Source organism: Sciurus carolinensis, chromosome 3 (genome assembly GCF_902686445.1).
Source record: "Sciurus carolinensis chromosome 3, mSciCar1.2, whole genome shotgun sequence".
In the NCBI taxonomy this organism is placed as follows: domain Eukaryota; kingdom Metazoa; phylum Chordata; class Mammalia; order Rodentia; family Sciuridae; genus Sciurus; species Sciurus carolinensis.
In genome coordinates, this window is record NC_062215.1 from 177624095 (window position 1) to 177694758 (window position 70664).

Below are 70664 nucleotides of genomic sequence, written 5' to 3' on the forward strand. Positions count from 1 at the left end.
CAGCCGTCATTAACCACGTGGAGGCCATGCAGAGGCTGAATCTATTTTGTTGAGAGAGAAAGAATCAGTATATACAGCTGGATTTCGGTTGGCACGGTAGGAGGACAAGGGCCTTAACCCCAATTACCAACCACTGATGCACGTTACGATATGCCAGCGATCCCCAGGAGACGGGGGCTTTTGCAGTTCAGTGAGGGCTGTAATGCAAACATCTTTGATTTCTAGCGAATGCAACTTTGGGCCTCTGCGAGGCCACTGTTCCAGACAAGAGGCACAGTGCCTTTGCAGATAGTGCTCTAAAACCATAGCGGGCGTCTAGGTAGACAGATGCAATGTTTTCACAAACTATGATCTGCATAAAACTGCAGGGAGAGTTTAATAGAGGTCGACTCACCTGGAGGACAGAGGCAGCGAGTGACAAGCAGAGGTGGCCAGCAGGGACTGCATGGTGCCCGACTCCAGCTTCCTGGCTGTGGCCAGCGTCTATACCTGTCTGGTTCAGTGTTTGCACGTTTCTCAGATCCTGGCCTTGGGCTTGCTCATCAATGATTCCTCCCTGCCAATCACTGCCCATGCTGTTAGACCCGTTGTTCAAAACGTCCACAACACTATTTTTCTTTTTCCAGTTCGACTGGTTTTGGAGAATGTATGTCAGTGTGGACGCAGCACAAGTGGCAGGTGCTCGCAGAGGCCCCTCCCCCATCCCAACAGTGTACTCACTATGCAATCCGCCGGTCTGTCATTGGTGGCTTTAGCAGGGAAGGGTGTCTGTGACACAAATCTGGCCATGTGACAAGACCAAGGGGAGGGCTTACCTAGTGCATAAACAAAGCTCTGTGAGGCAGGCTTCTTTGCCCTCAGGCCTGTCCTGTTGTGCACCTGGAATGTAAGTACCAGGTCTAGGGAGACACGGCAGCCACCTTGTGACCATGGGACTGAAAGGAACAAGCCAACAATGAGAAGATGCCCAAGCAGGAATGTGAAAGGAGACTGTCCCCCTGAGGATGCTGTGGTGCTGTGACAGTGTGGCCCTGCAGTGGAGTGACAGCGGGGAAGAAATGCACACCCTCGTGGAAGCACAGATGAAGACTCTCAAAATACCTCACCGCACGTGACTCCTTCGGAGACTCTTCCCAAGGAAGCAGAGTCCATGGCAGATCAAGTTTGTGCATGAATATATCTCTGATGGACTGTTGAAGATACAGAGTGATTTAAAATAAATGCTCAACAATAGGCAATCAAATCAGGCAGTTCGGTGCCTTAGTAACGTGGAATAGTCCTTAGGAACTGCATTTTCAAGACATTTTAAATGGCAAAAGAAAACACATGTGTTGTAAAATTAAACCATTGTTCAAGCTCTAAACTAGAGTTTCCACACAACGGTAGCTGTGCCACAATTCCCCGGATCCACTGGGGAACTTGGAATTGTGTGGTACCTGTTTCCTAGCTATGTATTTCTTCTTTACGTCCATCTTCCTCAATTTTCTACAGTGGAATAGAAAACAAAAAGGCAGTTTGGATGTACCCACTTCCCCTCCATTTTCTCCTTTCAGAATCACCTTCATCATGGGGGCTTTCTAGCTGGCCTTCGATGGGCCAGATGGGCTATTTCACCACACGCTCGGGGCTTCCCGAGGACACGCTCGGTGTCCAGAACGCCCGCACACCAGGGCTGCCGACGTCAGGCTACGGCGGCGCTCACAGCTAGCTCTGGTGGTGGCGCTGGGCGCCCTCCAGGTGGCCTCTGAGAGGCCGGTCCATCCCGGCTCCCACCTGTGTCCACACCTCCCGTCTCCTGACTCTGGGATCAGCAGCGTTCCCCACGCTGGCCCCAGGTTCCTGGTCATCTGCTGTGAGGAGCTGTCCCCAAGGGACGCCCCCTTCCCTGGGGTGTGAAGCCAGCATCCCCTGCTTGTGTGCTGGGTCGGGGCTCAGGCTACTCACACAGTTCTGTGCATACAGCAGGCTGCAGCATAGAAGGTGTGTCCCATGTGGTGCTGACCGTTCATTGCAGAACATATTTGACCTTGGTGCTTGCAGGAGGCTAACTTGGCAGGACAAGAGCTGCCTGGGCTCACGGTGCCCTGTCCAGAAGCTTCCGCGTGGCTGTCCCCTGAGGTCTTGGTTCTGGCTGTCAGCTCGATGAGAGGCGAAGGCGGCGTGGATGCAGGAACGTGACAGCACCTTCACTCAGCAGGCTGCGCTGAGCTGCCAGCTCTTCCCCCGGCTATTTAGAGAGCGGGGCTGAGCCCTAGCAAGACGAAGGGGCCTGGACAACGAGCATCAGCCATGACAACAGGGAGGGACAGTGACTCGTGCCCGGGCCCCGGGCGGGCTGACTCTGGAAGCTCTGGAGCCTGTTGTCACTTTGCCCTTCACTTCAGATAGGCACTCTCGGTCCCCATTATGCCAGCTCTGATTGTTCAGTTTCCTTGTTCTGATAAAGAAAGCTGACAGGACCCCCGGAGCCTGGCTTTTGACCCGCGCACTGGTCAGGGCTCCCGCCCCAGATGTGGTGTCTCCTGAGGCTGGATCACAACCACAGTGAACTTGAGACACAGAGCGAATTCACAGAAAAGTCGGTGACAGTCTGGATCAGAGTCACGGACCAACTTTAACCAGCGGGTTTCAACACCAACACCAAAGCAATAGGTGTGGTCGACGAGTCCTCGACCTCTAAATAAATTAAGGAGAGGGAGAGTCCAGAGTGTCGCCACCCCAGACCTATCTCCTGGCCCTGTCCTGCCCTGGCTGTGCTGTTGGTGGAGAGTTTCCACAGGGACGTGGGAGGCCGTGGAGACACCAGCCCACGCACACATTTTGTCAGGGTTGGGCCGGCTTATGGCCCACTCGCCCTTCCTACGGGTCCTCCCTGCCTCTGCCTAAATCCCCAGGAACCCGTCTTCTGATCTTGGACTGAGTGGAATTGACCTGTAGCCAAGACCATTGTGGCAGATTTAATTAAACCACCCCCAGAGGAACTCCTTGTCACGTGTGAGCCCAGTTACAGAATGATATGTACAGAGGGATGCAATTGTTAAAGGAAAATGTAGATCAGGGAACGATGGAAAGACTGAGCGTCAAAACCCGGAGGGGCAGCTCTAGGTGGTGACGTGCGTGCGAACTGAAACTTGATTGCACGTTCTGAGTTATGCACGATGCGATTAGAATGTCATGTTTAGTAAAAAGGAGGAAATGAAGGAAATACGTGATTCCAGATCACCACCGTCAGTTTCCGGGTCAGAGTACGCTCTCATCCCAAGCTCCGGGTTGACCGCCCTGGTCACTTAAAGTCCCCACCACTCCAGAACTGGGACATTGGTTCAACCAGACAAAGGTGGCCCTAATTCAACTGGTGACCAGATTCATCTTGACTCCAACTTCATCTCAGGGTAACAGAAGGGACACCAAGATCAACCAATGAAGGAAAGGGACGAACCACACGTCCCGGGAAAACCCCAGAAATAGCCCTGAATTATCCCAGAGGAATGGGAGCTGCCCTGTGGCAGGCCCGGGATGGATGCATTGACAGCCCCACAGGAAGTCCGGTCCAGGACCCTTCTCCACCCGCCGTCACCTCTGATGACAGGCGGTGCGGGACCCCCAACTGGTGTGTGCTCCTGACCCCTCTCCAGCCCTGACTGACCATCCCCCACCTCTCCTGCGCCTCCTCACCTGCTTTCCTGGAACTGGAGAGACTGGTGACCCAGATCTGCCTGTGAGAGCTCTTGGCGGAATCTGCAGCCCTCTCTGGGAGGGTCTAAGCTGATGCTGGTCAAGCAGAAGGTCTGTTCTCAAAACGCCAAGAAAGCACGGGAGTCCCAAGCCCAAGACTGTTCAGCTCTGACCCATTAAAGAGAGAACAGCAGGTCTGGCAGACCCAGAGGGCTTGCTTTCCTCTGAAATAACTTTTGTTCAAGAAAAAAAAAAAAATTTAGGGAGACTATCTGATTCATGTTCTTAACCAGATTCAAGCAAATCTAACATTCATGAAATTATCAAAAAAAAAAAAAACCCTCTCATGCTAAATCATAAACAAGGAATCCTGGTGCAGAGTGGGAAGCCCATTTGTTGAACACAGAGCATCAGTGGACAGTTTGAAAATGACCCTGGACCAAACCTTGAGGTTGAATTCATAAGTTGCAAGCGAGGAGCGACAATCCGTCGTTTGGCAACAGCGCCTCATCTGAGGATCCCAACCAGTCTTAGGAGCCTGTCGTAGAGAACTGAGCTCTGCCAGGTGAGCAGGGAACTTTCTCCAAGGCTTTTCTGAGATGCAGCACGTCACCTCCCAGCCCTGCTCCTCAGTACAAGGTTCCCCAGGAGACTGTGCATCCCCTGCTGTTTCACTTGGATCTTCCCTTGGTTTCTCTCTGACCAACTGGACGCCAGCTCCCCAGGGCAGGGAGCTTGCCTGGTTCGCTCCGTGTTGCCACCTGACCCATCATTCAAGCATGGTGGAGGCTTGGTGGGAAATCATGCAACTAGTGAATTGCCAGTTTCTGCTTCGTCTGCGTCACCCGGGGAGGGACAGCCTGTCGCTGGCTCTTTGCAGTGCCAAATCCACGGGTATTTGTCACCGCCTGCAGCAACAATTTGCGCGGGTCTTTATCGGTGGTGGACTGGAAACGAACTGCTTCTTTCTTTTAGTGGGCTGCTTTCTCGCTTATTTGCTTGTCCCCTGGGCTATGGAGGAAGAAAGGCTTTTCTTAGAGAGAGAGAGAGAGAGAGAGAGAGAGAGAGAGAGAGAGAGACTTTGCTTAAGAGAGAAAGAGAGACTTGGCTTAAGAGAGAGAGACTACACTTTCAGAGATCTATATCTTCTTAGTTCTGCTGCTTCTTCTTAAAGGTGCGTCCTGCATCCTGTGAACTAAAGGGTGCGTCTACCTAAGGTGCTTTTTAGTGATGTGTCCCGCGTACTGCGATCTGTGATCTGCAACCTAAAGATGTGTTCTCAGTTCTCCGCTCTGCGATCTGCCTTCCGCCACTGCCGCTACTCTCTGCTTCTATCTACTTGCCGCTTCTTCTTCCTTTCTGCTAATGGCTTCTCTGCTTCTTTCTGCTAGCTGCTGCTCTGCTGCTCCTTACTCTCACGCCCACGCCCACCGCCCGCTTATATTCCTTCCAGGAGGCAGAGGGCAGGGCCACTTCAGTTGCGATCAGGTGAGGAGCCAGCTGCCCCATCACGGCAAGGGTCAAAACGAGCAGGCCCCAGCCGGCGCGCTCGGAAGCACCTTTGCACACGTTGTGCGCGTGGACTTAACTGAATATGGTCAGTGATAAATCACCTGAGTGTGCTTATGTCAATTAACCTCCTCACTGCCGATGTGATCAGGCGGTGTTCTGGCTGGCACAGCCCCCAACAACAGCCCTCTCCAGCTCACTTCGTCTTTCACTGAACTGGCTTCCAACACGAGTCTGTGTCAAGGAAGGAGAAACAGACGAGGTGGTAGAGTTTGCAGACACGGTGCTTCTAGACCTGTAGTGAACGTACGACCAAATCCGCATCCCCGAGGGACCGCCGGGTTAGGGAAGAAAGCCGGCTGCGGGTGCACAAGACCGAGGCCCTCCTGCTTTCCAGTCCTTCCAAACCCTGGGCAGCCATGTCCTGCAGAGAGAATCCGATTGTTCCAGTCAAGTCTTATTCTTGGCAGGCAAACATGTGAAAATAGATGTGTCAGTCATTTCACGGTCCCCAGGGTGACTGCCAAGTAGCCGGCAGGACCAGGAGTGGGAAGTGACGTGGCCAGCGCACACCTGCTATTTTCCCATTAACGTTGCGTGTTTGGGGTACCATTCTGCCAACTTGCCAGAAGATTTTTATCTGTTTATATCATAACACGTGAATTCCATCTTTTGCGTGTTCAAAATAAAAAAAATAAAAAGCCCAGCCGAGTCCCTCTTGCTTGCGTTACCTTGGCAAGCCTTTGGGAATCCATCTGCACTGGGAAGAGGTGAGGTAAAGTCAGACCCTCACGCTGGCCCTGCAGGACGAGTCTGTTCTCGTTCTTCACTAGAATGACCACCCGGCCCACCCACCTGTGGGCATCCTCTCCTGCTACTGCGAATCAATAAATTTATCAAAGGATGTTATTATGATCCTGCTGTGGTTTGAGCTCGTCCCCCTAAAGTTCATGTGCTAGAAACTCCCAAGTCACATCTTAATGGCAGTTGGAAGTGGGTCTGTGAGAGGTAACTAGGATCAGATGAGGTCATGGGCATGGGGCCCCTGTGATGGCCTTAGTGGTTTCATAAGAACACAGATGAGCTGGAGTGAGCTTGGTCAGGGTAGTCATGTGATGCCCTGTGCTGCCTCTGGACTCTGCAGGTGCCCCGAGGCCTGAGCAAGTGCTGGCCCCTGACACTTAGGGGCCTTCAGAAACATGAGTTAAGTAACCTCTATTCTTTATAAACTGCTCAGTGTCAGGCATTCGGTTATAGCAACAGAAAGCAGATGAAAGCCTATCCCTATTTTACAGATGAGAACACTGAGGGCCAGTGAGGTTAAAGGACTTGTCCAGGGTCCTGAACCCCGTAGTGGTGGAGTCAGGGTTGGAAACTAAGCAGCTGTCTCAAGAACCAATGCCATTAATCACTGGGTCCTGCTGAGGTGGGCTGCTTAGGAAAAAACAAACAAACAAATACAGAATGCCCCATAGAAATGTGAATTTCACATAAACAACAAAACTTTTTAGTATAAGTATGTCCTGTGGAATATTTAGGATGTATGTAAATTTTTTGTTATTTATCTGAAATACAAATGTAACTGGGCACTTGAATCTGAGTTAACCACCTAGCACCAGCAGAGGATTGCAGGTTGGAGGTGGGATCCTGGGTCTTGGGCAGTCGTAGAGAGGAAGACCAGGGGCAAGTCCAGGAGGAGGCCAGGAGCTTCACCTCATCCTGGTCTCCAGCAGGCTCCCTAGCAGGGATGCTGATGGGACCCCAGGGGTGTTCTCACGCATGCGCGCACACACACACACAACCACAAGCTCACAAAAACACCACACAAACACACACACATGCACACACACCACACATCACACACACACACACATCACACACACACATCACACACCCACCATATACACACCACAAACATCACACGCCACGCATCTCACACACACACATCACACACACATACCACACACACACCACACACACACACCATATATACACCACACACATCACACACCATGCATCTCACACACACATCACACACACACATCACACACACATACCACATACACACCACACACACACACATCACACACACACATCACACACACACACACCACACACCACACACATCACTCACACACCACACATCACACACACCACACATCACACTTCACACACATCACACACACATCACATACACACCACACACAACACATGCCCATCACACACACATCACACACACATACATGTATCACACATCTTACACACACATCACACACACATCATTCCTGGCCCTCAGTCCAGGATGCCGATCCATCAGGTGCAAGTGCCAGGTCTGTGTGGGGTTCCAGAGCCTCTTCCCTGGTCAGAAAGCAGAGCCACGCTAGAGGCTTCAGGGACTCTGACTGGCCTGCTGTCCCCTTGTCTTTTTTTTTTAATAAAAATATTTTCATTTCGTTCGTGAAGTGTCTGTTCAGTTCCTTAGCCCATTTATTGATTGGGATATTAGTTTTTTGGTGTTAAGTTTTTTGATTCTTTAAGTATTCTGGAGATTGGTGCTCTATCTGAGGTGCATGTGGTAAAGATTTTCTCCCATCCTGTAGGCTCTCTTCACGTTATTGATGGTTTCCTTTGCTGAGAAGAGGCTTTTTAGTTTGAATTCATCCCATTTATTGATTCTTGATTTTGCTTCTTATGCCTTAGGGGTCTGGCTAAGGAAGTCAGGTCCTAGGCCCACATGGTGAAGATTTGGGCCGACTTTCTCTTCCAGCAGGGTCTCTGTTCTAGGGCCTAAGTCTTTATCCAGTTTGAGTTGAGTTTGGTGCAGGGTGAGAGCTAAGGGTTTAATTTCATTTTGTTACCTGTGACTTTACATTTTTCCCAGCACCATTTGTTGAAGAGGCCATCTTTTCTCCAGTGAATGTTTTTTGGTGCCTTTGTCTAGTATGAGATAACTGTATTTATGTGGGTTCACAAAAGAAGAGATACAATTAACAAATAAATGAAAAAAAATGTTCAACATCTCTAGCGATTAGATAAATGCAAATCAAAACTACTTTAAGATTTCATCTCACTACAATCAGAATGCAAGCAACAATAAATGTTAGTGAGGATGTGCAGAAAAAGGTACACTCATACATTGCTGGTAGGACTGCAAATTGGTGCAACCACTCTGGAAAGCAATACGGAGATTCCTCAGAAAACTTGGAATGGAATCATCATTTGACCCAGTTTTCCCCTCTTTGGTGTGTACCCAAAGGACTTAAAATCAGCATACTACAGTGACACAGTAACATCAATGTTTATAGCTGCTCAATTCACAATAAACTATGGAACCAAAGTAGGTGTCCTTCAACAGATGAATGGATAAAGAAATGTGGTATCTGTCTATCTATCTATTTATCTATCTATCTATCTAATGGAATAGTATATATATATATATATATATATATATATATACACACATACATACACACACACACACACACATATACAATGGAATGTTACTTGGTTTTAAAGAAGAATTAAATTCTGGCATTTGCCAGTAAATGGATGGAGTTGGAGAATATCAGGCTAAGGGAAATAAGCCAATTCCCCAAATCCAAAGGCTGAATGTTTTCTCTGATATGTGGAGGCTAATTCACAATAAGGTGTGGAAAGGCTCTAGGGAAGAATAGAGTTACTTTAGATTAGGTAGAGGGGAGTAAAGGGAGGGAAAGGGGTATGAGGTAGGAAGGATAGTGGAGTGAAACAGACATTATTACCTCACCCGTGACAGGTATGACTGACTACATGACTGATGTGATCCTGCAATACGTACCATCAGAAAAATGAGAGATTACACTCTGTTCATGTATAATTTATCAAAATGCATAAATGCATTCTACTTTCATACATAATGAATTAGAACAAATAAAAACTTTTAAAAATAAAAAAAAATTATTTTGTTTTTAATTGACACACAATAATCGCACATATTTATGGATTGCAATGTGTCATTTCATCACACATACATATTTGGTAGTAATCAAATCAGGGTCTTAAGCAAGTTAATTTGTCCCTGTTGGCAAACAGTGTGATCTTGACTACTATTAAAAAATAAAATAAAACACTGGAAATAAATATAATCACCAAGGCAAAAGAACTCCACCCTGAAAAATATGAAACATTGATGGGAGAAATTGAAGATGACATAGACAAGTAGAAAGATATTCCGAGCATATGGAGTGGAAGAATTAATGTTAAGACATACATCCCACCCAAAATGACCACGGATTCCATGCAACCACCTCCCAACAGCAGGCTTTGAAGTGAGCGCTGATGTGGGTCCAGCTGGACTTCCTTTCCAGGCACGTGGTCTCTGGACTGGACGTGTCCTCAGCAGTAAGCGGTCTGTCTGTCCAGTCCTGTTCCCCGTCGTGGGCTATGGGGAGTGGTTAATTTTTTGCAGTGGGGATACACACTTTTCTACTTAATGTTTTTTGATGTCGTTGTACCTATGAGCATAGGGACAGAGAGAGACATAGGAGGTGACTTATGCTCTGGTTTAAATGAAATGATGGGCTGGGGAGGGAATCCCAGGCACCCGTGAGTCTCCACCTTGCTCAGAAACCCGCCCGCGCCTGTAACTTCCATCAGATTGTAAGATCTTCAACGTTGGGACAGGTTTTAGTCATCTAAAGCCCCTCAGTGGATGCCCCGCATACAGTCTTGAATATTTATTTACTTTTTCATTAGTTGATTTGCAAAATCTGATTAAGAAAATATGGTTTGGTCAAAATAATTTGCACGATTGTAGGCAACAATCTTCCACCAATTAATTAGATGATCAATAGCTAACACATAATTGAATTAATAGTCCCTGTTTGTCATCCACTATACAAACTTTCATTATATGTTGTCATTAATGGAAAAATTGGGTTCCCTTGGCTAAATAAAAAGGGACAGATGGCCTTGTACTTTAACCATGCAAAAGATGACTCTCTTGTGTGCAGGCCCCCTGTGTGGTGCTTGGTATTATAGTGAAGAATGCAGATGTTTATTAAAACACTAAAATATGTATCAACATAGTAGCAATTGATCTTTGTGTTAATTTTTTTTGTCTGAAGCTCAACCAGGATTTTGGTTCTGTTTGGAACTCAGTAGAAACATATTTGAGACCATGATGTTTTCCCAGAACCTTCAAGAGTACACACAGGGAAAGAAAGATTAGAATGTGACCATCAGGCCACTTTCAAAGTGCAAATGGTTCAATTTTCTAGACTGTATATATATATATATTCAGATATATATATATATATATATCTGAAAAAATATAAACAATATATGAAAATATATTGTTAAGTGTTAACGCTTTAGATTTATCAGTTTGCCAAGTAGTTTTTGGTACTTGCAGTGCAGACTTTAAGAACAGAAGTCAGGGTCTCTTGTTCCAAATGTAAGCACAGGCCTGGCTCCAGAGGGAGCAGCCCCACCCGTCGACCCAGTGCAAACGGGTCAGCATCAGGGGTGGCCATTGCAAAGCTGGTCTGAATCACCTTTCTAAGCCAAACCAATTGGCAGATACCGGAGTAGTTGGTGAAGTTTCATGATGGGGTGAGAATTCTGAAAGCTAAGCCCACGTCCCTACTGAGGACCTGTCATCACTTCAACAAAGTCAAGTTTAAGAAGAGAACTTTGGTCTAAGTGTTGGATGTTTGGTCTCAGCCTGGACAAACTGTGGCCAGATGCTGCTGGTCTTCAGCGATGTTGGTGAAGAACTTTGGGCTCAGTATGGATGTGTGTGTGTGTGTGGTGTCACTATGATAAAATTCATTTTTACAAAGTCGTCCTTGTCTATGTTGAACTAAGAGACTCTCATACTGAGTTCAGGAGACCTGAAGAGATTGGGGTGCTTGTCCGGGAGGGATGCAGGCACACCTACCTCTCCTCTGTGCAGTCTGGGGAGACTGGACAATTATGTGGCAGCAAAGGAGGGTCCTGGGCGGCACTCCTGTCCAGGGAAGGATGGCGCTGCCCAGTGACCCAGCTTTGCTGATCCCACCGGGTGAGGGCTCCTGGGATAACACTACCCGTGGAGTCCTGGCCATGGTCCTGTTCACTCAAGAGTGTAGGTCGCTCTGTGGGATGATGGCATGGTCTGCCATGAGCGGGTCTCCCCCTCGGGTTTCTTTATCATCGGCTCTCCATGTCCGGGCACCGTGATGTGCGTTCATTCCAGCCGGGGTTTAATGAAATGGTGCTTCTCTAAGGTCATCACAGGGGTGGTAGATCTCACTGGGTGACAGACACCTGGGCACAGATACAGACCATGCAGCCATCAGGACCTGGTTCAAATCCCTGCTCATCCACTTACTGGAAACATTACTTCATCTCAAAATCCTGGGTTCATGGTCTTGACTTTTTTTTTTGTTTTTTGGGCGGTACTGGGGATCGAACTCAGGGCCTTGTGATTGCGAGGCAAGCACTCTACCAGCTGAGCTATCTCCCCAGCCCTTCATGGTCTTACTACAAAGATGCAGATAATACTAATGTCAATACCATGAGGTTTAAGTGGGTTAAATGAGATAATTCAAAGTAAAATGTGTAACAAATGCTGGGTCTGGCACCATTAAAACCACTGTCATTTTATGATCATAGAGGGAGTGAATGGGTGATCCAAGGCAAGGGGAGAAACAGAGAAGTTGTGTTATCTTTCTGAGCGCAGAAAATTTCAATAATCAATTTTGAAAAGTCATTTGACTCAAGATGTATATACTGAGCCCTTATCATATGCCAGGCGTGATTCCAGGATAGTGTTTTTGCTCTCAGAAAGCTTAAATTCTGATGGAAAAAGAAAATTTAAAAGGAAGAGGGCTGGGGATATAGCTCAGTTGGTAGAGTACTTGCCTTGCAAGCACAAGGTCCTGGGTTCGATCCCCAGCACCGCAAAAAAAAAAAAAAAAAAAAAAAAAAAGAGGAAGAGAGAAGGGGATGTAACGATTTAACTCGTGTAGAGGTACAAACTCCCGGCCTTGTGAACGGAGGCGCTCTGCAAACCCCTCTGCTAACCAAGCAGCTCGGCTTCGTTTTTGTCGGAATGTGTCCCGTTCCTCCCGGGGACCCTGGCAAGAGTGGGAAGGCCAGCAGGAGCAATCTACCTGCAGCAGGCAGAGCAGCCAGCCGTGCGGAAGTCTCTAAGCCTGACGCTGGGAGGCTGAAAACGTCACCATCCTGCAGAGTGGCACAGGTTTGCAGAAGACACTGCCGAGCCTTTCGGGCTCTGATGAGAAAATGTGATCTCACCACGGCCTGCGCCAGCGTGTCTTAGGGAGTGTGGGGGCGACTCCCGCGGAGGGGAAGAATACCTGGAGGGGACCACACACGCTCCCCGGGGCCTCTGTGCCAGGGAGCACACCTCCTGTGAGTCACAGGGTATGAGCAGTGGGGAGCAGGAGGGCGGGGAGCACCAGAGTCTGCAGCAAAGGGGGAGGGGTGCCTTCTTCCAACTTCCATGAGGCGGCTTTCCCGTGACAAGGATCAGTCACCACGTGGTTTCCCTGGAGCCCATGAGGTGTCTAGTGCTTTGATTATGGAAATCAAAGTCAACAAGATGAAAATCCAATTGGCAGCACGTATTTCAGCCTGCCATTTTTAGTTTGCAAGGATGGGTCTAGAACTTTGGTTACACACTGGGAAAGTGGGCTTACAGCAAAAGGAAGAAGTGACTCTGCACATTGGCTTCCTGAAGAAGTCACTTGCCCAGGACCATCTCTGGGGACAGGCAGTGAAGGTGTCAAAGCCAGCCCTGAGCTGCTACTGAGAACATGCGGGGGCTGGGTAACCCTGCCTCTTCTCAACAGACCCCTGCATCGCCCACCCGGAAACCCTGAGCATCAGGTGCACGAGGTCCTTGCCAGCCACAGAGCATGACATGAGGACAAAGGTTCATTACGGCTGAGGCTTTATGACCTCCCCTCATGCACACGTGGTGTGGACTGTGAGCAGAGACCCACGTAGCACATGCCACTGCACCATGCACATGGCTGACCCGGGGTCCCAGAGCCACATACGCCAGATAAGAAGGTCAAGTTGGGTCTTTCGATCAGGAGAAAAATTTATTTGTTTGACAGATATGTATTTCACATAAAGTGCTGGGCTACGTTCTCTGGAAAATCCAAGGTTCCGCCGTCAGGGCTGCTTAGTAAGGAATGTAAGATTTGAGCTATGTTGCCATCACCATGGCCCGTTCCACTCACCAGGCAACTGGGTATCAAAACGACCTGGGTCCTGGATGGGCGAGCCCCCAGCCCAGCTGCTGCCTTCCCGAGGCTCAGCGCCTTCAGGAGGTTCAACCAGGGGTTCTCTGTGTCCTGCCTGGAATCCACCATTGTCCCCTTCTGGTGACAGTCCTGTGGCAACTCTGCTCCTAGTGCCCACAGAAGACACCACGGTAGACAAAATCCATTCTGTGGGCCTGTAAACTCCCCCACTTTCTGATAAGAGAGTTCTCATTTTCTACAGGAATCTGCTCCATTCTCCATTATAACCAGCTCAATCCAGTGGGCCTACAAATTTGCATCCCCATTCCTCCGACCTGGATTAATCCCTGGGTGGTCACAAGGGACTTTACCACACCCATTCCATCCTTAGTGCATTGATGTTCTCAGGTCACTGAGCTGGGGTTGTGCAAGTCAGACTTCTCCAGAGGAACAGAACCAACAGAGTATGCACAACTATAAACAGGGATGCATTAGTCATACCGAACAAGAGCCACTCACAGGAGGGAACGTTTATTTGGAGCTCAGGGTTTCAGAGGTCTCAGCCTCTTGGTGGCCGACTCCATTGCTCTGAGCCCAAGGTGAGGCAGAATCATGGGGGAAGGACCCAGTGGAGGAAAGCTGCTCAGCTGGTGGAGGGGTCAGGAAGCTGGAAGAGAGAGACGCTCTTTCAGGGCACTCCCCTGCCTGCCCACAGTCACTGCCCAGTCCATTCTGACCAGGGTGGCCTGGGTCGCAGCTCTCCTAGTTCAGTCACTTCATCTCTGCACAGGAGACTTTGGGGGGCCTCACAGTTGCTCACAGAGCCCAGCAGCCCCACCATGGCTGAGTGCAGCCTGGAGAGCCAGGGAGGGCTGTGGCCGCCCCAGTCTTCCGGCTGAGGGCCTGGAGGCCGACACCAGGCCACGTTGAGAGCTGAAAAGTCCGAGTCCATTGCCCGCTGGAGAATGGGTGAGCACGTGCACCCGGGCCAGCTGCCCCTTTGTCCACCCTTTGCTTCCATCTGGACCCCCAGGCGGTAGATGGTGCTGCCCAGGTTTAGGGCAGACCCTTCGGCTCCATTTGTCAGCCACAGGCCAACCTTCTCTGGAAACAACCTCACAGACACTCCTGAAGTGTGCTTGCCAGTTTTCTAGGTGTTTCTCAAGGCAGTCAAGCCGAGAGCCAAGATTAACCATCATGGGGAGAGTGGCCCCACCTCCTGTTATACAGGAAGCTCGCTTTGATGGGGACGAATGAACCTGAGGCACAGAGAGAGTAGGAAGGAAAGAGAGCTCGCCTGAGGACACCCTCTGGGCCCTCTAACCAGCTTCCCCAGAGGCTGGTTTCTCCTCCGAACTTCCCTTTTCAGCTCTTGATGATTCAGGTTCAAGTTCCTCCACCTACCAACATGGTCCCTGTGCTGCCAGCTGGCCTGCAGGTCCCCAGGGGAGCTGCCAACCCTGGTATGCAGCCTCTGAGGTCTGCACCAAGCCCTAGGGCTGGTCCTCACCCACAAAGCTCAGCCCCCATGAGGCTGTAATTGTCTGAACAGATTCTGGGGCCCAGAGTCTGCTGTTCTCAAGTTCATTAGCACTAACTTCTTTGTGGCCTCAACTCTTTTCCCTCAGGGTATGTTCTTGTCCATGAGGTTCCATGATCTCCCAAGTAAATGGGTCCTCAGAGCTGTCACACCTTGAGCCCTGCAGACGTGCTCAGCTTGTCTGAATTCCGCAGAAGATGGTTCAGGCCCAGGAACGGGATACTAGATTGGAAAGAGGGTGCAGAAGTGCATTGGCAGTTAGAAAGCAAAGGGATTTCTCGGGGGCAGGAATTTAGTTGCTGTGTGCTGTACAAAGTTTGGCATTAGCAAAGTGCTTGGAGGAAAGCTGGGGCTCTGTTATTGGAGGCAGGGACAAAGGGAAGTAGAGGGTATATTACAGCAGGATAGAGAAAGAGCCCCGCTGGAGAAGCGGAAGCACCTGACTGCAGTGTGTTGTTGGAGACCTCAGATACCACTTGGGAAGACTCGGGTGTCACATTAGCTGGGTGTGGGGAGCCATCAAAGGCTCAGGGATAAGGGGCGGGGGGCACGGCATTCCACTTCTAGCAGGCTCTGCTGCACATGTCTCTTGCCACTTGAGGGGAGCCTGCCTCTGGGTGGGCCGCTTCCTTCGTGGCTGGACTGTTCATTCCCAGCAGTCCCTTCGGCCCCAGCGCAGGCCTGAAGAGCAGACCTGCCGGGGTGGGAGGCCCGCGCACCGGGACGAGGCACCTTCCAGTTTCCTCTGAAGGACCGAGTGACTACAGAACATGGGCCAGCCTGGCAGGGTGGCGGGGGTGGGCAAACTCAGAAAAGAGGGGCTCGAGGTAGATGGAAGGGCTGGGATGCTTCCAGAAGCAGTCAAAGAAACGGGGCTGGGAGACAGCTGGCGTGAAAGGAGCCGGGGAGAGCTCAGTACTCCCTGCAACTGTCACCCTGGGCCTCGCCCCACCAATACCTCCTGCCACTGGCTCCTTCTGCTGGGCCTCTAAATGTCCTCAGTTCTCTCTGGTGTGACAGATGCTCCTCTCCGGCCTGCACCCTCCTGTCCCTCCACCTTCTCCCTGTCTCTCCCTTCGCCATCTCGACGGGCTGTCTAAGCCGAGGAGGCCGCCTCCTCCCTCCTGTCGGCCTCGGCCCTTGCAGGACGGCTCTTGCTTCTGTGCTGCCTCCTGTCAGGACCAGCCTCATCCCTTCACGGACTCACAAGACTGACCGTGGGCTTAGCTGCCCGACAGGACTCACGGCAAACCACCGCTCAGGGGACAGGACCCGGGCCCTCTCGCCAAGTTTGCTGCTGGGAGCCAGGCAGGCTGACCTTCCGCGCGAGTCCCGGGAGGAGCCATGTGACGGCCCCTGTCACCGCCGTCCTTCTGATCACACCTGCTCTCTGGTTGGGCACGTCTGGTGTACAGCCTCACTTCACAGTCCACAGAACTAACTTGGACCCTTGTTCTCTGGCAAGCCAGGTATCCAGGAGCACGCCGCCATTTGCCCCTCAGGTGCCTCCCGAAGCTCGGACGGGCACAGGCAGGGGTTTGGTGGGGAGAGCGAGGGCTTCCCGTAGGAGCTCCTGATGATTTCAAGGACCCTTAGCGTGGGCCACACCCGGGCCTGCTCTTCCCATGATCCAGGCTGAAGCTGACCACGGAGCCTTGTGCATTCTGTACCGAGGACTCGAGTCCTACTCCTGCCATCTCCTCCTTCACACCGAGGAAAGAAAGATCCTGCAATGTCCGAAATTTAATTACAAAGATTAGAGGATGCGGGAGGGGAGGAGAGCAGGGAAGGCAATCAGTTAATAGCTGCACAGGAAACCAGCAAAAAAATGTTCAGGTTGACACTTGAGTTTGGATCCCATCACAAGTCAACCACCAGGCTCAACCTATAAACCCTCCAGACTGGAAGCCCAGCCAGTCAAGGAGCAGCAATGGGCTCTCCTGTAGATGGCCTCCTGCCCCAGAGCGTCCTCTCCCACCCCCTTGCCTGTCACCAGGGTACCTTCAATGCAGACACAGGCCTCCATCCCCAAGTGTGCTGTTGGAGAAATGTCCCAATGCCGCCCGGCCCTGCTGATGCAGGAAGGTGCCCCAGGCCTGGTCCTCCCTCTCTCTGGCCAGCATCCGCTCAGGGCACCACTGTCCCAGAGTCCTGTGATCTGAGCCCCTGCCCAGTCAGAAGGGCTTGGCGAGAGGAGCAAGTTAGGGAGCGGAGGACGAGGACCTGGAGGCTGGGGCTCAGCTAGTGGCGTCCTGAGCCGCACCTGCGATCCTTCAGCTCGTCCACATGTGCTCTCCATTTCTCCAGCACCTGCGTGGCACAGGCATGGGGATCAAACGACCTGCTTCTCACTACTCAGCTGAAATCGGCGGAATCAGAGTTACTCAAAGCTGGCCCCGCAGACCATGCGGCTTCCTTTTACCACAGCGCGTTCTCCTCGAGGCCTTCAGCGCGTGAGGCGCTTTCTCAGGAGGAAGAGGAGTTGGGGGGACATTGGGGGGCTGGGGGGCCATGTGGGCCGGTCTCCCGCACCTCCAGGTGGGCCTCCTTTCCTCTTCTCAGGACTCGGCGGGGGACTTCAGCCTCCGCCTCTGTCTCAGCCAGACCTAGGGAAGGGCTTCTCTTTCGGCATGAAGGGGAGGGGCAGCTTCAAATGAACCCGTTTGGGGCAGGAAAGAAGTCCCCACCTCAGGGGAGTGGAGGGACTTGCTCAGGGTCCCAGAGGCAGTGGCAGCGAGGTCCAGGTTTCTCCTGAGGACCCGCCAGCGTCCGCCGCCTGTGCCTTCCTCCCTGCTGGCTCCCTCCCACCAGTGTGGAGCCGGGTCAGCGAGGACCCCCTGGTTGGCTGACTGCTGTTCCCACACCTAGGGAAGACCTGCACTGGTGGCCACCGAATGGACCTTTGCTGCATGTTTACTGTTGCTGTGATCGTCACCGTCACCCATCAGCCTTGAGGAAGGCCATGGGAAGGTCATCTGAAGCCAGGTGTGGTGGTGCACACCTGTAATCCCTGGAGGCTGCAGCAGGAGGAGCCAGGCCTGGAGGAGATGCTCACGCGCACTCAGGGGATGAGAAACACACCGGCGGGACAGAGAACATGAGCTTGGACAGAGGACATGAGCAGCCGGAGCTCCCAGGGCTGCTGCGGAGCGGGCAACTCGGTTCAGTGGTTGGAAAACAGGTCGTGGGTGTCTAAGAAGCTGTTCCTTGTGACCGGGCATCGTACTCCTGACACCCACTCAGCAGAAATGTGCTCACGTGTTAGCAAAAGACTTTTAGAAGAATAGTCGTAGCAGCACTGTTCAAAATGACCCCAAACTGGAACCCACCCACCTGCTCAGCAACCAGGGAATGGGTCAGGAAGGATAGTGTGTTCACAGAGTGCAATGCTCGGGGTTATTAAGTAACCTATAGCTCCCTGCAAGAGCGCCGTTAAAGTCTCCCAAGTATAAAAAGTGAAAGGAATTACATACAAAAAAAATTCCATTTCTGTTTTAAAAAGACAAAAAGCAAAACTACTCTGTTGCCCGGTGTCAAGATTGCGGCTTCACTTCATGGACGGTGACTGGTACAGCCTGAAAATGTCTTGTGTGCGTGTTTGTTTCTGGATATGGTTACATGCTGAATTTCCACTCATGAAAGTTTTCTAGTTGTCCATTTATGATAAGGTTGTTTTTCTGAGTTTTTATTGTACTTCAATAATTTCTTTTCAAGTGTGTGGAGCTGCCATATGCCTTGACTTGGTGGTTGGATAAATCTATGTATGCAATAAAATTGCACAAAACTACCCCTGTGCATGAAGAGGTGCCTATCAAACTATGGAAATCTGCATAAGTCAGGTTAGTGCGTTGAACTATGGGGGAAATAGTTTTCTCCTCCTTCCTTATGAGTCCTTAGGTGGGACATCCTATAACAAAAAACAGACAACAAAGAGAAAAAGCAGTTTTATAACGGTTATCCCTCCTGTATACATGGGAGATACCCAGAGAAATGAGCAACTCTCCAGTCACCTCGGAGGGTCACCTTCAGTTTTACATACCATCCTCCCCTGAGACAAGGACGGAGGTCCAGGGAGGAGATGGCCAGGACAGGCGTCACAGAACAAGGACCAGCCTTGCTTTGCAGAGTCGAGTCTTCCCTGCGGGTGAGTGTCTCTGCTGACACGGTCCCCTGCTCCTGGCGCACAGGGGACCCCCTTACCAAGGGAGATCTCCTTTATTGAGGGGCTTCGCTTCAGAGCTTCTCCTTTGTCTGCTGTTTCCCAAAATAAGCAGCTCAAAATAATCCTATGCCAAAGAGGCACATTGCGGGCTGAGCGCCCTGAGCTGCCTCATCAGCAATGTCATCGTCATCAGTTTCCTGGTTGTGCTGAGACACTACAGTTGTGCTGGACGTCATCACGGGGGGACCACATGGAATCTCTGTTTTAGTTCTTCCAACTGTGTGTGAATCTACCATTGTCTCAAAACAAAAAATAGTACTTTTTAAGTATGTGTTTGTGCCTGAAATGCACTAAAAGGATAAAAGTAGTGATGTCGGCAGTGGGGCATCCGGGCAGTGAGTGAGATGAGACTGGGGAACCGGAGCCCCTAGTCTCGCGGTCGAGAGTCGCGCTCGGCCAGGGAGAATGCATTCATCTGCCACCTTCACGTGCTTCCAGAACAACTTCTCCGGGCCTTTCCCCTCAAAATCACCACCGCCCCCAGGTGAGCTGGGCTACATGGACTGGGGTTCATAAAACACTTCCATCCCAAGGCCAAGCATCTGTGGCCCTGAAGGAACTGGTGGATACCCTGAGCTAAGAGGCTAATGACACCAGCAGAAACCTCTCTGGACCGTCACAGTGACAGCCGCGGACACCTAGATCCTGGTGGCCTCCGCTCTGTGTGACCTAGGTGTCCCAGCTGTCCACAGGCCTCCGTGCAGAGGGTATCATGGGGGAGTCACCAACACTGTGTGTGGAGCTCAGAGGAGCGCAACAGCCCGAGAAACCGCCTGTGTGATTAGCCTGCGGGAACCCAGAGTTTGTTTTCCACAGTCCTTTGCTAGGACCCCATGGGTGCCAAGAGGTGAGGTGCGATGACGTCTCTCCGCACCTCCTTCCTTTCCTAGTTCACGTGGGCTCTTTCTTTTCCATAGCAGGAGGACAGCTCTTCAGAGTGCTGGAGTCTTTGGTTCAGTTACGACTTTCAGGAAAAAACAGTTTTATTTTTCTGAATTTTCACACTGTGTTGTTCGGTGCATAGATTTTTTTTTTATCTCTATATAAAATAACTCTGGGTCCTGCTTCATGTGTTTTGCCTAAAGCTCTGATATTAACTTTGCAATTCCTAGTTCTTTTGCATATTAATGTTATTTTTGGCTCAGACATTTTTCGATGTTCTTATTTTCTATTCTTCTTTGGGTAGGTTACTTACAGAAAAACTAGTTAATGAATTTCTTAAAAAAATACAGAACAGATGATACCACTCTAGAACAGAGTTAAAACTCTTTCACTGCTGTACTGTTTTTGCTAGATCTTTCTACTCTTTCCTCTATTTCCTCTTTCCCCCCTTCCCATTGTGTCCTCTGCATAGTTTTATGAGCCTTGTGTCTGTTTCACATCTTTATAATTGGGAGTTTAAAATTGGATTTAGTTTTATGAGTATTTACTTTATAGCTTTTTAAAAAGTCTCAAACCTGTGTTTATGGATTTTTATGTGAAAATACAGGCAGGCATGCTTTACGCTCTGGCAGGGGAACTGGGCCTTGTGGGGCTCTGACTGGTCAGTCCAGGGCCAGCCAGGCTCATCGCTTCACCCGAGATTGTAAATGCGCATCCTATCATTCAGCTATGAGTTCAAATTGACGTGTGAAAGTTTAAAGAATTATTGTGGTTCACATAAAATTACGTTTCTGTTTCAGTGATTTTAGTTCTCGTCACCTGTCCAGTGTCTTTCAACAAAATGTCTTCTTTCTTAGGTGTGACTCTGTCAGACATGCTCAGAACACTCAGAACTTACGGCTTTAAAAAAGGGGTCAGGATGCTGTTTGGCAAGAGGGTGTAGGCGTGAAGAACGTTTCCCAGCTTCCTCTTTACACAGACCTATTGCAAATTCTCTGAACAAAAAATGATTAAGAGTCCTCTTATTCTTACTTTTTTTTTCAAAACTCCTGAATTTTCTTCAGAATTGTAGTGGAGTCTCTGGTCAATCTGATTTTTTTTTTCTCATCAATACATTGCATATTTGTTTTCTTTTCTTCCCTGAATGCTTGCAAAATCATTTTCTAAAAATTAAAAAATTACAGTCAGGGATTTTATATGTTGCCAACTTTCGGTCAAATGTGAAGAATTTGGCCATTTTGTTCTTCAGTTAAGTCTCACTAGATCTGAAACGCTCGTTTAAAAGAAAATTCTGTGTTCCGTTATCGCTTCTGCTTCCTTCACCCTCTTTTCTCTTGGGGAACATATTAGATCGAGCTGTCTGTTAGGATTCTTCCCATCCCTTGTCTATCATCTCTTCACTTTTCTGGCCCTTTGTTCCATGTTCCCAGTGGTTTCTCAAGGTCTTCCCCTGCAAGGACCTGTTGGTTTCAGTGGGGAACAAACCTGTGTCCATTGCCTTCCCTGTGATTTTTATTTATCTTCAGCTTTTTCTATTCATAAGTAGGTTTTCTCCCTTCCTCCCTCCTCCCCTCCCTCCTCCCTCTTCCCTCCCCCTCCTTCCACCCTCTTCCTTTCTTCCCCCTCCCTCCTCCCTTCGTCCCTCTTCCCTCCTCTTCTTTCTTTCCCTCCTCCCTCTCCCCTTCCTCCTCCCTCTTCCCCTCCTCCCTCCCTCCTTTCTTCCCTCCTCCCTCCCTCTTCCCTCCTCTTCTTTCTTTCCCTCCTCCCTCCCTCCTCTCCCTCCTCCCTCCCTCCTTTCTTCCCTCCTCCCTCCCTCTTCCCTCCTCTTCTTTCTTTCCCTCCTCCCTCCCTCCTCTCCCTCCTGCCTCCCTCCTTTCTTTCCTCCTCCCTCCCTCTTCCCTTCTCTTCTTTCTTTCCCTTCTCCCCCTCTCCCTCCCTCCTCTCTCCCTCCCTCTTCCCTCCTTCCCTCCTCCTCCCTCTTCCCTCCCGGGACTGTGCCCACTAGGCAAGGCTCTCCCCCTGAGCTGCACACCAGCCGTACTTATTTATTCATGGTCCTCATCCTGCATAATTAATAATTAACAGAAAAAGGAATTTTTCTTAAAATGTTCTCTGCTTTTAATTAATAAAATATTCAAGGGCACCTTCTCTTGGTTTCCTCATCTGTGGTGACGGTGACTCAGCTTTATGGCGGGTGCAGATTTAAATCAGCGCCCCTCAGTGCCTGAGGGAGCTGCTCTGGGCAGGGCCTGTTCCCCGCCCGTCCTTGCCCCCAGTCTTGGCAGCCCAGGGCCCCGGTTCGTGTCTTAGAATGCACCTCCAAGGGTTTCGCAGACTGCCCTGCTGCCCGGGCTGCTGACCCTGTCCCCCTCTGTGCAGCTGGAGCGGACACCGCGGTGTAGACGAGACAGGAGCCCAGGGCTTCCTTCTCACACCAGGATGTGGGGCAGGAACGTGGCTCGGTCCCTCCGGCTCCTGCTTCCTTCCCCGGAAGCCACTTCTGGGTGCTCCAGCTCTGTGAAACATCTTTCCCTGCATCTTCAGCGCCGGGGTTAAAGGTTTGCCCCTGGGCATCTGCCTCGGAGAAATGACCCCGGGCCACATGGTCACTGCGCAGGGGCACTCCAGGGGCCTGCAACAGCGCCGCTGAGCCTGGGTCCCGACAGACTCAGATCCAAGCCACTCTCCAGCGGTAGCCGACCATATCATTATTATTATTACTATTATTATTATTCTAGGCATCCACTGCGTTCTCGTCTTTGATCAAACACTCAAGAAGAGTGAGAAGGATTGGAGCTCAAGGGGTTTTCCTGGAAGGTGAGGGAGGAGGCCTGAGTGACGCCATTCCTGGTATTTGGGGACCTCATGGTCACACGTGGCTCCGTCCATCCCTCTTCATCTGCTGCTGAGATGTCAGTCCTTCCCTTGGGCAGCAGCTGGAGGAGTCCCCAGCCTCACTGCCGCCCCTCTCTCCTGCTCATCTCGGCACCGATGTCATCGTCTCCTGTTTTGCCTTTTCCTCTCTCCTACCCCACAATTTTGTCTTCCCATTAAATAGAGTGGAGGTTGAAGGAAAAGGACAAAGACCTCACGTAGGGGCACAAACAGCTAGCCGGGTGCAGAGCGCACGTCTGTGATCCCAGACAATGTGGAGGCTGAGGCAGAAGGATGGCAATTCAAGGCCAGCCTCAGTAACTCAGTGAGACCCTAAGCAACTTAGTGAGACCCTGTCTCAAAATAAAAAATAAAAAGGGCTGGGGATGTGGCTCAGTGGTGAAGAACGCTGGGTTCAATCCCTGGTACCAAAAATAAACACCAAACCAACAGACTGGACTTGATTGTTCTTTCTGGGGCAAATGGGCCTCCCAGGGACATTTGAGTTAGCAAGATCACAGAACCTCAGGCAAACCTGGAACCTGCCCTCAGAAGGCATTTCCCTGCTCCTGTCGGGGTCCCAGGGCCAAGGATGCTTGGGGTCAACGCTGAGAACACCCTGCTTCATAGCATAAGATGCCTGTCTCGGTTGACTTATTTGTGATGGACAGAGCCACCAACGTGGAGGGAGGCGGTCAGGTAAACAACCCTTACCTGTCCTGAAGTGTGTGTGTCCAGGATGAGGAGGACACATGGGCCTGAGGGACACACTCGACCCTCATGCTGAGGGCACCCGGGGTGCAGAGAAGAGGTGAGGAGTCTCGGAGCAGCCGCCATATTGGTGCAGGGGGAGGCGTGAAGGGGAGCTGGGCCGTGGCCGCGGTTCTCGCTCATTTCTTGCCCAACCTCGTTCATTTCCCAAACCTCCCTGTTGGATGAGAATCTTAGCAGAGGAGGTCAGCTCCAGATTGAGGGGCTCCAGGCTTTGCTTTCCGAGATCAAATCACTTGACCCATCAGCTGGAGAAGCAGGGTTCCCTTGTCCTGGCTTAGCCTCTTAGTCCTGAGAGCACTGTCATGGTCTAGCTACGCAGTGACCCCACCAGCTCATGCGTGAGACAACGCAGGAAAGTTCAGTGGTGAAAGGATTAGATCATGAGTGCTGCCACCTGGTCAGTGGATTAATCCACTTAACAGATTAACTGGATGGTAACTGGAGGCAGGTGGGGTGTGGCTGGAGGAGATAGGTCCCTGGGGTGTGCCTCCGGGGTTTATAGCGTGTCCCTGGCATCTTGCTCTCGCTCTGCTGCCTGGCTCTCATGAGCTGAGCTGCTGTCCTCCTCCGCGTCTTTCCACCCTGACATTCTGCCTTGTCTCTGGCCCAGAGCAGTGGGGTCGACTGGCCACGGACTGAGCCTCTGAAACTGTGAGCCAACTAAACTTTTCCTCCTCTAGGTTGTTAAACACTGACTAACCCAAGCCCCACCTGGAGTCAGGAGTCAAGTTCTCAGGGCTCCTTAGCTAACAGGTGAGACTTCGGAAGCCACCTGCTGCAGCCGTGGGGTGCATCCCTCCTTTACTAGCTGGCTTTAAGGACCCAATTACACAAATCTGCTTCAAACACTAGGTGGTTTTACACATGGCACTATGTTGGTCTTTGGTGTGACCCTTGATTCTTTAGGTCTCACCAGCTTTAGGGATATGGGAGAGGTGATTTAGGGCCTGGGTTTTTCAGTGGTAGTTAAAATCAGACCTCTGCTCAGACAGTAACAGCCAGGGGCTCAGAGGGCTGCCCGAGGATCTGGGACTTGTCTGCAGGGCCTAGAATGCGCCTGTCTTCCCGCAAGTGCCCAGCCCTCTGCTGAGTGCACTCCGTTCACAGCAGCACAAGAAAGCAGCGAGGCGGCAACCCACCCGCGCATGGGTACCCGAGGTTCCAGCCTTGGCAGCGCCTCGGCAGGCCCTCTCCAGCTCCCCGTCACTAACTCAGGATCGATAACTTCCGTGCAGTACTTACCTCAAGAAATGGCTCTGTGGGGCCTGCAACACCGTCCCTCTCCCAGGCACCTGGAAGGTGCTTCTCGAGGGTCACAGTCTCTCTCATGGGCTTGTCCTGGCTCCTGCCTAAGGTCATTCAGCCCCCCAAGGCTGTGGCCAGGAGCCCAAGGACGCTGTGTCCCATAGCACCTCCTGCTGTGGCCTTCCCCTCACTCACTTATCTTCTTCCTGCAGCTCTGGCACCAGATGCAGGGCAGTGCCCAGGGCTGGCAGCCACACAGCGAGCAGCATCTTGACCTGGTGCCCATGAGCCTGCCCGCCTGCCCTGGACCTGGCCTTGCGGGACAGCCCTCACTCGCAGGCTCCCCACCACCCTCCTCCCTCCCCTTCCTGCTGAGCCCTGAGCACCCTTTTCCCTCCAGCAGACTGGGTTTCCAAAGCCAGTGGCAACACCATCCCTCCCGCCCGAGCACACTGCCTGAGCTTGGCTTTCGCTGCTGTAACAGAGCGCTTGAGACTGGGTGGCTTATGAAGAATAGAAGTTGGTGTGGCTCACAGCTCTGGAGACGGGGAAGCCTGGCAGTGTGGTGGCAGTGTCTGCAGGGGTCTGGTGAAGGCCTTTCCCTGGGGTCATGAGATGGAGGCAGCACGGCTGAGACAGCAAGTGTACCAGCTCGGGTTTCTCTTCCTCGTCCTGTAAAGCCAGTTGTGCCATCCTGGCCCCACGCTCTTGACCTCATCTCACCCTAATTACCTCCCAAGGCCCCACCACTGACTCTCACCAGAACAGACATTTGGGGATTCGGTCTCCGATGCAAATCTGGGCACGCCTGGCCTGCTGGAACCCACCGCTCCATCAGCGTCAGGATCTGACTTTCCTCCCCTTGAACTTGGGCAGGTGTGGGATTCACTGGCAGCCAACAAAATGTGGTCCAAGCGCTGCCTCCTGCCTGGGACGTTAGGTCTGAAAAGACGTCGGGATTCTGCAGCTTCCACCTTGCCAGCCGGAACGCTCGTTTGGCAGCCCACGGAGGCCCCGCATCCTCCAGCTGCCCTGAGACCGCCATGCTGTAAGGAGGCCAGCAAGCCCTTCTGCAGAGAGGCTGCATGGAGAGGGCGACCCAGCCCTGCCCACCACCCACACCCGCATCCCCTGCAACCAGGGCCACCTGCTGTGTCTTTCTGGGTCCTGATGCCTAGAGGCCGTGAGAGATGGTGAAGTGGCTGATGCTTTCTGGGGTGCCTTGCTATGAACCCACAGCCGAGCAGGACAGCCTTCTCCCCAGCACACTCTTCAAGTGGAAGAGGCTCAATTTCCACAAATTGCAAGATTTGCAAGATCAAGACAACGAGTCAGAAGATTCTGACTTCCCGTGTTCACCAGGACTCTGGGTTGTGCGTGGTGGAAACGCAGGCCACGTGAAGCTGCAGCAGCTGAGAGCGTGAGCCCAGGACGCGGGGAGCCACCAGAGGGCAGAGCGAAGTGCTGCCAGATCCCACGGTGGCCCCTGGCAGACTGGGCAGGACCGTCTTTCTGACTTCTGGTACCTGCGTGGCTTGCTCTGCAGGGACGGGCTCTCTGCCTCTTGGAAAGCTCTGCAGGGGCCCATGTCACCCCCCAGCTTAGCAATACCAGTGGGAGAGAAAGCTGCCTGCAAGCATCTGAGGATGAGTGTCCTCCCCGGAAGATCAAGGAACCACGACGTCCAGAGCAGACGAGGGACAGGGACGGGAGGGCAGCACGCCCAGGCTCCCTGGAAAGGGGACAGTGGGAGGCATGCCTGTCCCTGGTTTCTGAATCCCAGGGGTGGGGCAGGTCCCCTGCTGTGCCAGCGCTCTTCCAGGTCATTCTGCTTCTTGCTGTCTCATCCCCAGGTCCCTCCCTGCCGAGTGCATTAGTGTCCCTGGGAACCTGAGGCCCTCTCCTCTAAGACCTCTTCAGGGTCTGTGTGGAGCTGGGCGATGGCATTGCTCCGAGGCCTTCCTGATGGAGTCTTGTGCTTCTGGTGAAGAGGCGCGGCCAATCCAACCAGCACATCCTTGAACTTTTGGGTTCCTCCGATCTTGCAAATCACCAGAGCGTAGGCAATAGCAACCAAACGATGCTCCCCCTGGTCTGTGCTCCTTGTCTCCCCAACAGCTCCAAACTCACTGGCTGCCTGATCTGCCCCTCGGGGCAGCCTCTGGCTTCTGGCATCTTGGTACCCACGCCAGCCCAAGGCCAACACCAAGTCTGTTAAGGCTCTCGTTACAGCAGCAGCCCACTTCTGGCTCTGACACACGCCGTTGACAGGACGAGTCAGGTTAGGGTGCAGGGACCACGACCCCAGTCCCAGTGGCTCCCACGACAAAAGGACTCTCATCACACCGCTTGAGCTGCAAAGGTCCAGACTGACCTTCCTCGGCTGGGAAATGCCGACCTGAAAGCCTCTCCTGACCGAAGGAGAACCAAAATGGCAGAGGAGTGGGGCCACCAGAGCCGAGCTTGACGCTGGGACCGCGATCCTTTCAGCCCGACTTCTCCTAGCCCCAGAGTAAAAGTGCTTCTGTGAACTCGAAAAAAGGAATCAATGAAATTGCCAACCAATTGATCAACAGAAGGTGAACTTCATTGTGTGCGTGATTGTTCCCCAAAGAAGGCGGCAATCTGAGCGTAGGTCCCCTCTCCTCTGCTCATGCCCACTTACCAAAGAGCACTGCGGGATGTCCCTTCTGCCTGCAGGGTTTAGCAGAGCAGAGCAGGCAACAGCCAGGCCCCAGGCTGGCATTGGACTGAATGTCCAGCCCCAACAAGCTCTAACCACCATATCCTAGCTCACTACTAACTTCCCTGTGCCTCAGTTTCCCCACCCACGAACCAGGAAGTACACTGGTAGTGTTGACGGTTGAACGAGTCACGGCCCTTCTGGTTATTTAAGTTACTTATTTAAGTCATGCTATCTAGGTTGTTCATTATGCCTTATTTAAGTACTTGCTATTATTTAAGTGTTACTGTTGTAAAAAGTTGATAGGAGAAAGGGTAGCTGGCCAGTAGCTAGATTTTCAACGCATGGCTGGGGTTTTTGAGCTATTTCAACCAGCACGCTCAACTTCTATAACTGAACACGGTCAGAAAGTGTGGGGGACACCAACTGGACCAAGCCTGAGCATGTTTTCTGGGAACAGCTGTGTTCTAGGCAGACGGATAAATCTGAGGTGGCCTTTGATGTCTCTCAAAACAGAGCATTAAAATGAGTCACAGCCTCTCCTGTAGCTTTTTATCATTCCTAAATTGGAGTCTGTATCATTCCTGCAAAAAACATTATCAGCGGTATCATTCTCCCTTCCTGGCATAGCAATTAGGAGCCCAAATAAGTGGGCGCTTTCATTTCCCAGGCTCTGGGCTCTGGACCGCGGGGCCTGAGACACTGCTCCTAACCAGAGCGACAGGGCCATCGGGTGGTGTTCAGAGACCACCTGCCCCTGCCTGTGCGTTCTTCAGCTCTCTGCCGTCTGGGGCAGACACTGGGGGCTTCCTCACAGGACCTTGTGACAATGCACAGGCAGGTGTCCCCAGAGCCTGGGGCACTGACCACTCACTCAAAGACCTAGGAGACGACGATGATGGTAGCTGCTTCTCAGGATGGAGATGACATTAAAAAATGGTAAACTTGGCCAAGTTATCATTGAAACCTTCCAAGATTAAAAACATGCTAAATAAGAGGAAAGGCAGAGACAATTTTTAAAGAGACTTCGATGAATCACTTTTGCTTGTCAATCCCAACGGGAAGACTGTAACGCCAAGAGGGGAAAACCACAGGGGACTGACAGGAGCAGGGGCACCTCGTCCTCTCTGAGCCGTCCACTGCAGAAAAGGAGACAGGATCCTCAGCTCACGCCCCCTTTTTCCTTTAGGGGACCAGACGATGGCAGTAGGGTGACGCCCCTCTGATCTCCATGCTCAGAGTCCAGGCAGCGCCCACCTCCAGAAAGGTCTGTCCCAGCAGGCCATCTGGCCGTCGGTCCCACGGGCGGAGCGCTGCCTGGGCTGAGGAGAGGGGGTGTTGCTGAGTCCCCAGTCCAGCTCAGTCCCATCTGGCTCTCACGGGAGGCTGCAGCCGCCCCTTCATCTTCATAAAGATTCAAAGGGATATTTGGCCCAATTTCCCCCTCTCCGGTCTTATTTCTGGAGTTGTTGGTTCTGTGGGCAGAGAAAAGAGCTGCTCGTCATCAGGCCTCAGAGGCTTCAGCCAAACCTGCAGGAGAAGTTCAACGAGATCCGCAGCCAACAAATGCCAAAAGGAGGAAAGTCTGCACCACCTGCCTGCTGTTGGAGGTGCGGCCGGAGCCGCGGGCACCTCATGCCTGCAGAGGTGACGCTGTGGCCGTCCACCTATGGGAGCTCGGAGACTGTGGCTCCTGCCACCTCCCGGCTGATCCAGGACTCCACCCCAGAGACCAGGATGCACACACAGTCTCCTCCTGAGAGCATCGTCTGTTAGCCAGCTCTGCGTCACTGGGACCAAAATACCCGACCCGAGCACCTTGGAGGAGCGAAGGTCATTTTGGCTCAGGATTTCAGAGGCCTCCGTCCCAGGTCTCCTGGATCCTCTGCTGCGGGCCTGGGGTGAGGTGGGGCATCATGGTGGAAGGGTGTGGTGGTGGAGGGGAGGGCTCAGCTCAGGGCAGCTGGGAGAGGGAGGGGGAGGGAGGAAGTGACGGGGCAAGAGGACCTTCACGGGCACGCCTCCGTGACTTGCTCCTCCAGCAAGGTTCCGTGTCCAAATAATCCACTCAAATCATGAATTCATCAAATGGATGAATCCATCGATGAGGTCGGAGACCTCGAGAGTCAATCGTTTATTTGCTCAAAGCCTCACTGCTAGACATTACTGCTCTGAGGGTCTGGCCTTCAAGTTCACCAACCTTTGAGAGACATTCAGATCCAACCATCACACACAGTTGACAACAGGAAGCTTGAAAAACACCCAAATGCCTAGCAAAGAGAGACCGGCCATGTGCAGGGCAGAGCAGCCCCCGGTGGAGCAGGGTAAGGCCGCTGGGTGTGGCTGGGCGGTCGAGCGCTGACCTAGGCTGCCCAGAGCCCAGGGTCCCCCCAGCACCACACACACACACACACACACACACATGCACACACACACAGAGGAGTGTTTACAAAACCTTCCCTAACACTCCTGTGATGTCGTTTTAACAAAAGAGAAGAGAACATTGTTGGCAAAGCAAAGCCCAAGCTACACGTGGGTTTTGGGGGAGACACTCGCCAGCGCTAACAGGATTTGATCTTGGGGGGCTTGACGGTCATTTCTGGTCTTGCGCCTGCGTTTCGCTACCTCCTCCCTGTTACCTGCAAGGCGAGCTCACCACCCTCCTGAAGAGGAGCCTCCGGGCCGTGTCCGAAGTCACGCCTGTGAGATCTGCTGGGGGAAGCAGAGGACTGAACTGCTGGGACCTGCGGGAAAGTGGACACTGGACACTGAAGGGTTCCTCGCCAGAAAGCGAGGGCGCCGGCCAGGACGGGCAGCGGCGCCTGGAGACGCGCGCTCTTGCCCCCTCCGTGCAGACCAGCTCCCAGGCTTCTCCACAGTCAGGATCCCCTGCCGGAAGCTCCCACTCTTGCCCACTGCCTGCGTCCAGTGCCCAGAGCCACCTGCTCCCTCCCCTGGAGCCCACCCGGAGCCTGAAGGGCTCCCACCTCCGACTGCTGGCCTGAGACGAGCCTCCCCTGCGTGCCCAGGAGAGGGCACTGTGGTGCAGGGCGGCTGGTGGCCAGGACGGGCTGGGCTTCCCGTCAGCCCTTGCTTCACGTGGGAGGCCTGCGGGCAGGGTGAGCTTGGTGCACCCTCATGACAGGATTCCTGCAAAGCCGCCTGCCAGCTGAAGAGAGCAGCCTTGCAGGGAGCACTGGCCTCCTCCTCCTCAGGCCTTCAGCTCCAGCCTCCCGGGGACTTGTGCCCACCTGCTGGCAGGGATGGTGCCGATGCTTTTGTCTTGTGCTGCCCTTGGGGCTCAGGCCTGTGTGTTGCAAAGTCCTGCTGGACTCTGCTCTGACGCAGCGGCCATGCTCTGTGTGGCGGGCAGCCCGTGAGGGAGGACACGGGTTCCCTAGGCAGGTGCAGAGAGCCCTGGACTCCGGGTGTGGTACAGGGCCTCCTCTCTCGTGACCAAACACCCGGCAAACCCTCGACTCAGGACAGGCCCTTGTCTGGCCCCTCCATAGCCGCTTACACCCAGACCCGGTTCCTCCAGGGCAAAGGTCAGGTCTTACCTACCATTCCAAATGCCAGTTTCTAAATCCCACTCTCCAGGGTCGACCTAACACCTGCTGCCTTGCTCCAGGTACCCCTTTGGCCTTCGTTGTCACCACATAGTAAGAGCTAAGAAATGAGACCACTCTGTCTCATGGAAACTCTCAGGGCTTTCCCCTGGCTCTGGCTCACATCCAGGCTGCACAGTTGTGCAGTCTGTGCACTGCACACTCCCGTGGGCAGTGCTGTTCAGACATCAGTGTCTAAGGAGCAAACGGGCCAGAGCAGCAGCAAATGCAGCCTCTGCACGTGGTGCTGGCTTCCTCATGGATCCAAGTCCCGCCTGGTGCTTCTCCTTGATGTGGGGGGCAGGTCCCAGGTTCTCCCTGAACCTCGTTTTCCTCGGATTTAAAGGGAAGGGCTAGATGGGTTCATTTCTAAGCTCAGTTACCTGGACATGCTGAATGAACTGTCTACCTGGCTTTAGACGCTTTCAAACCTGCTCTGACTGCCCTACCACGGGTTCTGTAGGAGGTCCCGATGTCACCAGCCTCCTGCCTGGGCTCCACCTCGGCTTGTGGGACCCCAGCTGTCCTTCTTCAGTGCAGTCTTAGCTCTGCCCTAGCGTCCCCCTCCCACCTCACAGGAAGCTCTCTCTAAAAGCTCCAGGCCTGCCGTCTGCTTCCTGCTGGGCAGAGGCTTCCTGCCGCACCTGCTGTGGTGGGCACTGCCCATGTGCAGGCAGAGAGGAGCAGGAGGGCGTGGAAGAGTGGGGAGGCTGGAGGCCCGACCGGGCAGAGCGCTCACCGAGGACTGGGGGGAGGGACAGGAGGCTGTGCGGTGGCTGTGTCTGCTCTTGCTAGTCATGGCAGGTCGGGGGGTCAGTCGGTAGGGTGTGAGCCTGCCTCCCCCACTTACCCCAGTAGTGACCACATGCAGTCCACTCCGAGGCCAGGCCTGGTGCCGTCCTGCGATAACGCACCCGACACCTTGGCGGGAGGCAGAGCTGGCAGCAAGGACGCGCCCACAACTCAGGATGCTGGCAAGGACCCCAACCCCACTGAACCCCGGGCTCCTAGGCCCTGCGGCTGCTCCACGTGCCCCTTAGTGAGCTGAGCGCCACTGTGTGCACGTAGCCACTGGGGCAGGGCCCCCAGCCGGCAGGCCTACGCGGCCAGGTTAGGGGCCACCTGTGCTGTTCTGAGACTCGTCCTGAAGTACTCGAGCCACCACCAGCACCGTGCAAGAGAAGGATGTGCCCAGACGTTCCTTAGAGAAATCACTCTGGCTGTTTCCCCAGGGGCTCGGGAGGCCAGCTGGGGCGGAGCCACAGTTCTGGAGGGGACGTGGTCGCACAGAGACAGGAGACACGGTCAAGGCAGCAGGAACCAGGCTCGTCCAGCTAACGTGTGGGCCACTCCTGGGCTCAGCTGCTGAGTGTCTAACCACCTGGTCCTGGAAGCGAGCTTGGGGGTGTAGCCTGGGGACAAAGGAAAGTCGGGGGCCGAGGAGCCCGCACGTGCCTGCCACAGGATGCCCTGCAGAACCAGTGAGAGAAGAGGGAGGAGAGGAGGCTGCAGCGAAACCCCCTGCGTCCCCCACGGTCCCCATCCAGGCCACAAGCGCCCCTGCGGCCGTCCTTACCATCCGCACAGCCAGGCTGCACACCTACAGCTGTGGACAACAATCCGGGGACCACTCCAGGAAGCAGGGGCTTCCACGTGGTGTGGAAGAGCCAGGTGAAGGTGGAGAAGACAGGGCACTCCGAACGGGCCATTCTTCAGCCCTGGGAAGGACAGCAAGCCTACAGCAGAGGATACCTCTCCTGAGAGGCCGTGAGGAAGCTCAGAGGAGCCCCAAGAACCCCAGGGACAGCCCTGTCACTGGGAGGCCCTAAGCAAGAGATGCTTTTACTTTGACATGAACTGAGGAACGTGAAGCTGCCGTGACAGCCAGGTAGGGACAAGGGCCATCGCCTGTCCTGGCTCCTCCGTGAAGAGAACAGACGGGTCGTCTCCCGAGGTCTCCAGAAATCCAAGTTCCCCTCTCCACACGGGATAAGCAATGCTCAGCGAGGAAAGTGAATCATGCCGACTTTCTGTCGCAGCTTCTTATTTGAGATGACCGTAGCTCCGTGTGTGGCTGTGGGCAACAGCAGCGGTCCCCCGCCTGCCCAGCCTCGCCCCAGAGGCAGCCCTGTGCACAGGGGGCGTCTAACCCGCCTGGAAAGCAGGCATGATACCAAGCGAAGGTCTTAAAGAGACATGTGATCCCGCTGGAAACAAAAATGTAACATCTGGTATTTAGAAAAAAGAAAAAAAAGCGAAAGTTAAGTTGTAAGAAAGCTAAACGGAGAAAATACCTTGGTGTGATCCTAGCAAGAAGCTCAAGTCCACATGGTGAGGATGTTCACATTCGTAAGAAAATACTCAAAATGGTTCGATGACTATAGAATCATAGCAAAATTATGACACACAGTAGTATCTGAAGACGCTCATGAGGCTGCGTTGGGTGAATTCACCAGCGGGACCTTGTAGTTTGGAGGCTCTGTTGTCTGACCGTGGCCTTGATGGTCCTCACACCACCGCTGACTCAGGAACACACGTGCCGTGCAGACACGTGCTGATCTCTGTGTCTTCCTGCCAGTTCATTCTTTCAATAAATGTGTGCGCGTGTGTGTGTGCGTGTGTGTGCACGCATGTGTGTGTGTGCATGTGTGTATGCGTGTGTGCGTGTGTGTGCACATGTTTGTGCGTGTGTGCGCGTGTGTGTGCGTGTGTGCATGTGTGTATGCGTGTGTGCGCGCGCATGTGTGTGTGTGCACATGTGTGTGTGCATGTGTGTGTGCGTGTGTGTGTGTGTGTGTGTGTGTGTGTATAATTATCGGAGATTATTTTTCTAGCTGTTGGGAAACAGGAAAGCACAAAAAACCTCCCCTGGGAGCTGCGTTCTGACCTGTCCCTCCCACCGCGTGGCGGCACCCCTTGCTCAGGGTGCCTCATGTCTCAGGACCTCTGCAGAGCTTCCTGAGGAATCCCTCCCAGCCTCCCCTACCCCAACCCCACCCCGTGCAGCCTCTACTCTGCGACCCTCCCAACAGACACCTTCCATCACAGCGCATCCGTGCTCAAAATCCTTACGTGGCCCCGCCACCCACCTCCATCCTTGCAGAGCAGGGTCCAACTGCACCCTCCTGCCCGCTCACCGTCCCTCCACCTTCTCCCTCCGCACAGCTGGCCCAGCTTCCCGTTCTCGCACATGGTCCTTCTGAGCTGAGTCCTCCTAAGTAAGAGTAGGACTGAAAAGTCCTACTGGTAACCTGTCTGAAGGTGGCTTCCTCTGCTGAACCAAACAGGAAGCTCCATTTAGTGGGCGGTTCCATTTACATGGAGATTACCAGTGGCTACTCACTGATGGGCTGCAGTGTCACCCTCCTTCGGCCGGGCAGCTGTGTGGTGCCAGCACTGTATCTTTATGGAGCCCAGGCTGCTACAAGTGGCAAGCACAGTCCTTTGAGTGGGACAGGGAATACAGTTGGCAACCTGTTTACTTCCTTCTTTTCTGAAGTAAGTCGTTGCAAAAACTGAAAAATTGCCAGGTGCGGTGGCACACAGCTGTTATCCCAGCAGCCCTGGAGGCTGAGGCAGGAGGATCTCAAGTTCGAAGCCAGCCTCAACAGAGGTGAGGCTCTCAGCAACTCAGCGAGACTCCATCTCTCTCTCTCTCTCTCTCTCTGGACTGGGAATGTGGTTCAGTGGTTAAGCACTTCTGGATTCAATCCCTGGTACTGAAAAAAAAAAAAAAAGAAAAGAAAAAAGAAAATTAGAAGAGCGTAAATAGGAAGAACACCAGATAATCAAAGGTAACACTGCAAGGTTTGGGCATATTTTCTTCATTTTCCTCAGTACTTTCTGTACTTTCCACCAGTGAGATATTAAACCCATGTAGGTTGTTTCCACTTAAAGTACATTACATGACACAAACTGTAAATTGATTTTCAAAGTGATTGTTAAGTTTTATGTTCCCATCCGTAAATACGACTATGTGGTTTACCCTACCCAGTATGTCCTCATCAATGCTAAGTGTAATTACTAGTTCAGGAGACAAAATTTGGTCTTTTTCCTCAACTCCGCTTTTTTTTTTTTTTTTTTGATTCTTTTTAAGATTGCCTATATTTTTCTTTATAAGTTACTTGTGTTTCATCTTCATCTTTCTGAATTTTTAAAACTTTTTCTTTGTCTGTTTACCTAATGGAACATTCTAGCTTTTCTTGTTGAGTAATATAAACTCTTTTTTTTTTAACAATGTTTGAAACTTGTGTTTATTTTTTATTCTCATCAAATTACACATTTTTCATCTTTTTTAAAATCTGGTTTTATTGGTTCTTCTTAGTTACCCATGACAGTAGAATCCATTTTGATAAAATCATGCAAGCATTAGGACCTCATTCTGTGGGTGGGTATGATAGCGGGGGTCACATATATTTCATACGGGTGCATAGGAAAATTATATTAGATTTATCCTATTATCTTTCCTAGTCTTATCCTCCCTCCCTTCCTTTCATTCCCCTTTGTCTAATCTATTGAATTTCTCTTCTTCCTCTTCCCTACTTTATTGCATTTTCGCTTCCACATATCAGTGAAAACATTTGACCCATGGTTTTTTGGGGAATGGTTTATTTTACTTAGCATGATATTCTGTAGTTCCATTCATTTACCAGCAATTGCCATAATTTCATTCTTCTTTTTGGCTGAGTAATATTCCATTGTGTACACGTACCACATTTTCTTTATCCATTCATCTGTTGGAGGGCACGTAGGTTGGTTCAATAGCTTTGCTATTGTGAATTGAGCTTCTATAAACATGGATGTGGCAGTGTAGCTATAGTATGCTGACTTTAAGTCCTTTGGGTAAGTACTGAGGAGTGGGATAACTAGGTCAAGTGGTGGGTCCATTCCAGGTTTTCTGAGGAATCTCTATACTGCTTTCCAGAGTGGTTGCACCAATTTGCAGCCCTACCAGAAATGTATGAGTGAACCTTTTCCCCTCATCCTCATCAACATTTCTTGTTACTTTTATTCCTGGTAATTGCCATTCTGATTGGAATGAGATGGAATCTCAGTGTAGTTTTAATTTGCATTCCTCTAATTACTAGAGATGTTTAACTTTTTAAATATATTTGTCGATCAATTCGTATTTCTTCTTTTGAGAAGGGTCTGTTCAGTTCCTTTGCCCATTTACCATTGAGTTTTTTTTTTTGTTTGTTTGTTTTTGTTTGTTTTTTTTTTTTTTTCTGGTGTTAAGCTTTTTGAGTTCTTTGTAGAGCCTGGAAATTAACTCTCTATCTGAGGTGCAGGTGGTAAAGATTTTCTCCTATTCTGTAGGCTCTCAATTCACATTCTTGACGGGTTCTCTTGCTGTGGAGAAGCTTTTTTAGTTTGATGCCATCCTATTTATTGATTTTTTAAATTTTGTTTCTTGTGCTTTAAGAGTCTGGTTCAGGAAGTCAGTTTCTGAGCCAATATGTTGAAGTGTTGGGCCTAACTTCTCTTCTAGTTAGATGTAAGGTTTCTGGTCTAATTCCTAGGTCTTTGATTCACTTAGAGTTGATTGTTGTGCAGGGTGAGAGTTGGGGATTAACTTTCATTCTATTACATATGGACTTCCAGTTGTTCTAGCACCTGTTGTTAAAAAGGCTATCTTTTCTCCAGTGCGTATTTTTGGCACCTTTGTTTAGTCTGAGGTAACTTTATGCCTGTGGTTTGTCTCTGTGTGTTCTGTTCCCTTGGTCTTCTTGCCTATTTTGGTGCCAATGCCATGCTGTTTTTGTTACTGTTGCTCTGTAGCATAATTTAGTCTGGTCCCTTTTAAATCCTTTCTCAATTTTATTAATTGGGATAAAGTTTGTTCTTGACTGTAATTTACCTTTCATTCATTTACTTGTTTTTTGTGACGTGTACAATTCTGTGCTAGTGAATTCCCCTCCTTTCCTTTCAATGCCTCCCATTGGTCTTAAACTTAGGCTGTCCTTGCTGCATCAAAGACCAAGGAGTTCTTTCCTCTCCTTTTTTGAAATAACAGAGCTCTAACCAACGTGCAGTCTATTTGGGTGTACAGTAAGTTCACAGTGGCTAACCCTCCTGATGTCTTGCAGGTCACGGTTGTCTGAGATCGCTCCTCTCCCGTTGGTTGGTGGTCTCTCCTCAGTGACCCGTCAGTGTGGACTGCACAGTTCCCTGCTCATGGCTCTCCTGCTTCTTCAGGTACCTGTGACATCCAGGATCGCTCGCTGCAGACTTGCCACATGCTCTAAGACCCAGTGGAGCAGACTGTCCTTCATTTCTCTTCTTTCTGAATGTCCCCTAGGTATTCCCTCCCACCTACTCCTGCAGGATCATGGAGGGAAATGACTCACTTTAAAACAGAGTTTTCCATTCCAACCTGTAGCAGCTCTTTCTGAAAATAGAGATCATCAGCTTTGACGTTAGTTGTGTTTCTTTGGCCCCTTGTGTTTGTTATGGAGGATATTCTTAGCTCTTTTGTCTTGTGGGTGCTGTTATAAATGGGGTTTTTGTGTTATTTTTAACTGGTGAAGTGCTTCTTAGCAGGCGATTTTCTTACTCTGGTAAATCCGTAGTGAGTCGGTTACTCCACTCGTTCCTCTCACAAGCTCTGCATACTTCAGGCGGATCTTGAGTCTGCAGGTGCACTTCTAGAAGGAGCTGGGTGGAGCGTGTTACCCAGGGTTGGACACGCAGCACTCCATGTGTCTGAAGCTCCAACCCAGGCACAGCCCGGGATCAATCACGTTGGAGGTCGGGACAGAGGCTGGTTTGGGAAGAGGGAAAGGGGTTGCTAAAAGGAGGTCTTTGAGGGTCCCCTACGGCTGGAGCTGCCATCAGAGAGGTCCCTTGTCTCCAGGAGTGCCTCATGCATCCACAAGCTCACTGAACGGTCCTGCGTGTTCAGCAGACTTTTCTGTATGCGTGTCCACCATGGGGTGAACGAAGGTTCCCCCAAAGATGTGCCTGAATTCTAAACCCCACTTGTGAATGCAAACTTAATTGGAAAGGGGGTCTTTGAGCATGGAATTAAGTTGCAGGTCTGGAGATAAAGCCATTCTGTACTGGGATGGCCACTACTCTAGGGACCAGAGTCCTTAAAACCAGGAAGAACAGACACAGAAGAGAAGGGGACATGATGGTGGAGGCAGAGTCTAGAGTGATGAGCTCACAAACTAAGGGACTCCAAATATTGTCACCAAGTATGTCCCCAAGAGCCTCTGCAGGGAACTTGGCCCTGCTTCTCTGGGTCCGACTGCTCTCCAGCCACCAAGCCAGTGGTGACTAATGGCAGCCCCAGGGCAGGCCTCCAGCTCCCTCCCTCTCTGTTCCCACCACCAGTGAGCCCTCCCCTCTCCCACTGCACTCCTGCCCCACCGCAGTGCTGCTCCACCCTCCCTGCCCTCCAGGGTGCGGCCCGAGGACCCTCTTAAACAGCTGCGTCTCTCTCCACCTGTGCCACGCTGCCTCTGCCCCACGCAGTCCCTCATGCGCACGCACTCGGCTGCAAACCCGGGTCACCGTAAACCTACCTGACCCCAAGTAGCAGCTGTGGCAAAGTTGGGTGCAGTGAGCCCCCCCGCTGAAGACCCTCTTCCCGTGGTTCTGCAGTCAGTGGTCTGGCCTCGCTCCGCACTCTCTCTCGTCCGCAGCACGTGCCCACAAGCGTGTCCCCCTCTGTGTGCAGAGCCCCTGCCTCCCTGCCCGCAGGCTTCGGGTCCCTTCCCCTGTGCCGCAGGAGGCGTGGCCTGTCCCTGCGGGCAGGTGCTTACTGTTTCCTTGGCTGTGTTCCCACTGTGCACAGGCTTCGCTGCACCTGGGCCCGTGAGCTCAGGAACCCAGCGCGCTGCCCGGAACAGGGCACTTGGTCAAAGTGTGTTTCGTGAATCAGTGAATTTTAAATCTGCCCCTCTCCCCACGCCTGGCTCCAACCTGACACTGGGGTCTGACCTCCGCCTGCCTCTCTGCATCCTGCTGGGGTCTCCACCCCCACCTCCCCTCAGATCACCCACAGTTTGCTTTACACCCCAAGAGGGCCTTTTTTCAAGATTTTTCCCACTCGTTGATCAAATGCAAACCGCTTCCGATGAGGCTCGGAGTGTGGAGAGCTTGGTTCTGACCCTGTCCCCACCCGCGTGAAATCGGAAAGTTAGGCCCCTTCCCTTGCTTCAGGTGTCCCGCCTGCGTGCAAGAGGTTTGGGGAGGAAGACAGCGTCCACAGCCTGAATAAAGTTACAGCCCACGTGGTGAAGTGCTCAGCACGGTCAGCAGCCCACCCGTGCAGAGTGGCAGGTGGCGTCAGTCCAGGTAAGGACCCCGGAGTCCGGGTCAGAGCAGAGGTAAAACGCGAGGTGAGCATCTGCTTCCAGAAGAGATCAGTGTGCCTGTGGCCAAGCCAGGTCTCTTGTCCAGGAGGAGTCCACGGTGGTAGCAGTCATTTCTGCCACTGGACAACACACAAGTCCCAGAGGAGATGTTCAGACCTCCCTGCAAGAGAACCTGCCCCAGTGGACACGCAGCCAAACCGCCTGGCACTCCTGCTGCTGCACATGCCAGTCTGCCGCAGTGTCTGCCCCAAGTCCTCTGTGTCCCCAGGCTGTTCCCAGCTGGTAACCGAAACCACAGCCCGAACACTCCTGCCCAATGCAAGACTCTCCATGGACACGGTTCACCCGGGAACCGCCCCCTGCCCCCAGCCGGGACTCTGAGGCTCTCTACCCTCCTCCCCGCCTCTCTCCTTCACAGGGCTCAGCCAAGACCCCCGGCCTCCTGCTCTCCTCCGGCTGCTCTCCTTGCCTCCCCTCCCTTCCTGGCCTCTGCTCCTCCGTGGACCAAGCTGACGCACCCCCTTGCCCAAGTCAAGGAGCCCAGCTTGCTGGCTCAGGAGCCCTGCTTCACCAGGTGCCAGACTTCACAAGCCCCTGGCCTCCAAGACAAGAAACTATGTCCATTCCTAAAGAGGGACCCTGCTTGAGTGGCTGTCCTTGTGTCTCCACCCACACACTGGCCCCCTGCATGTCCAACAAAACTCAAACTTCCACGTTTAATTAAGGGATTCTTCTACTCAGCGTGTCCTGAGGAGGTGCTGGTGCCCTCTTCTCCCCACACCGGCTCTGCAGCCTGGCTCATGGGCCCCAGGGAGGAGCCAGCAGAGGGTCCGCCTGGGGCCTGCCTTTCACCCGGAGTCCAGGCCAGCACCGCCCTGCAGGGCCTGGCGGGCAAAGCTCTGACAGGGAAGAGTCCTCCCAGGCTGGGGCGAGAGGGCCCAGCTGTGGAGACGAACCCTCCCTGCCCAGGGGGCCCATGCCGAGACAGAAGCAGTTCTCCAACAAAGAGACAGGCCTGAGGCCAGAGCAGTGGACGGATCTGAAAGGATCTGTCTCCCGAGGGACCCTGACATCCTGCTCAGAGGTACAGAAAAGCAGGTGAGAAGGGGCCCAGGCATGCTGGCACTCCTGTCTGTGGTCTGACTGAAGAAGTGCTCCTGGTCTCCCAGCATGAACAGCCAGGCTGCGCGAATCACAGAACTAGAGACCCTGCCAAGAGCGACCTGAACCCTGAACCGCATTTGCTTACTCACATGTCTTTGGGGGATGGGGTGTTCGACACCAGGAGCTCCCAGGCCTTGGAGGAGGCCCCAGAATTCCAGGATCCAAGTGCATCCTGACATGTATCCACGGACGCCACAGACATCATGCACCCCAGTTTCCTGATTTGAAATTAACATCTGGGAAAATATACCCAAGACATTCTGCCGAGAGATGATGAAAGACGTTGCAGGCGGTGTGCTTAGTTTGATGGGTTTTGCTTTCACCAGTATGTGTGTGAATTAAAATTCATGGTGAGGGCAGAAGGGATGGGGGGCTTACGGGGCTTCCTTTTCCCTTTTTATATACTTCTCAACTCTTTGAAGTACTTTAAATAGTAGTTGTATTAATTTCTAAGTAATAGTATCTGAGCAAGTGAACTTTTTTAAAAAAAGTAAAAGTTTGTTTCCAACAAACCAAAATTCAGACCTACTTACGTCTTTGATGATCTGAACTAGTGACTGAGGCAACCGCCATGTCCCCCATCCTCAGTCCTCCACCCCAACAGGCCACCAACGTCTGCTCACAGTGGTCTCGGTCCTCCCCGACTCACATCTGCTGTGTTCCTGCCTCCTTCCCTGGCCACTGCTTGACTACCTGCTTCCCAGGTGAGGGGATCCCAGGACACTTGCACGTCAGGCATCTGCTCCACTGAGCTGGCCTTGCCCTGGGCACTCTGCAGTGCTCTCCTGTCACCACTACCCTGGATGTCCTAGTGACCAGTCTGCCGAGGACTCTGGTTTATTCATTTATTAACTCAGCCATCCACTGAGCAGACGTTAACACAGTACCAATGTGTGGGGTGTTCTGCAGAACATAGAAATTGACTGCAAAGTCAAATAAAAAATCCAAAGAACCAGGAGGAAGCAGAGCCTGCTCCTGACAGTCGCTGGGCTAAGGATCCTACGAGAAAGAGCGTCTCTCACCGGAAGCTGGCGTATGAAAATAACACCAAAGTGACATTTTCAAATAAACTCAGAAGAGGATTAGAAGATGAGCGTTTGGGCCGTTCCTACCCAATGCAGGCGACCAGGACTCCATGCCGGGTGCAGCAGTTTGATTGCTAGCGTAACTCGTGTTTGCACTGTCTGAATGGTTGCCTTTCTCCTTCGACAAGGGAGCCGGAGTGTTAGCGGTGTTAGTTTCCTACTGCTGTGTGACGAATCACCACCAACCGGGCGACTCCAGACGCGGCTCACAGTTTTGGGGTCACAAGCCCCAACGGGGCTCTGCGGGGCTGTGGCTCTGGGTCTTGGAGGCAGGTATCAGGTATGTGCCGGCTGCATTCCTGCTGGCGGTCTTGGGGAAGAGCTCAGCTCGCCGGCGTTGGCAGAGTTGGGTTCCGGGGGCTGCAGGATGCCGTCCCCAGTCCTCGAGGCCCGCACAGGGGCCTGCAGCTCCCAGACTGCACCAGCACCTCCATCTCTGAAGCCAGTACCTGCTCTCCTCGGGCTTTGGATCCATCTCCAGGAAGAGCCCGGCCCCCGGCAAGGGCTCGATTGATTGTATCAGGCCCAGTAGTGGGAAATAAAGGATTTAAGTAAATGAGCCGGGTGCAGTGACACACTTCTGCAATCCAGCAGCTCGGGAGGCTGAGGCAGGAGGATGGCAAGTTCAAAGCCAGCCTCAGCAAAAGAGAGGTGCTAAGCAGCTCAGTGAGACCCTGACTCTAAATAAAATACAAAATAGGGCTGGGGATGTGGCTCAGTGGTCGAGTGCCCCTGAGTTCAATCCCCAGTACCCCCAAAATGAATAAATAACCAAGGTAAATAAATGAGTAATGATAAAACACTGAGTTTGGGCATGATATTTGCACAGTATTTGTGGCAGCTGATAGGTGGCACGCTGACCATCTCATAGCTAAAACAGATAGCCCAGCCCTAAATCTGTTCCCCAAGGCATAACGCTGGGAATAGTGTCAGCAAAAGGATTTTTAGTAAAATGGAAAAAAGCAGGGGCAGCCATTTCTGGATTCCTTGGCCTGACTCTTGAACGTTACTCCCATCTGTGCATCTCGGTTCCTCCCCCTCCCTCACACGCATACACACACACACACACACACACACACACACACACACCTTCACTCTGACAGAAAAGCAAGGACTGACCACTTGGCTGGCAGCCTGAAAGGTGCCGGTGGCTGCCTGCTACCTGCTGCCAGTGCAGCAAGACTGAGCTCAGCCCATTTTAGCCCCTTTGCTGGAGACGCTGGGCTCTTACCTCAGGGCAGAGGAGGTGGAGGCCAGGAGGGGAGGTCTGGAGCCCGGTGCCTTGCTGCAGAAGGGTGGGCCCGTTGTGAAGGCAACCTGGGGGACTGTACCTCCTTCTCACTTCTGCATGAGCAAAGGGACCCCGCTGCCCAGGGGACACTGCTGTCACACTCTGGCTTCCAGCAAACGTCACAGCAAAGCAAAGCGAGACATTTTCACTTTGGAATTCGTCACTCTGTCCTGAGAAACCTCTGCTCCGCGTCCAGTTGTGACGGCAGTCCCTGCTGGGTCGCCTTTCTCTCCTTGTTCTCCCCTCTCCTGCCAGCCCCCTGGAGCCTGCACACGCACGCTTGCACATGGACATCCTCCCGCCCGCTGGGAGCGTGTGTGCACACGCGCCTACACACACTCACACACATGCTCTCCAACACAGAGATCCCCTTGCTCACACACGCACACGTGTGTAAATGTACACGCAGACACACCAATTCCCCGCACACCCCCAGACACACGTGTGGAGTTTAATCCCAGGTGTTCGCTGAGTCTCCCCGTTTCCACCAAAGTCAGGCGATTAGAACTGGAAGAAATGGGAGCTGCCTAACAGCCACATAGCCCTAGCCACGTCGCTAGGCCAGGCTGGGGGACGTCAGCTGTCCGCAGAGCCTCCTCTGACCCCACGTGTGGCCTTGGATCATAAGCCTCCCCGTGGCTACCTTGTCTTTTCTTGCTCTCATTTTCCGTAAATGCACCTATTCTTCTGAACCAAGGTCCTTGACTCTTTGGTGCTGGAAGCCACATGATTCCCCTCCGGTGGCTGCTCAGGCTCCCAAGCAGTCAGGGCCCTGGAGGCTGAAGGCCAGATGGCCTCCTGAGGCTCAGATCCGGCGTTTCACACCAGCTGCCTTCGGTCAGTGGCTCTCCTGCATCCTCGACCCCCAGGGTTTGGAGGTGGCCCACAGTTCCTGCAGGTGGAGACACACAGCCTCCACTGGCTCCCAGCTCCACCCCCCGACTGCTGGGAGGGGCCCAGGAGGAGAGGAGTGGTCCTCTGTGCTTGGCTGGACTCCACTTCTCTTGGGAAGGGATATTCAGTGGCTGGGGGCTTTATGCAGAGCTTTCCTCTAGACATGGGAATGACTTGTCTTCGGTGAGTCCTGGCTCAGGTGTGCATAGAGGGTAACCTGCATGTTCCTGTGAAATCCATTTTTGTGGGTCAGATCTCCCAGGGGACAGTTTCTTTGCTGGTGCTTGTTCTAGAGGCAGGTGTGGTCACACTGGTTTTGCAGAGGTGGCATCAGACACTGAGGATGAAGGTCACACTCCAGGCCACACCTGTCCTCCCGGGTTCACAAAGCCTGTGTGACTGACCTCCACCCACTGCCAAGCGACTTTGCTACAAAGCCACACACATGGTCCCCCAGCCTCCAGCACCTGTTCCCCTGGTTTCACAGGTTCTGAACCCCGCTGGGGGAGAGAGCTGACCTACCTCGGTGCTTCCTCTTTCCCTTGCTCCTTCCAAACACTCTCTGGACTGGTGCGCCAGGCCCGGGCTCTCCCGCTCTGTCACGCACACTCCCAGAGGGCTGCGGGGGAGAAGGGCACCCAGGGCCGCCAAGCCCTCCTCCATCAAAACGACCACCCCCGCCTCCTCCGCCCTCACCCTCCTCAAGGCATGGCTGCCCATGGCTTGGGAGGAACCGCCTAGCTATCTCTTGGAGTACCTTTACACCCTCTGGTGTGGAAGTCATGACTTCCCATCTTTTACATCCCAGCCTAGCTGGAGGCATCGCCCAGGTGTCCAGTGTAAGACAGAGCCCCAGGCCAGGACCAGCGAGGCAGATGAGGGGCCCCAGAGACCTCAGGTCGCATCAACGTCCTGTTCTGACGGGGGCACTGCGCCCTAGGGTTGCAAACTGCTGCCATCGAGGAAACCGAGTCAAGAGCACGTGGATTCCTTTGCGCTGTTTCCGACAACTGCTCGCGACACGCCAGACTGCCCTGGGGGTTCCGGCAGCCCCGTCCCTTCTCCCAGCTCTTCTTTACCTTGCTCCTCCTGTTGGCGGTCTGCTTCGCGCTGCTGCCTCTGCGTGTGACGTGGGGGTCCTTGGGAACTGGTTCTGGATACTGCCTGTCACTACGCCAACGCGCCCCGATCAGGCCTCCTGCCCGGGGACCCCGCGCTCTCCCCATCAGGAAGGAGCCTGGAGAGCCTCTCTGGAGTCACTTGTTCCTTCAGCAAACATCTCCTGGGACCCTGTGTGGCTGCTAAGCCTTCTGAGGGGCTGCTGCAGCCCAGGGCAGACAGGTGACCCGGAAGATTGTACACCCCATGGCAATTCTGCCTTCCAGGGGGCACGGGGACGGAATCCAACCCAGTTTGTGGTACTGGACTTCCTGAGGCAGTGACCGGGCTGGTTCTCTGGACAGAGTGAAGGGCACCTGCCTCTGTTGATTTACCGTCCCATCCCGCTCCCCGCCATCTTGAGCAGAATGGAGATCTCCTCCCTCCCCCGACGTGGCACCATGGATAGAGCAGGGTCCCTCAGCATCAAGCGCCACCTGGCCTAACATACTTCATTTGGGACTAGGCACGTTCGGTGCCAGAAATAATGCAAAGGGGAATGACCTCAGAAGGGAGCCCCGGGAACAGCGAAGCCCAGGGGCACTAGAGAGAACTGAGAAACGCTGGGCTGGCTGTAGGACACCAAAGGGTCTCCACCCTGGAGATCTTGTCCCACTGCACAGGGGGACGGTCCCCAATCTTCCCACATCCCTCCACAGTTCCAGCCTCTGTCCACCAAATTAAAAATAATAAAAACAGCAATCAAACCCTTTCAATTTCTTTCAACAAATTCCTCCTCTACCTTCTCTCCTCTCTGTCCTCTCACTGAGGAATGAACCAGAGGTGAGCTGCGCCTGATGTGGCTGACCAGTGGGCTGGTGGGTGTGGTACGTCAGGTCGAAGACTCCTCTCCTGCTGTGTGCAATGGAGCCCCTCTCCCCAAGTCTACAGAGCCTGTTTCCCACCTTCAGTGGGACCTTCGGTGTGGCTTGAGTGTGAGACTCACCTTGCCTAAGAATCAGGTGACAGTGACAGGATGCCACCATTTTAGAGCCCAGTCTCCAGGGGCCCTAATGTTTCTTTACCCATTTCCTTTTCTGACATCATGCTGAGGAGATGCACAGAGCAGCCTGCCGGGAGCTCTGTAGAGCAGAGCTGCCCCCATTAAATTCCTGCAGCCAAGCCAGTCCAGAGCAGTGGCCCTAGATGACCCCAGAAGCATGACTGAGCTCAGATTGTTATGGGGTGCAACTTAAGAACAGACTGATCACTACTGAGAAGTCCAAATTTGAGAGTCTTTATTAAGCTGGCCAGTTGACTATCTCACACAATGCTCCCCAAAAAAGCTATTGGGAGAACAGCCCCAACCACAGGGTTGTAGGGGTTCTTATACCAAAAATCACATTAATCATAAGTGTCTGTTGCTATGATTCGAAATTACAAACTAACATCATGAGATCATCGACAGAGAGGGAAGTGGGTCAAAACGACCCTTACCTAGGTACAGACTGAAGATGGTTACTGACATCCACACAATCACTGTTTACATGGAACATTGGTTAAGAGCAATAGGGATCAAAAGAGAGCAATGTTTCATTACATAAGAATTGTCATTTTGTATTGCTAAACATGTCGTGCTAAGTAACTGAGGATGGGTACAGAGGTGGGGTGTTCCCATGGGAGAAGCTTATTTCCTACATAACATGGAGTCTCAGAGCAAAATGGAGTCTGTTTAGTCATTTCCCTTAGAGTCTGGCCTGTAACATTCTCATGGAGCCAGATCTTTCAGCCCGTCACAAGATGAGACAAGTTCAGGACAAGCTGTAGCCAGCCCCCAGTCGATCCCTTAACAGTAAGAGACTGTTGTCTTAAGCTACTGAGTGTGGGGTGCTGTGTTACATAGCAATTGCTAACAAATGCAAGTATCCACGGTGAGAAGTTTGAGAATACTGTTAGCTTTTCATTGCTGACAAAACAATTGAGAAAAATGAGTTAAAGGAGGAAAGGTTTCTTTTGGCTCATGGTTTCAGAGGGTCCAGCCCATGGTTGGCTGACTCCCTTGCTCTGCGTGTCTGGTGAAGCCGAGCATCATGGTGGAAGGGCTTGGAGGAGCAAAGCTGATATCATGTGGCCAGAAGCAGAGAGGGAGAGAGAGCAGGGACAGGCGCCCAACGTAACCTTCAAAGGCAGACCCCAGGGACCCATTTCTACTACTAGGCCCTCCTCCTACATCTTCCATCTCCTTCAAGAGCACCATCAGCTGGGCCAAGCCATTGGGGGACATTCCAGATCAAAACCTTAATGAATAACAAGACAGACTGACACAAAAGATCCACCTGCAAGGAATTCACAATCTGGCGGAAGAACCGCAGTTATAACAAGCAGAGGGAGCCTGGCAGGTGCTGAGTGAGTTGCCTGAGTCTGAGGCAGAAAAATATTTTCTTAGAAATAATTTGAACCGAGCAGTGTGAAGAAGGATTGGCATAGCTCGGAGCGTCCTGTGGTGGCCTCGGGCAGGTCACTTGGGTAGCACAGCAAACCCAGGTCCAGCTCAGAGGAACCAGGTACCTCCCAGACCCCAGGGCCACGGCACGCCGCCTCACCACCAGTCACCTTGCAAACTGGGACTGGGTTTCCTCCACAGGGACAGTCAGGTCAGCCCACGTCCATGGCCCACCTGCGTGCAGGTTTTGCCGACGTGGAGAAGCCCAGCTTAGTCACTAAGCTGCAATCTCCTTGTCCAAATTCCATAGACAGATGACATCTGGTCTTCAGCAGGCCAGCACTGACCACTGGACAGCAAAATGAATGTCCTCCAGGGAAAACCCAAAGCGTGTGACTGATTCTCCAAGGATCCTTTTTAAAAGCATCGCTCATCCATGTGGATTATCCATCATCGTATGACTCTGTCTCCAAGGGCATTTGGGGCAGGACTGGGCATGGGTGCTCTGGTGTGGAAAACCAAGAAAGCAGAAGAGGCTACAACTGCAGGTGACTCACATCTCCCCTCCTGTAATTTTATTTGAGGACAAAGAGTCGCTGGAAGCCCCAGAGCAACTGATGGCAGAAAACAAAACCAAGGCCCTGCCAGGCTCAGCCTGTTACTTGGGGGAGAGCCAGCGGTGCCGTGCCCCATCCCCACCCTTCCTGGGCAGCCGAGGCTTCTCCATCAAGGCCTGGGCAGACAAGCCCATCTTGTGGGCGGTCCAGCGAGAGCCCCTGTGCTGGTCTGTCCTCACCCACTGCTGTAGGCGCAAGTCCAGGCCCTGGTCTGAAGGGTACCTCGACATGTCCTTCCCCAAAGCAGTCGCTGTTTTTCTAGACATTTTGGAAGGAGGGAGATCATGGTGCTTAATGTCATAAGTCATTCCTTGGAGCCATGTGACTCCTGGAGATACCATCTCAGGGTGTTACCCTCGGTCACAAAAATATAGCGTGACTCAAGAGAATAGCTGATTTCCCTTTTTTAAAAATGGGGAAGCCACGGCACAGACAATGTGGCCGCTTCGTCTGAATGGGGTGAGAAGATCTGCACCAACCGCCAAGTGGACGGGACAGCTGGAGCTTGTGCACCGCAGGAGAAAGAAGTGGCGACTTGTGCCACAGCACGCCAGCGCATGGGGTCCGTTGTCAGAGCCCAGGGCAGGAGGCGCCCCAGCCCCAAGGGCTGCGAGTTTGGGGAAGCTAGTTTCACCAAGTCATGGGCTTCTGGTGTCATAGCAAGAAGGGGGACGTGCTGTCAGCTAAAAATAAGAGAAAAGGAGCCGGCAGATAAAATGACTCTGGAGCGTGTGCTTTCCGCCCCTGGAAATGCCTAGAGCGAGGCCCTGAGATGTCCTGGCAGGGGATGCCCAGTTCTACCTCTCAGCTGACACTGGGCAAGAATATTTTTTCCACCCCATTTGAGGCAGCAATCCCCCCACCCAGCACTGCTGACCCTGCCCGTCCTCAAGGGCCCTGGGGAGGGCAGACCAGCAGGGGGCAGGTGTAGCTTAGGGAGGCCTTCCCTGGCTGCCTGGAACCTGCAAGGAAGCATCTGGAACAGCCTGCTGAGCATCCTCCTGCTGAGCCTCCTCCGCTGAGCCACCCACTGAGCCTCCTGCACAGCCCCTGTGCTGGTCGGCCCCAGCGACTGCGCCAGTCACGCCTTTGGGCTGGTTCTCTGCGGTCCAAGTGGCACATCTTCCTGCTGCTGCTTCATCTTGGGGTGACCGGAAGACAAGTCCAGAGCCTGCTTTTCTTACTTTGTCGAGAGTTTATTTGTTCGTGGAGATGCAGACAGAGGGTAACACAAATCACCAATGGAGACAGAGGTTTCAGCAGGCCAGAGCTTCTGACGGTGACAGAGTTCCCAGTTCTTGGCCCGGGGGCAGCGTTCTCCTGCCTCAGCTCCAGCTGTCCTCCATTCGCCAAATCTGGCTGTGCTGTGTGACCACAGATTTGTGTCTGTCACCTTAAACTCAGCCTCTTTGTTGGATTCTCCAGTCCGCTTTAATAGGTTTTAATGTAAGAATCGTATCTCAGTGTATCACAGGCAAATCCAGGTGAGTTTGTCTCCTTAAAGAGTTGGACTATTCATTGTTGTTTCTTGACATATGTTATTGCCCAGCACCTCTGGAGCTGTATTAGACTGTAGGAAATGGCGAGAGTCTGCATCTGACTTTGAGTCTTGCACTGGGCTCTTTCCTCTGGAAGTCCGGAATTGTCTGCTCGGCGTTCTGTTTCCTCCTCTACTATGCAGTAAAGAGGGTAGTTTTTCAATAACAAAGATAATTGAACCTTATTGAAATCCTCTTCAGCATCTGTTGGTATTTTTTTTTTTTGCTTTTATATTTCAATTTCAATCATGCATAAATGAATTCCCTATCATCCTGAAAGGAATAAGCCATTTAAGACAGGCTTGTCACACCTGTGGATTTATTGGCAAGAGTGTTATTTCGTATGTTTGCAACTTCATAGTGACATTATATGGTAACAGAGGTCCACTCACCTCTTGAGTAGAGCCCTTGCTGGGATATGCTTTTCCTTTCCTCTTCTCTCTCTTCCTCTCCCTAACCTGTGGGTGGGGAACAAGATTACCTTTTCCCATCCTAGACCAAGTTGTCTGTCCTTGAGCACAAACCCAGCACAGGAAGGAAATGTCACCAAAGATCTAGAAAGTGATTATTTCCCAAATTAACAAGTGGATTTCCACACACCATCAGAGCTCACCTGGGACACCCACGTCAGGGCACACCTGGAATACAGTCTTTGAAGAGCTTTAAAAGCCCTCTGTTGTCCCTTATGGGCAGAACCATAGCCTCTGGGAACAGAGTTCCCTATGCTTCTCCCTTACTAGCAAAGCAATAAACCTTCTTTTACCTTTTTCTCAAAACTCTGCCCTTGTTATTGGATTGGCAGTGGGGACAAGGACTGAGCTTTTGATAATAATATCTTGGCCACAGTTCCTGACATTGGAAAGACTACTGACACAAAAATAATACTGTGATTTCCTGTCCTCATCTGGAGTAAGGTCATAAGATATAGGAAGTCTCATTTCTCTTAAAGTTCAAGCAAATTCCTCAGGGAAATTTTCTGAGTCGGGGATTTGGAGACAATGCTTTGTTTTTACATTCTGTGGTTTGATTTTGCTTTTTAATTTTTTACATTGTTAATAAAGCTGTTCAGGTTTTTTTGTGGGAAAATTTTCACTTACTATGTGGGCAAGAAAAAACCTTCTGGATGGTTTCGAGTTTGTTGGCATCTTATCGTCCCTAGATTCTCAGGTGGTTCAGCCTGTACATTTCCACTTCTGATCTTCATGTCCAGTTTCTACTTATGACATTTACCAGAGATCTCCCAGACCAGTCCTCAAAGGCCAAGGCCAGCGGGCTGGGTCTCTTTCTTCCCTCTGCAGGGCTTTCTGAGCAGAGGAGAACCTGGGCATTCACCAGGCACCCGAGCATGCCAACTTATGCCACGTGGGTCGCTCTGAGGTACACTGTCACTTAACGGTGCACTTCAGAGACCCAAAGACTTGCTCAGTATTTGCCAAGGGGTAACTATGTGCCCTTTCCTGTCGAAAGCCTTGGGATAGCAAAACAAAGACCTCCCTCTGGCGGGACTTACACTCATTCCCCCCGGGGGATTGTCACCAAGTTCATTTTAACATCTCCATAACTTACTTAAGGATGCTACTATCGCCCCGTCTGGGTCCCCACAAGGCTTTCAAGTTATAATATTGTAACCAAGGCTGAAACCAGTCTCCGTAGGCACACTACTTGGAGTGGGGGCAAATATTTCTGAAGGACAGTCTCCATGAAACAAATTTGGGAGGTGAAGGGTTGAGATTTTGTAGATTTTTATAAATCAATTTTTGCCAATTCTTATTTAGGAGAGGTAGTTTTCTTAATTTCGTATTTCCAAATTGTCTTTATTTAAAAGTCATTACCACTCTAATGTCCTCAGGTGCGGAACTTTGTTTGTCTTTGTCAGTTTGCTTCTTTGTAAAAGGTACTTTTGCCTCTTTGGTGAGGTACTGCATGTGGGGCGATGCTCTGTAATCAGGACTCGGTCTTCCCAGGGAGGCCTGCCCAAACCTCTCAGGTGTGAGGCATTCACAATCTGCTACTAAGTTTCTGGATGCTTCCATTGGAGTCTGTGGGCTGCCTGAGACCTACCCACTGGCGGGCAGTCCTGGTGCCCCCACTGGTGACCCTCTTCTTCCTTGTTAGAGATGGAGACAGTCTGGCCAAGGTGCCCCCTGGGCATGAAGCCCCTGAGTCAGGCCGGGGCTGTGTGCAGGCTTTTTCCCCACGTCCATTCTCTTCTCTGCACAAGAAACTCTTCAGGAGACTTGCTCAGGTCAGATCCTAGGCCAGGAGACTTGCTCAGGTCAGATCCTAGGCCAAGCCATAGGCTCCGACCACTGTCTGGACTGGAAAGGGGCAAAGCCACTCTTCCCTTTCACCAGCCGGAAACTGGAGACCCATGCGTCTCCACCCTTTGCATCTGACTGTGGACGTGGGGACAACATCTCTCTTTTGTTCTCATTGCTGATTTGTTGGGTTTAACTAGTCTCCTCCTCTAAGACATAATAGATAACCTTGTGTTTCTCTCTGAAACTTTTACTGCCTGACATTATCTGGTGACTTTCAAAACCATCAGAAGGATTGGACTGAGTTGTGTTTTCTTTTGGTGGCACACAGAACTGTCATCAAATACTGCAAGAAGACTGCCATTTGACTACTGGCGTGCTCTTGTCTTGGGATCCGCTAATAGCCTCTCCTATCAGTGTGATTGTTCCATGAGACATTTTGAGTTTTACTTCAAGTTCATGGAAATTCATAAACCATAAATATTAAGATCTCCAAATCAGATTGCTCGGATATAAATCCCGAGTCCACCACTTACTACCAACATATTAATTTAATTCAATAGTCAGTAAATATTAGTCGTGTGCCTGCCACAAGATAAGCCTTATTCTTGGTATTCTGGGTACTAAGACCAGAGCAACGAGCAGAACAGACAAGGTCCCTACTTCATGGAGCTCCCTTGGGGAGAGGATGAGTCCAAGACGGTGAGCACTACCCAGGGGCAGGAAGGAGAAGAGGGGCAAGGGGGCAGGGCGGTAGTTATTCAGGTTGCTCAGGGTGACTTTGAGCAAAAACCTGAAGGAAGCGAGGTGTCCATTGCATGCCTGGCTCAGGAGGTGTGCTCCGGTCAGAGGGAGCAAGGTCAAAGCGGCCCTTATCTTAAGCTCAGTGGGAAGCAGAAGGAGAAAGAGCAGAACACTAGCATGACCCAATGTGCATTTATTTAAAAGAGCAAACTTTTTTGTTATGTTGAGTTAAATGGGAAAATCTGTCAGTACAGCTAGGAAGTAATTCTTGTAATCTGGGTGGGAAATGAACCTGGGTGTGACTAGGGATGGGGAGAGGTGGACTTGGGGGAATGTCCCAGAGGTCTGCCCTTATGAAAGGAAAATTCCTGAAGAAAAGGAGGCTGCAAAGGTGATCCACACCCACCAGCTCAGGTTTCTGACTTAAGAAGTTAGGTCCATTGCAAGAGGGTACTCGGAGAACAATCTAGAACCCAAGTGGTTGCCAGTGGACTTCCAGGTCCCACTAGAAATCAAAGGGAATGACTCCATTCTAATGTCATCCGACGTGATAAGGGAGGTGTGGTCAGGTGTCTGCCCATCAAACTCAGACCCAGGGCTGCGGATTCCACAGGGATGAGTCAGCACCCAGCCAGTGGAGCAGGGAACTGCAGCTTTGCAGCCTGTCTCTCTCTAAGTAGGTGCCACATTCACTTTGTCTTAAGAATTAATTAAGGGGAAGGTGGTAAAAAGATAAATAAACTCTAAAAAAGAAAAAAGAAGAACGTTTTGTCATTCAGAACCTTAAGGGCCTCTGCAAGGAACAGACTGAATGTGTCTCTTGCCCCAAATTCGTAGTCTGAAGTTCTACCCCCAGGGTGATGGCATAGGGTGGGGCCCTGGGAGGCGATTAGGTCACAGGGAGGCGTCCTTATAATGGGTCAGTGTCCCCAGGAGCCCTCCAGCCCTCTGTCCACCATGGAAGGAGAAGCTGGCGGCCCACATGCCAGGGAGGTCTCTGCCCAAACGCGACCACACTGGGGCCCTGCCCTCAGGCTTCCCAGCCTCCAGACCTTGAGGAATGAGTTTGTGTTGCTATAAGCCACTCAGTCTATGGACTAAGAGAGCCTCTGAGGAGGTCACACAGGACTCATGGGAAGCCCCAGGTGAGCGGAGCAGAACAGGTGTGCGGGGTCACAGGTGAAGGAGGGCTTTGGGGAGAAAATCTGGGAGCTTCTGGTACACCCTGGAAGGAGGGAGAAGGAGAAAGAAGGCAGGACAAGGAAGGGAAGGAGAGCCAGAAGGACGGCCAAGTACTGGCACTGCTCACAATGACTCTCCCCCACACACCTTCCAGAAAGATCTGCAGCACTCACAAGTATTAGAGTACGTGAGCTCTTGAAGGAGGAGGCTGAGAGGACCTGGAGGTTGGGGAGATCCAAGATGCCTGGGTTTGAATGCCAGGTCTGGATGAAGCCCGACTGCTCACCCCAAACTCTGCAAAGTCCCAGGCCAGAAATCTTTAGTGGTCGTTGAGAGGGTCAGATCTGAAGCACTGTGTTCAGCTTTTTGGTGGCATCTGGGCGCTGAGAGGCCAGCGGGGCTGAAGAGTCACTTCAGTGTCCTTTTTCCCGGCCCTGTAATATTCACTCTGGCTTTCTTCCTTGTTTTGTCTTGTTATTTCCTTCCACTCCTCCCCCGTCCTCCAGGCCTCCCATCTCCCCGCCCCCTTCCTCCCTCACCAGGATGTAAACTACTGAAATAGCCTCTGTGTTTTATCAGTTGATTCTTGTGCCGTCATTTTTCACAGAAATATTTGCTCTGAGAACATCTGCTACCGTCAGGAGCATATTTCCCGCCAGTACTCGACTCCGCACTTCCCGTAGCTGTCAGCTAAGCCTCTTCTCACCGACTCGTGACATAGCCCCGCAGCACCCAGCAGCATCCGTCACACGGTGGCTGCGATCGCCACAGTCTGGGTGCGAGGCCTGGGCTGCCTCCCTTGCCAGGAGATGTCCTCGTGTGGCCCTCGGGGTGCTGACACTGCAGGACACGGGCTCCTCGCTGCCTTAGGAATAGAACTGCAGTCTCCGGGTGGCTTCCAGGGCACTGGGGTTGGACGGGCGTTCCTAGACTGAGACCTGGAGGCCTGAGAAGCTGAGCTGCCCCGCACGGTGCAGGCTTGGCCCTGGGCATGGACGCGGAGCTGCGCCGTCCTGGGCGAAGCGCTGGGCACTGCCCTCTGCGGCCTCTGGGCCTCCCCCAGTTTGCACCCTCCCCGGGGCGTGGCCTGCGCCGCCCCCTCCCACCCTCGGGTCCGTGGATTCTCTCTGTTGTCAGGTCCTAATGTCGGAAGGGGATCGTGGAGGTGCCGTGGGGGGCTCTCCTTTTAGACCCTCAGTGTGACAAAACTGAATGTTTCTGTCCCCAAACGTCTGCCCCGGAGTCCTGGGGACCGCGTCATTCTTTTGAAAAGCAGTGCAGCTCCCTTCCTCCAGCTTTCTTGTTCTCCTAAAATCTCTTCCACCTGAGATCCGATAATAAGTTCTTAGAAATCCTCCCGAGAAATTGTGACCCAATTAAAACCAACTCTATGGCCCCGGATACTCCCTGAAACTTCCTGCGAATAACACAGGATGACAGGCCCTGAACACGGCTTCGTCCACAGAGCGCGGGACACGGACCCTGGCAGCTCTCCTCTGACGCCCCGTGGACGGCTGCGGGGCTCCCCGGTGCACCGCCAGCTGGCAGTGCGGGGCACCAGGTGGTTCCAGGAAGAAACACCCATGGCAGGAACACTTGGACCTGCGGAGCTGCCCACAGCCTTCCCCGCACCCCACGCTGCCCCGAAGCTGGGCATCCCAGCTTCACCAAGAACTCAGAACAGGCCCATCTGGGTGGAGCTACCACCGCAGCTGGCCTCGGACAGCGCTGGGGTGGAGCCGGTGGCCAGCACCCCTGGGAGTGAGGACGAGCTCGGCCGGGCAGTCCCCCTCCGGTCACACCTACAGCTGCCCTGCTGCCCTCCTCCTCCCTCCGCGCACCGAGCAGGCCAGACAGAGCGCCAGGGGACGGAGGAGAAGACGTCCCCGTGGCCTGCATCCCAGCACATCCAGGGTATGAACGAAGGCCACCACACTTTCCACAAAGGAAAAAGACCACACGCTAGTCAAAAAACGATCCTTTTAAAGACCATCAGCACAGACAGGATTCGGGTAGGACATCAAGTGACAAGGGCAGAGGGAAATGCAGCGTGTTCTGTCTGCTCCTTTAAAAATGAACACGGGAATTAACTCAGTAGTACTGTGACTTTTATTGAATATTAATATTTGGAATAAAAGAAAACACGTTAATGACAGTAGAGTGACACACATCACTACCTCATGTCCACGTGTGACTGCATGACCTGCAATATGTACGATCAAAAAAATGAGAGCTTACACTCCATTTATGTATGATCTATCAAAACGTATAATGCATTCTACGGCCATGTACAACTAGTGAGAACAAATAAAATAAAAACTAAAAATTTAAAAATTTTAAAAATTTTAAAGAAAAAAACATTTTATGGATTATTAGGCAAAATTCTTAACAAGCTTTATTTAAGGAAAATATTTTTATATCCTTACACACTTCTTATTTCAAATGGTAGAAAGTCATGGTGTCTAAGTATATCTTCAAAAACAAGTTTTCTCTAGTTGATTTTATAGCTCGAACAAAACTGCTGTTTAAAAATTTTTGAGAAAATTGGGAACTTTTGATTATGGAATAGGTATAAGATGAGATTAAAAATTATTATTAATTATTTAGGTGTAACAATGTCACTGTAGTTAGAGTTTTTTGAAAAGCACTTACCTGTCAGATAAATTTACATAAAAAAAGCATGATACTTGAGGTCTGCTTTAAATGTTTTTTTGTTTTGTTTTGTTTTTTTAATGTGAGGCAGAACCAAGTGAGGTGGGATTAGAAAAGTGGTGGTAATTGTTGAAGCTGAAGCTCAGGAATGGCCACTTGGCTTTTATTGGAGCCTATAGCTGGACTATTGTTTAAAAAATCCAAAAGTGAGAATAGTAACGGCTCCAGTCGCCTATAGTTGCAGAAATGAAAATACATCAGTATCATAATGTGCAGCTCAAAGTTTTTGTCGCCACTGGGAAATGAGACTGACTGGATTATTTTTCTTTGTCAACATGGCTGTTGATGCAGCATTCCGATAGTAAGGGACAAGTGTTCCCTGTGTGTGCCGGGAAATGCTAAGATTTGCTCTGTTTCCTTCTTACGAGTCAAGTTGGTTTCCACCAATTGCTCCTTAAATGCCTGCTGTGGATTAGGACTTTTCGGTCCCCCAGAGGTCCCTGTGCTGGAGCGTGGTCCTCACTGTGGTGGTGGGACATGGTGGGCTTTGAGAGGTGGAGCCTGATGGGAAGTCCTTGGGCCCTGGGGGCCCTGCCTCCATAAGGGATGGTGGACCCCAGCCTCTCTCTGGTTCCTGTCTCGAGATGTGAACTTTTCCTCACACACGTGTCCCCACTGTGACGAGACACACCAGTGCCCTGACCTGCACCTCCAAAACCGTGGCTGGATCTTAATGCACCCCAAGGCCCATGTGTCAAAGATGGTCCCCAGCATGACACTATTGGGAGGCGCCCAACCTTGAGAGGTAGAACCCAGTGAGAAGTCCTTGGGTCGTTGGGGGCATGCCCTCAAAGGTATAGCAGAGCTCCAGTCTTTTCTTCTCTCTCTTTTGTTTTCTGGCCATGATGTGAGGCATTTTGCTCTGCCACCTCTTCTGCCATGATGTGTTTCCTCACCACAGGCCCTGAAGCAACAAGGCTGACTGATCATGGACTAGAACCTGAAGAACCATGATACAAAATAACTCTTTTCTCTTTATAAGTTGATTATCTCAAGCATTTTGTTATAGTGGCAGAAAGTTGCCTAATCCACTAAATAAATCTCTTCTTTAAAAAGTTGGCCTGCTTCAGTATTTTTGTCATGGTAATATAAAACAGACTGATAACACTGATTGATTGATTGATACATTTAAAATAGAGAATCCGAATCCTTCTTAATGCTAAAAGGATTGTCAATAGCATAAGAAATAAAGAAACATAGGAGAATTAAGGATCTAAAAATCTGAGAATTATCCAAAAAATCCAGATAATGTTAAGAAAGTACAGAGTACTGCTTTCCCCTACGTGTGTTGCACATGCGCTAGGGCTTTTTCTTCACCCCCCCTTTTTCCACTTCCACTAGCTTCCACCATCCGGGGAACCGCCGCTACTGCCGCCGAGGAGTCAGGAAGTTAAGGATGGTGCTGCGGAGAGTCAATTGCTGTGGGAGCAACCGGAGCTGTGCAAGAGTTGATTGGTTGCAATATGCTCAAAACAAATGACCTGCTAGATCTATTGTGGAAACTTGACGTTTTCTGAACCTTCAGTGGAGAAGGAGATTTGTCTCCCAATGTCTGCCAGTATTAAGGCTGGAAGATGTTGATAATTCTGAAAAGAGTATAAATGAAGAAAATGGAGAAGAATCAGAAGACCAATCTCAGAATAAGCACAGTCGTCACAAAAAAAAGAAACATAAACACAGATGTAAACATAAGAAATATAAACATGCGTCAGAAGAAGACAAGGATAAAAAAATAAACATAAGCATAAACATAAGAAACACAAAAGAAAAGAAGTTATTGATGCTTCTGACAAAAAAGGTATGTCCCCAGCAAAAAGAACTAAACTGATGATTTAGCTTTGTTTGAACACTTGGAAAAACAGAGAGCCTTGATTAAAGCTGAACTTGACAATGAGTTAATAGAAGGAAAGGTCCATTCTGGAATGGGGTTTATTTTACAAGGTTATGAGTCTGGCTCTGAAGAAGAAGGAGAGATTCATGAAAAGGCAAGAAATGGAAATAGATCTAATGCTAGATCTTCAAGTACAAAGGGTAAACTTGAACTTGTGGACAATAAAAATAGTACAAAAAAAAAAAAAAAAAAAAAAAAAGAAGTAAAAGCAGATCCAAAGAACGGACTAGACATAGGTCAGATAAAAAGAAAAGTAAGGGAGGTATTGAAATAGTTAAAGAGAAAATAACTAGGAGCAAGTCAAAGGAAAGGAAGAAGTCCAAAAGTCCATCCAAGAGAAGTAAATCCCAAATCAAGCAAGAAAATCAAAGTCCCCTACCCTTAGAAGGCGATCTCAAGAGAAAATTGGGAAAGCCAGATCTCCTAATGATGAGAAGGTTAAAATTGAAGATAAAAGTAAGACAAAAGATAGGGAAAAATCCCCAATTATAAATGAAAGTAGAAGTCGTGATCAGTAAAAAAATCCAGATCCCTAGTTGACTTAAGAGGTAAATCCAAAGACAGAAGGTCACGGTCCAAAGATAGAAAATCAAAACGATCTGAAACTGATAAAGAAAAGAAGCCAATTAAATCTCCCTCTAAAGATGCTTCTTCTGGGAAAGAAAATAGTTCGCCCAGTAGAAGACCAGGTCGTAGTCCTAAACGAAGAAGTTTGTCTCCAAAACAGCGTGAAAAATCAAGAAGTAGATCGCCACTTCTAAATGATAGAAGATTTAAGCAGAGCAAATCACCTTCTGGAACTCTGTCTCCTGGTAGAAGAGCCAAGAGTTGATCCTTAGAAAGAAAATGAAGAGAACCAGAAAGAAGACGACTTTCTTCTCCAAGAACATGACCTCGAGATGATATCCTCAGTAGACGTGAAAGATCAAAAGATGCCAGTCCTATTAATAGGTGGTCTCCAACCCGAAGAAGAACAAGTAGATCTCCCATTAGACGAAGGTCCCGCTCCCCACTTAGACGTAGTAGATCTACAAGAAGAAGAAGCAGGTCTCCTCGGAGAAGAGACAGAGGTCGTAGGAGCAGATCACGCTTGAGAAGGAGGTCTCGATCACAGGGTGGTCATAGACGAAGAAGCAGAAGCAAAGGAAAGGAAGATAAATTTAAAGGAAGTCTTTCTGAAGGAATGAAGGTTGAGCGGGAGTCTTCATCTGATGATAATCTCGAAGATTTTGATGTAGAGGAAGAAGATGAAGAAGCCCTGATAGAACAGAGAAGAATACAAAGGCAGGCAATTGTCCAGAAATAGAAATACCTTGCTGAAGATAGCAATATGTCTGTACCATCTGAACCAAGCTGCCCCCAGAGCAGCACCAGAACACGATCACCTTCTCCAGATGACGCCCTAGAGTGGGCAGCTGCTGATGTTAAAGAGTATGAGCGAGAAAATGTTGATCCGTTTGAGGCCTCAGTAAAAGACAAGCATAATTTAATGACTGTTGAACAGAATAATGGTTGATCTCGGAAGAAGCTGTTAGCACCTGATATGTTTACAGAATCTGATGATGTGTTTGCTGCGTATTTTGATAGTGCTCGTCCTAGGGCTGCTGGCTTTGGAAAAGATTTCAAAGAGAATCCCAACCTTGGAGATAACTGGACGGACGCAGAAGGCTATTATCGTGTGGACGTAGGTGAAGTCCTAGATAAGCCTTACAATGTGTCTGGCTACACTGGACACAGTGTATCCGGTAATGTTGTAAGAGCCAGAGGTAATGCAAGAGCCAACCAAGAAGTGGCTCTTAAGATCATCAGAAACAATGAGCTCACACAAAAGACTGATTTAAAGAACTAGAGTTCTTGAAAAAACTTAACGATGCTGATCCTGATGACAAATTCCACTGTCTGCGACTCTTCAGGCACTTTTATCACAAGCAGCATCTCTGTCTTGTATTTGAGCCTCTCAGTATGAATTTATGAGAGGTATTAAAAAAATATGGTAAGGATGTTGGTCTTCATATTAAAGCTGTAAGGTCCTATAGTCAGCAGCTGTTCCTGGCATTGAAACTCTTTAAAGGTGCAATATCCTACATGCAGATATCAAGCCAGACAATATCCTGGTTAATGAATCAAAAACGATTTTAAAGTTTTGCGATTTTGGGTCTGCTTCACATGTTGCAGATAAGGACATAACACCTTATCTTGTCAGTAGATTTTATCACGCTCTTGAGATCATTATAGGTAAAAGCTATGACTATGGTATAGATATGTGGTCTGTAGGTTGTACCTTATATGAACTCTACACTGGAAAAATTTTATTTCCTGGCAAAACCAATAACCATATGTTGAAACTCGCCATGGATCTCAAAGGAAAGATGCCAAATAAGATGATTCGGAAAGGCGTATTCAAAGACCAACATTTTGATCAAAATCTCAACTTCATGTACGTAGAAGTTGATAAAGTAATAGAGAGGGAGAAAGTTACTGTCATGAGCACCATTAATCCAACTAAGGACCTGTTGGCTGACTTGATTGGGTGTCAGTGACTTCCTGAAGATCAATGTTAAAAAGTACACCAGCTAAAGGACTCGTTGGACCAGATCCTAATGTTGGACCCAGCTAAACGAATTAGCACCAACCAGGTCCTACAGCATGCTTTCATCCATGAAAAAATGTAAACGGGATGAAGAAACTCCAAGGGTGTGTGTGTAGGCCACAGCAGCTTGCCCTTGGTGTAATCAGTGCCGAAAGGGGTCTGTTCCTTCTTGAGCCTGCCTGCAGGGACGGTCTCCTCTTTAAAAGCAGGTTGTGTACAACATTCAGTACACTGAAGAAAAAAAGGAAAACGGGGCACAGGCCATTCAACGCCTTCTGTAAGAAGTCTGATTTGCTGAGACACCAGCTTCACCTTCTTAACAAGGCAGCTAATTACAACAAGCATGCACATTTTGGTGCATTCAAGAATAAAAAATCAGAATAGCAGTATTCTTCTGGTGGGTTTTGCTCCAGTTAAAGACATGAAATGAACTTCACAGCCAGGAAGGTGATAGATGATATAATAAGCCAACTCTGAACCTACACCCCAACTCTTCATGGTTTAGACTTACTAAAATAAATGCAAGGCGATTTTCATCTTCAGGTGCAGCTCAGTGGAAGATGATGACACGAGAACATGTGCTAAGGGTAAGGGACAGTTCTGAAGAACCTTTCCATTTAGCAGTCAAGATATGGAAGCTGACCTCTGAAAATGCTCAATGTGTATCCTAATTGTTCACAGTACTGTTTGATTTGTAACTTGTATTTTAGCAGCACATGTCCCCAGTTAATAAAAGTTGCCTCTTGGCAGCAAAAAAAAAAAAAAAAAAAAGAAAGAACTTGGAGACAAGATGTGTATTTGTTTGAGTTTCTTGGTTACCATGGCCATTAGATTACACTCAGTATCTGAAAAGGGAAACCAGAAACATTTACTGTTGCAGTGCAGTTACGCTTATGATGAAATATACCTCTAAGGACTTTTCTTGGATATTAAGTAACATTATCAGACACCTCTTCAGCTGCTGTCTTATTGAAAGCACAGAGATGAGATTTACATCAAAGTTTTCTGGATGGATTCCTAAGAAGTTTTCAAATGCACTCTTAACTTTGAATCAGGAGGCCTGGTTTCGTGGATGGTTAGGACAATGTGCTTCAGGGAAGGACCAGCAAGCCCCGCCTCCTTAGGTAGCCACCATGCCACCGTGGGGATTGGGTGGGACTCAGGCGGGAGAGGCAGGGCTACCTTCTCTCCCAAACTGCTGTACGTCCACTCTAGACACTGGCCACATTGTTTTCTAGAAGAACACCAGTTCTGGTAGACATTTCCTGGTGGTGCCCCCAAAAAGGCTTCAGATTCAAGTGCTGAGGAGTACCGGTCTGCACAGTTAGGCCAGTTTTTCTGCTACAGGCGTCTCCTGCTTTTTAATACACTAGGGTGTACTTGAAAGTCCCAAAGCATGAAGTGCACGACTTCCTAACTAGGTTGACCTTGACCTTGAGGACCCCCTTCTCCCCCTGCTTTTTAAATGCGGTGTGCTTTCTTAGGTCTTTCTCCTTAGCCCATTGTTTGGGAAACCCTGGACTGAAACGTGAGCCAGTAAGTCTATGTGAGGTTGAAAGCACCCTGGTTCTCATTCTGTCATTCAAGTAGAACTCACAGACCCCCAGGTTGACATGGTGGCTCACAGCAGGTGCCGGATTGCCTGATTCATCCTCCCCATTCTTCCATTTAAACTCCCATGAAGACACGTGCAAAACTGCAAATGCATCAGAAGCTAAGAATATCAATTAAGGGTTGGCCACAGTCTTGGAGGAATTTCTGCCAAACGCAGAGCAGATGAGGACAGATTGAGAACCTCATTAGCTGGTGCACAATGTGGTTTCTGAAACAGTGCTGAGGTCAGACAGAAGGGAGCCAGGTCCACTGCAGAGGAGCCTGGCAAGCAGTAGGAGAAGCTCGGGGGGGAACCTGAGCAAGGCAGGAACTGCATCCAGAGAGAGGGCCACTTCCTTCTCCCCAACCACCAGCAGTCCTGTCAATCTGTATTTTCAAAGACCAGTGCAGCCATGGGACCCTCCTGGTCGTTAGACACAAGGGGTAACAGGAACCCCACACCAGCTGAATCCTATTAACACCAGCAGTGTGGCCCCTGGCCTTCCCTCCAGCTATGGAGCTGAGGAGAGAATCGTGTCAGCAAAAGGGTGGACAGTGAGGAGATGCCAGGGCCTTTCCACAGCCCAGCCCCGTGTTACCACAGCGTGGCCCTGAACACGGCCGAGGGATGCCACGTTAGCAGACTGGAAGCCGGCAGAGAAATGCCAGGTTAGAGGCAGATGGTGAGGTATCTCGCATCTGAGAGACAAGGTCACTGTCGTTGAAATAGGATATAGATGGCTCCCAAATCGTCGGAAGGGAAGAAAACACAGAAATAGAGTCAAGGAGAAGAGGTCAAGCCTGAATTAGAAAGAGCCACAGCATAGAAACAGGATGACGAGAGCCAGAGGAAACGTATTTGTGAGACAAAAAGCAAAAGAGTTTTCTGCTTGTCAGAAACAAGAAGACCAGATCAAAAAGAAAATGGGTGTGTCGTTGAAGGTTCGCCAAAACGAAAGGACAAAACAGATTTGTTTTGTAAATGTGAGCAAAGATAAGTTAAGCACGTGCTAATGAAATAAAGCAGGATTTTTAAAAGGAATAATCAGATAAAGTAATATACATGGAAAATTAGCAGGAAAAATTATTTCCCATTGGGAAAGATGTGATCGTGATGAAATTACAATCACAAAATATTTTTGTGCAAACAAAATTGTTGATATATTTAAAGTAAACACTGTTAAACATCTAAGAAGAAAATTTACAAAAAAACACAATAGATTTTAATAGACCAACACAAGGTCTCCTTTGCAGGTTGACAGGGTAGAACATTTTAAGAAGCGCAGAAACTTGGATAATAAAAAATATGGCTAATGAGGGGTGGGAGGGAACAAATTTAGGGTTTCAAAACAACAAAAAAAAGTGCATCCTCTTTCTAAGCATCTATGGAATGTTTACAAAAATGAATATCAAATAGTACACAAGCACACCTTGAATTCCAAAAAGAGGACTATACTCTATAGAGGTGTTATGAAGTTTACAATTAAACAAGAAATGGGTGACTAAAATCCAAGCAAAACAAAACAGACTAAAAATAATTTAACTAAACTTGAAACACTTCCTTAAACAATTTTGATTAGGAAAAAAAGTTCAATTCCTCACAAATGCTGACAGCTCTCAGTTTCTGCCAGGCGTTTTGATGTACCAACACGTGTGTTGCCAACCCCACGGCAGGTACTACAGTCATGGAAGTCACATTTCCGGGACTTGGAAATAGCAATGGAAAATGCTGAAATGAAGCTTAAGTGTAAAAACACAACCAAACACTAGAAATGAACCAAGTACTAACACTGACTGAGTTGAAATTGTAAGTGGGATTAAATTTCCTTTTTTTCTTTTCAATACAGGGATTGAACCCAGGAATGCTCTACCATTGAGCGACACCCATCCTTTTCTTTTTTTCCCCTGTCTCAAGTTGCTGAGGCTGGCCTCAAACTTTTGATCCGCCTGCTTCAGCCTCCTGAGTCACTGGAATTACAAGCATGCATCTCCATGCCTGACTTGCTTCTTTATATTTGGTGTGATTTTCAAATTTGGGGCAATGGATATGTAGTTCAGTAGACAAACAATACTTTTTGAGAGAAAAAATGATTTAAAATAAAAATTAAATCTGGGACATACTGCCTCCCATTAGGATTGCAGGCTCCTCCGGTGAGTCTTGGCAGCAGCTGCCCATCACTCCAGTCTTTGGGCCCAGAACCTGCGCGGGTGCGTACTGCTCACCCCTCCTGCTCATTGGTTGCTGGTGACTTCATCACCAGGGTCACCATGGAGATTCCTGCTTGGCACCCATGGGCACTCTCTAGAAACCCCCTCCTGTAGGAAGGCAGTTCATGGAGGGGACACTCCTGGCCATTCCAGGCTTCGGGTGGGAGCTGAAGGACTGACCTGATGGGTAAGGTCAGAGGGGAATGGACAGGATAGCCTTAGGCCGCCTTTCCCCTCGTCCCTCTGAAGGATGCAGCTGGACTCTCAGGATCCCTGCTCCTGCATAGGTGCATGCCACCAGAGACTGCCACACAGGCCTGCTCCTGAGGTGCAGGGTCAGGAACCCTGGGGCTCTGCACACCTAAGACCTGTGGGGAGCAGTGACTTGGATCACAGTCTTTGCCTCAGAGCTGTGACTGAGCCTTGCCCTGGGAACTTTCTGTGCAAAGGTACAGGACAAGATTGCCCAGGAGCTTTGGGATGCCCTGCCTGAGGAAGTTCTGCTGAAAGGTACAGAATAATAACCGTCTTGACCTTGAGCCCAGACACCAGCCACGGGGGACAGAGGATTCTGAGTGTAACAAGATACCCACAATATTTTCCAAGTGCTGTGAACTTTAAACCTGCCTGCTTTGCAGAAACTTTCCCACAAATAACCTCTTGATCATAAAACCTATGTAATAAACATGCTGTGCTAGCTCTGGGTCACCGTTCCTCTGTCAGAGGTTGGTGTCCCACCTGCCCCAGCTTTCTCTTTGTATTTGTGTCTTGATCCCCCTCTCTCCTCGCTGGTCTTTAGGGTTCGGCTGTGCAGGTCGCAGCACAGACGGGCTTCCTACCCCAGTGCCATCGGCACAGGGCTTGCACTTGATCTCTGCCAGCTCCTCATGGTCTCGTTCAGTGGTTCTGAGCTCAGTGTGATTCCCAGGCTCCCCACCCTGCCAACACGACAAGGCACCCCCATTCTGCGGCTGCTCGCTTCCTGGTCGCTGTCCCCAACCCCGGCAGAGTTGGGGGAGCGCCTTGTGGCCTGGAGCTGGGAGGAGCCGTGTGCCCACGGCCCTGGCTCGCCAGGTGAAGCAGTGTGACTCCTTGTGCTCGTGTCTCCCACCGGGATCAGGTGGTGCCACGGGCCGGTGCAGCTGCACGCTCGGGAGGCCCTGCCTGGCGCAGCGCTCGCCTTCACTGTCTTGAAACTCTTAATGATCTTTTGAAGAAGACCCCCATGCCCCTTTTCTGCTAGGCCCTGCAGATTGTGTGACTGTCCCTGAGAGGAGAAGCAGGGACAGATCTCAGGGCCCTGCAGCGACGCCTCTCCTGTTCCACCCTCCGCTCTGTGGCTGGATGTGGGCTGAGCCTGCACGTGTCTGGGCTGTGACGTCGAAGCTGAAACCAGAGGCCTCAGGCTTCCGCTTCAGCCCGAACGCCCCAGTGAATCGTGTCCCCAGACTTTCTGACGGCTGTGTAATTTTGCCCAGGTTAGAAAGCTGCTCTTTCCCCATGCAAGGTTCCAATCCCGAAGCGTGTGATTGCTCTCCCCACTGAATTACAAACAGGTAGGGTCGCATCACCGAGAGGTCAAGCTGGCTTCAGGGAGAGGGACGGCCCAGGAACGCTCAGGGAAAATGCATCAGGCAGTCAGCACCAATAACGGACAGCGATGCCGAAATCCAGAGATGTCTGCAAGCCCCGGACAAGGCGGCGGCCCTCGGCAGCACCCTCCACGCCTCTCAGGAGCTACGCTCAGGTCCCCTAAGGCGCATCTGATGGAAGATCAGCGCCCAGTCGTCCAGGCAGCAGTGCTTCTAGCTGCAGCACTTAATCTGCAGTCCAGAGCAGGACAAGGGCGTCCTGAGCAGCGCAGGGGGTGGGTGAAGGCCGTTTTGTCTTGACCGGCGTTTCCTGTACTAGGCCTGCAAGCTCGTTCTTACTGTGTCATTGAGTAGAGAGTGAGTCATGGGTCTTGCCACCCGGGTCCCCCTCCCTCCAGCCAAGACCCCTAAACTCCCAGAGTGACTCCGAGGAGAAAGTCAGCTGGTTGTCATGGGCCCGGGGGAGCACGCTGACCTGTGTCGCCCGAGTGCCCCTGTGGATTCTAACCCAAGAAGTGAGATGGTCATCCACGGTTTAGAAACCACAACTTCATAACACCTGCCTCTGAATCGGAGTTCCGCTGTTTAACCAACTGGGAGATAAACCTATGAAAACAGATAAAAATACAGGCTCAATAATTTCAGGATAAACTTCCAGAAAAAAATAAAAAGTTCACGTGATCATGTTGTAGATCACTCCTGGAAGGGCAAAGGTTTCCGACCTGGTCACACTGGTCAAGCTGCTCTCCAGACAGGGAAGCCAGAGGGCTACAGGCACAGCGGGTGGGAGGGAATCCCGGCTCTTCCTGCACCTTAGCCATCAAGTGGACGGCCGCCCCCCAATCTCTGGACAGGTTACGGTTCTCCTCCTGGGGCAGAGGTTTAGCCAGATCCAGTGTTAGGGCCGAAAGGAAAATGAAAGATGTCACCTGCTGACTCCTTTCCAACTCGGTTTCAGAATTACAGTTTTATTTTTCAGTTACATTCAATTAACACTAAGTCCTCCCGCGGTCAGCTACCTAAGGCCGGCAGGGCCTTCACTCTCACGGAGTGCTCTGTTTTCGGATGGCAGGGGTTTCCAAAGCAGCCTACTGACATGGGATGTTCAGGCCTGCCTCCCGAGGTTCCAGGATGCCCAGGCACCCGGGCATGCGTGTCACAGTGACAACAGGGTTTTCATTTGGCCATCTCCTCCTGCCTTGGCTTGAGTGAAGCGAGTCCCTGCTGCTGATGGTGCCTCACTAGAGGCCAAGGTTGCTTCTCATCCTGCAGCCTACCTGGGCCTCTCAGCAGCCCCTGCTTTTACGCTGATACTCACTGGACGGTGACAGCAGCCTGCTGACTCCATGGCACTTGGGTACAGGAAGGGCAGGAAGGAACAGTGCTTCCAGGAAGGTCTGCTCTGGGCGGTGTGTGCTTTTCTTTATAGCTTTACTAACTGGATGGTGTTGGAGAGTTGGCTGCTATAAAAAATACCTGAAGTGATCAACTTAAAGAGAAAAGGGTTACTTTGGTGCATGATTTTAGAGTGTCCGTCAATGACACATCAGGCATGTTGCTTTGGAGACTGTGGTAAGGCATCAAACCTGGCAGGGGCAGATGGGAGAGCAAAGCCACTCCGACTCCAGGCTGGGAAGCCAAGGAGCAAGAACAGCAGGCACCAACCGCATGGCAGAACTTCCTCGCAATAGGCCACACTGACGAGGGTGCTACCACCTCCCTGTCACTCAGCCTTCACATGACGAGGCTTGGGGACAGTGATCTAAAGCACAGCACTGCTACTCAACAGGTCCTTAGGGTAGAGAAACAGAAAGGAGCCCAACCCGCTGCGTTCTGTGAGGAGTTGACGGCAGCGTCCACATTAAATGAAGGCAGCCTGGGAGAGGAGGAGAATGTTTCTGGCCAATGATCTGGACTTGGGCGTGCACAAGAGATGATGTAGTAATATGTAAAGGAGGACATATCAGAGTCCAGGACCCAGGAAGCTCCTCGGTTCTGGAGTCCCTGTTCCGTATGACTGTGAAGGGGGCGAGGGCCAGAGGCCACGGCTGGAGACACCACGGTGGAGGACTCAAAATCTAGGAGTGGAGAATAAAAGTGGGCGTGGGGGAGAGTCTACAGGGGTGGGTGGGTTGGCTCCTGGGGAACCCCAGAGACTGACAGCTCCCACCCTGGGATCCCGGGAGTCCATGGGCAAGGCGCCAGGAGACTGACTGGTCAGGTCTCGCTCCCTCCTTCTGGCCGTGTCCCCACACAGCCCACAGGGCAGAGGATGGAGCTCCCTCCTTCCAGCCCTTTCCATTCTCCCTTCCCATCCATCTTCCCTGGGTGTAGCATGGCACCAGGAGGTCATGCACGTCAGACATGCACTCAAGCCCCTGGACCGAGCGCTTTCTAGGTTCTTCGGACCAAGGGTCACACACAGTTGTCTGGGCAGGTCTTTCGAACTTGCGATCCCCCTGCTTCAGGAAAGAGAGGCAGGTAGCACCAGGTCCAGCATGATAAGTGTTTGTGTGGGGGTTTTGCCAGGTGGGGGGTGTTGTTTTCAAGCATATCAAGAACTCCCTTCTGTTCCTCTACTTGTACATGTTTGTTTTTAATCCATAAGCATCAAATCAATAAAATACTTTCATGCATAAAATGCTTACATCAGTAAATATCCTTTCATGGAAATGTGAGTTTCAAAGAGTAACGAAGAAGACATACTCCACACTAACTAGGAGCTCGTTAGGCGTGGTTTTGTTTCAGTAGATGAGAATGTGGAGCATATAGCTGTAATATTGAGCATCCACTGGATAATTTAAAAAGACACCATTACTATCTTGTTTTTAGTGTTGGTGATGCAAAGCCACTGGAAGCCTGGTAGGGGGCCAGATTCCAAGACAGCAATAGTTGGGCCACATCATTTACTGTGGGCTTCTTGGCGTCTGGCCTCTGACCAACCTCCTGTTCTAGTGACCCTAGAATAGGGGCACTCAACAGGAAGTGACCTTTTGTAAACTGACATATAAACTTTCTGCACATTTTTAGTTTAGTGCAATTCTTTCCCTGTAAGTTAAAACTGGTCATTAAATATAACCCTTGGTCTTGATACTATCAAAACCTTTGACCCCTGACTTCTTGTCCCTTTCTTCCTTATTTGCAAACGATCGGGCATGAATTCACCACCAGGCACAAGAGCTGGACCACTGATTGTAAATTTCATCAAGGAGTCAGCACCACCCATAACCCGCCCCCCACCCCAGTTGCACCTGGAACTTTTTGGCCTTGTCTTTCCTGTGGGATCCTAGACATTATAGGAATCTGCTCGAGGGACCTCCAGTCTACCTTCTTCCTACAGAGCCTGCTCCTGTGGACCCTCCCGAATGGCTCATAGGTCTCATGACCACCCCACGACCATTTTGAGGACCAGACAGCCATTGCTGACCAAAGCCCTACTCTAATTTCCTCTCCTGGGAATTTAGAATGTGTACCTTGGGGCTCGTAGTGATTTCTGCAGGGCACTTGAACTTCAAGGTCCTGAGAAGATGTGCAAAAGTGGCAGAGTAAGATGTTCTTTGGAAAAAGAGAAACAAAGAACATGGACACACAGAGGAAAATCAGGAAGAAGGAGCAGATGGTTCCCCAGGCAGATGGAGAAAGAGTGGTCTCTTGCTCCCTGGATACCTCCTAAATCTTGGCTCTGAGGCCCCTCAGGGCTCTGGGCTGGCTGTCTTTTGTTGAGTTCAGGAGAATCTTCTGCTCTTCGCCTCAGCTCCCGGAGATCACTGCTCCACCTGACCACCAGGTGATCCGAGACACAGCTGTGCTTGCGTGGTACGAGCCCCACCCACATCTGTACTCAAGGACTGATTTGCCAATGAATCCATGACCTTCCTGAAATCGTAGGTTGTTTTAAATTTCATGTGTTCGGGATAAAATGACAATGGGAGAGACAGGGCAGCGTGGAAGAACTAGACATCGGCCTGTCCCTGGCCATTTACGAGCCCTTTTGTTTTAAGGATTTATTTATTCTCTCTTTGATTATGGGAATATAAGTTGAAGAAAGAAAGTAGTGACTCTGGATTCTAATTATGAAAAGAAGAAAAACTATTACATTCAATCAGAAGACCACTGTGTTAATCAGCTGTGTCACTGTAACCAAAATACCTGACAAGAGCAAGTTAGAGGAGGAAAAGTTACTTTGGGCTCATG

General features: G+C 50.9%; 1 protein-coding gene, 1 long non-coding RNA gene and 1 pseudogene across 2 annotated transcripts; 1 reads left to right on the forward strand and 2 right to left on the reverse strand.

Annotated features, from left to right (window-relative positions):
• Positions 1-23659: 23659 nt before the first annotated feature.
• On the reverse strand, positions 23660-26113 carry LOC124980365 (uncharacterized). The gene is made up of 3 exons (XR_007107791.1): positions 25719-26113; positions 25493-25630; positions 23660-23867 (listed from the first exon to the last, which is right to left on the reverse strand). It is a non-coding gene; the product is annotated as an uncharacterized LOC124980365 (long non-coding RNA).
• A 2024-nt stretch (positions 26114-28137) lies between these two features.
• On the reverse strand, positions 28138-31640 carry LOC124979552 (uncharacterized). The gene is made up of 6 exons (XM_047543913.1): positions 31633-31640; positions 30629-30858; positions 30298-30350; positions 29236-29537; positions 28899-29116; positions 28138-28780 (listed from the first exon to the last, which is right to left on the reverse strand). Exons 1-6 carry the CDS (start codon positions 31638-31640, stop codon positions 28677-28679), a joined length of 915 nt encoding a protein of 304 aa, XP_047399869.1. The 3' UTR covers positions 28138-28676.
• Positions 31641-55317: 23677 nt separating this feature from the next.
• Positions 55318-61159, forward strand: LOC124979553 (serine/threonine-protein kinase PRP4 homolog; annotated as a pseudogene).
• The last annotated feature ends 9505 nt before the right edge of the window (positions 61160-70664 follow it).

Coding starts and splice junctions, on each gene's coding strand:
- LOC124979552 (XM_047543913.1), bottom strand. Junction 30,351..30,628: donor TCTCAGGCCAGCAGTCGGAG/GTGGGAGCCCTT, acceptor TTCCCCCAGCAG/ATCTCACAGGCGTGACTTCG. Junction 28,781..28,898: donor TGGGACAGACCTTTCTGGAG/GTGGGCGCTGCC, acceptor CCTTTTCTGCAG/TGGACGGCTCAGAGAGGACG.